The following is a 64,412-nucleotide window of genomic DNA, read 5'->3' as shown; positions in this document are numbered from 1 at the left end:
AAGCCCGCCTGGCGTGGCTGAGCCAGTTACTGGAACTAACTGCAGAGGACGGTAAGGGATGCATCGCTGCTCATGGGGCTGGAGGAAACCCCGGGTAAGTATCACTTTTTTTTTTGTAATGTCATCTCTGGTTTCCTTTAAAGAAGAACACAGCCCAAAGAAATATATAGTGTTTAGTCTGTGTTCACTGAGAGTTCCTTGCTTCTTCAGAGGCCTTTGTTATGAGTACATTTGAAATCGGCGCCGGTAGACTTGGGCGCAGGATACAGCGGTATATGGCTGGTCCTGCTTCTGCACAAGTCCGGGCCGTTTTAATTACTATTCCCCCTCTAGACCGACATGGATAGTGGGGGAATGAAATAATTCGGCTTCCAGCGATTGCTGGAGGCCGAATTATTGTGTTTTTTAAGCAACCTCGGCTCAGTCTTCTGACAGACCCGACGTTACTCACTGAGCGCTGCAATAGGAGTGATTCCTATTGTAGTCTATGGAGGTGCTGGCTGTGCCCAAATCTAACAGCGCTGAAAAGCACTGCTCCGTTTGTTATGAACTTGCCCCACACACGCAGAGTAATGGAGTCTAGACGAGGAACCAGGGTATATAAAGGACTTTTGCACATTTTCAAAATAACACCAAAAGTCTATAACACTGTTAAAACATATAACACTACACTTTGTGGGGACAACCCTGTTTTTTCTTAGAGAGACCCAGAGACAAAGATGATACTAAATTTATACATACCTGGGGCTTCCTCCAGCCCCTTCAGCCTGGATCCCTCCCACGCCGCCGTCCTCCGCTGCCTCTGTCCGGCGGTACCGGGTCCTGTAATTTTGGCCAGTCGACACAAGCGCAGTGTGCTCCCTCTGTACCGTGCAGGCGCATGCGTACAGAGCCGGAGGGAGCCCTTGCGCATGCATACAACTGGTTGTGTCCGGCGGAAGTGACAGGACCCGGTACCGGCGATAGAGGCAGCGGAGGATGGCGGCGTGGGAGCGATCCAGGCTTATGGGGCTGGAAGAAGCCCCAGGTATGTATAAATTGTTTTCATTTTTCAAACATCCTTCGTCTCTGGTTTCCTTTAAGGGCTACTCCAAAGTGCTCAGTTATGTTGCAGAAAAATGATGTATGTAAACTCACTGCCCTAACAATTCTATGGTCCTGTTCACAGTACTGTGCTATAACTGATCGGGTTATTCTAACCCACTACATGCAGACTAGTTCCAGTCTTCATTGCAGTTCACACTCATAACAAGTGCATGTATATAATAAATGCCTCTAAGCTGCCAGTTTATAGCGGACCTGAACTCAGAACTTCCTCTGTGCTCTCAGGACCGGTTCTAGACTTTTTGCTGCCTGAGGCAGACTTGAGAGGATGCGCCCGGTGATCGCACAGCACCAGACAATTTACACTGCTTCAGTCAGCAAGAGAGCATATGCAACAGCTTGAGACACGGCATGCTGCATCTTAGCACAATAACACAATAGCTGGCTGTGAGTCTGCGACAAACAAACTGCTCACCCTCAGCCAGTCAGCCATCTTCCATTCCTCCTTAGTCAGGACAGCAAAAATATAAGCAACATCAAGGAAAACATTTCCTAGGAAAAAAAATTTCCTAGTTACAGTTTACAGAACTCCTGCAATAAATCTGCAGTGTGTCTACTTCCTGCTTTCAAGGAAGCAGAGAAAGGGTTAACCTCCTGTGTATTACACATATTAGCTGTGTCTGCCGAATTTCTGAGCGGACACAGATGGGATCTCAAATTACACTTGTGATTACTTGCAGGTGAGGGGGAATTAGACAGGCTCTTCTAAACACAAACAGGGTGGATTTCTCTGAGCTTTGCTTGTGTCATGTAAAAGAGTTCAGGCCCAATTTATCTAGCCAACTAACTGATCAGCAAATGCTGGCTTTAACTGGTTCAGCTTCTTTTTGCTTCCGTAATCAGTAGAAACCTGCATTGAGAAGAATATTGGGCTCACCACTAGCTACGTGTTCTGTAAAGTGAAGCTCAGTTTTCCCTCTTTTGTACAGTGCTGGCATAGCTTCTGCACTCTCCCTTACACTTAGGGACCGTTTCCACTAGAAGCGGTGCGATGTGGCTACATAGCCGCATCGCACCGTGGGTGTGCTGAAACACATGCACGGCAATGGAAGACTTTTCACTGCGTGCATGTTGTGCGGAGCGATGCAGAGCGATCCGAGAATCTGCAGCATGCTGCAGAATCTCACACGGCCGCATCCGCGTCCCATCTCTGCAATTGACTTCCACATCGGGAGATGCGGAAGTGATGCGTAGCTGCATCGCATCACTTTCGCCAATGGAAAAGGGCCCTTAGTATATTCTTTATTTAAATATTTTTTCCAACAACAGTGGAATCTCATAGTAAATTTGTATATAGTAAACGTCTGGCTATAGTAAACTCAGCACCCAGGTCCTGACCATGCACCTGTATCAATATACAATGTATGACCAATCCTGATATAGTAACCTATTTGTCCAGATCCCTTAACTGTATCACAAAAGCAGGTTAGCTATTACTACAGAGCACCACCTGCTGCTGTGATTGGCAAGCTCTGCAAGTACAAAGAATGTTGACCCCTCACTATCAAGTAGTTTTTGCCCTACTCCTTCCTGTGCTCCACAAGAGAACTGGAGTAAGTTAGATCTACATAAACATCAATGCAGATCGCTGTTACTTCTATATTTGAGCACAGATCCCTTGCTCATGTGACTGGAGGTGTATAGCATTACCAAAAAGAATTCTCAGGAAAACCAACAAATAATTGTGTGAGTAATGGCAGAGTTTTTACACATTTACCAAAATAAATATCCAGGACGGTGGGGACTAGGGCTTTAAAGGACAACTTAAGTGAGAGGGATATGGAGGAGGCCATATTTATTTCCTTTTACACAATACAAGTTGCCTGGCTGCCCTGCTGATCCTCTGCCTCTAATACTTTCAGCCATCCACCATGAAACAATTATGCAGCAGATTATTGTCAGACCTGACTAGATTAGATGCATGCTTGTTTCAGGCCAGATACTAACCTAAGGAGAGATAAGGCTCTGGGTCCTAATGAACTTTCCCACTCAATCTCCCGGTGCCCATTCCAGCGCAGGATCCCCCGTGTAGCAGCATTCGATCAATGCTCCTCAGGACTGGTCGCTCCAGACTGCGCGCGCGTGAGAGCCCTCTCTCGCACACTCGCGCATGCACAATGTGGACCCACCTGCCTTCTGGAGGACTCAGCTCCCGCAGTTCCACGTTGGAGGATTCAAACGAGGAGACTAGCGCTGCACCGAATGGCACTGGGAGAGGAGAAGGAAGGGCCAGAGCCTTCCCTCTCCTTATATCTGGCTTTTTTTTTTTTTTAATATGACGATTTCCAATGACTGGAAGGAAATAAATATGGCAGCCTCTCGTTACAGTTGTCCTTTAAAGAGAACCTGAGTTGGCATATTGAAATCCTAATAGGACCCAGAGGCATGTCATGTGCACAATGACATACCTCTGGGTCATTGTATCGCCGCTGCCAGCCCCGCCCTGCGCTCTGCTGTCCCCTTAAAAGATCTCCAGGCTAGCAACAATCTGCTTGTCGCTAGCCTGCTTTATGTGAAGCTGTCAATCGGCCTCATCACATCGCCGCCAGGATAACACGCTCTGCCCGCCTCTTAGCTTCCTTTAATAGGAAGCCAAGCCCCGACCCAGGAAGTGGCGGGGAAAGCGTTTTTCCGTAGCCTTTAATTAAAAGCATAAGGGACTCTTTGAAAACAGTCATATACATACAATTATGGAGCACTCTAAATAAAACATATCTAGGGATACTTGAAGGATTCTGTTGAAACACTTTCTTTAATGTGTTACATTCTGTACTGCTCTATAACTAATGCACTGGAAGTAGGAAGACTTATACTTGTATAAACACACTTCATGTGAAAACTATCATATATAGCAATACACTTTTTTTTACTTTGCATTTGGTTTAGCTAGACAAAATTATAAGCTACAATCTTAAAAAAAAAAAAAAAAAGAAAGGCAAAAGGAAGAAACAATGTATATTACAATTTAGTATTTATTGGCTTTATAAGAGTCTACACAGAGCTGGAATCCTGCTAGATGCCAATCGATGAGAATATATCATCTATATCGTCTGCCTCAGTAATACTTCTGTTTGCTCCTTCTGTGCTAGCACTGGACACTAATAGCTTGGAAGTCTGAGGTCTAAAGACTGTATCCTTGGCAACTGGTGACACTTCTTGATCACTAGCAAATAATTCTAAGCACAAACGTTTTAAATCCTTCCTCTTAACTTGAGATACCGAACGAGCTGTGTGACATTTGTGAAGTTTTTGCCTTCTTGAATAAGTGACTTTATGCTTCAAAGACAGGTGACATCTCTGCATTCGCAAACTGGTCTTTTTGTGAGCAAACCCTGAAGGCAGATCACCTAGACTGTGACACATGGATTTCTTCCAACTCCTCAGCTTCTTGGTTAAACTTCAAAAATAAAGAAAAACAGGGTTACTAATAAAGCCTAAAAATGGCCATACACCTAGATTTTCTCATTTCACTCCTTGCAGATTCGATTCATCTGCCAGGAATCGATACCCCAAAAGGACAGATCAATTTTGATCGATTTTGTCTCTAAAGCATTGATCGGAGAGGATGGAAAATGTAAAACAATCGGTGGGGAGGGGTTGCAAGAGCATTGGCAGATCGATGGGAAGGAAATCAATCATTTTGGAACATTGGGTGGAAATCTATAAGTGTATGGCCAGCTTAAGTTTCACTAAACAACGAACAAAGAGAATAAATCTCGCCAGTAACAAAACAGGCATGCCTTTTGTTATGCGTTACAGTGCCCATACATCTAGGGATGTAGGCACAGAAGGAGCAGCTGGACTCGTGGCGGTCGGACAGGTGAGAGATGCACCAGAGGGCACAGCGGTCAGCGGTTGTCACGTTTGTTACTTGCAGTTACCACCAAGCTCCCGATTGACCACGTCAGCCTGAGATTTTCCAGTTTGCTCGATTAATACATTCAACTGATTTTGACCCAAAATCGGTCAAATTGTTGATCAGGCATGCTCGTTTCGGCACAGATTTTCATCCAATTTGATAATTATCAATCAAATGGTCGATCGCTTGCAAAATCGCTAGACGTACAGTATATGAACCATCTAAAGATAGTCTTCACAGATACAAATTGCAGCAGCAAGCAGTGCTGGCAACCAAGAAAAGTGTTCACCGATGTTCCTGCAACTCTAAAAACTTCTCAAGTAAAAGAAAGCCTGTGCTCAGAGTAATATATATCATACTGCTGCTGGCCTCCCCTAAAATCCCCGTAAGCCTGTCATGTCGTGGCATCAGCTTCAATGCTTTGTGGTTGGTTTAATACAGTGGTCAGGAAAGCCTTGACTAGAATTTTCAAAAAGGTTTATTAGGTGGAAAGAGACTGCAACCTTTTCTTAGGTCATCAGAACAAAGTGGATTTTTTTTTGTTGAAAGGTCAGAGGTTGTATGATGGGCAGCACATGCACTGAGATTTTTTTTTTTTTTTTTTTAAATAAATACATGCTGTCCTGGATGGTCAAAACCAACTACTGACTGACTAACCTTTAACCTTTCAGCAATACTTCATGAGCTAGGGCTGTAAACACTATTTTTGGGTCTCTAACATGGAAAGATATTGCAAACCAGGTGTTCTAACCACACACTTAAAATACTTTACTTTAGTGATCCAGAAAATGCTGAAGCCATAGAATGCAGCAATTATCCAAGAAGGGTCCGCACACCACACTTCAAGGAACTGCATTTATTTTTCCATTACCAATACACAATTTAATGTATCACCAACGATCTTTTCAGCACCACGCAGGGTCCCCTTTGTCAAGGTGCAGTACAGATTCAGGTCACCACAGTGAGAAACAGAACCATGTAAAAGTTTTGGATCATGTAGACACACCTATGCAATAAATTAATCAATCAGGTACCTTAGCTGTCATGGTGCCTGTTTATCTTCTTCTCCACATTCAACCATTACAGAGGAGCTGCTCAGCACATAGCTGTTCAGTCCATTAAACGAAATCCTGTGCAACACCATACACATTGATCCCTCTATCGCCTCCCCTTCTCTCTAGCCACGAACTATTCCTATTTCTCTGCCTCCTCTGCTCTCACTAAACTGAACTCGGCCACACACAAGTCCTACCCTCACATCTCTCTGCTCTGCCTACTACTCCTCCTGGCTTCTGGGGACATATCGCCAAAGCCAGGGGCCACTCCTAGACCTAACACTCCTCAGACTACCACTCCTTCCACCATTAACAAACCTCAATGCCTCTCCTCCCAGAACACCTACAACCTTATTGACATCCCCCTCCTTCCTAGCTCTCCCCTCCCCAAATCTGGGGCTCTATGGAACTCCTGCTCCGTTTGTAATAAACTGGCTCTTATTCATGACATGTTTATCTCCAACACTTTCACCTTCCTGGGGCTAACTCCATCAGACACTGTGTCTCCAGCTGCTCTATCACATGGTGGTCTAAAATGTAGTCATGCCCCTAGACCTGGCCACAAACATGGAGGCGGGTGGGGATCCTCCTCTCTGAACACTGTTCCTTTAAGCCACTCACACTATTGCTGGCGCTCTCACTCTCATCCTGAGGTTCATGCTGTCCGTCTCTACTCTCCACACCACATTCAGATTTCTGTTATCTACCGCCCGCCCAGTCCAGCCTCTACTTTCATAGATTACTTTTCGGCATGGCTTCTCCAGTTCCTCTCCACTGACATACCCTCTATCATCATTGGAGATTTCAATATACCCATCGACACTAATTGCCCTACTGCCACCAAACTGCTCTCTCTCACCTCCTCGTTTGACCTCTCCCAATGGTCCTCCACTTCCACCCACAAAGATGGCCACACTCTTGACCTTGTCTTTACCCGCCTCTGTTCTATTTCAAGCTTCCATAACTATCCACTTCCCCTCTCAGACCACAACCTTCTTACCTTCCCAATCAATTCTTCTCTACCGTCAACTCATCCAACACTACACCATACGGTCATGCGCAGGAATTACCGCAACCTGGATCTGAATTCCCTGAGGCCTTGCAACCTCTAAGTACTCTGCCATCCTACACTGACCCGGAGGCAGCATCCAGTTACTTATTTAGTGTAGTCTCCTCTGCCATGAATTCAGCTGCTCCACTCACCACCACCCGCCAAACTAACCGCCAGTCCTGGTTCACTGAACCAACCAAACAGCTGAAAAGGCGCTCCAGGGTGGCAGAAAGATGCTGGCGAAAGAGCACTGCTGTGGAGGACTTTCATCACTATAAACAAACTATGCAGGAGCTCAGGGATGCCCTCACCTCTGATAAGCAGTCTTACTTATCCTCACTCATTTCCTTACAGTCCCACAACCCAAAACAATTGTTCAACACCTTTAACTCCCTACTTTGTCCTTCACCTACCACATGTCTGTCAGCTTATGACTTTGCATCATACTTCACAAGCAAGATTGATGCAGTACGTAACAGCTGCAACATGCAACAATTTTTACCAGCTCAACCAACACCTGTAAATTCTTTCTGTCCGCCTGCACTCTCGCTCACTACTAACCTCCTTCCCCCAGCTCCACAAGATCACTCTCCCACTCTAACATCTTTCACCACTCACTGAACAGTGTCTTTGTTCACTAATCTCCAAAGCACATCTCACTACCTGTGCCTTGGACCCCATTCCCTCTCATCTAGTCCCCCAGCTTTCCTCCTCCTTTAATCCCGCCCTAACAACTCTATTCAACCTTTCTCTCTCCACTGGCACTTTTCCTTCCTTATTCAAACAAGCGATCATCACACCACTTATCAAAAAACCCTCTGTTGATCCAACTTCTCTATCCAATTACAGCCCTGTCTCGCTCCTCCCTGTTGCTTCTAAACTTCTGGAACGTCACATCCACTCAGAATTGTCTGCCTTTCTCTCTACCAATTCCTTACTCGACCCCTTTCAATCTGGATTCCGCACACACCATTCCACTAAAACTGTCCTCACGAAAGTTGCTAATGACCTACTGGTAGCTAGATCCAAAGGTCAGTTCTCCATTCTAATACTCCTTGACCTTTCCTCTGCCTTTGACACGGTTGATCATGCTCTGCTTCTCCAGACACTGTCATCTTTAGGAATCAAGGGACAAGCACATTCCTGGAACTCCTCTTCGCTCTCTGGACGCTCTTACACTGTGTCCTTCTCTAACACAAATTCCTCCCCACGCCCACTGTCTGTTGGTGTACCTCAACGCTCAGTTCTTGGGCCACTTTTCTCAATCTACACTCGTGGCCAAGGACAACTAACTCTTTTGGCTTCCAGTATCACCTCTATGCGGATGACACCCAAATCTATCTCTCAGCTACTGACCTGTCATCACTAATATCCAGAATCCCTGACTGTCTATGTGCCGTTTCTGCATTCATGTCCTCCCGCTTTCTCAAACTCAACATGAGTAAAACGGAAATTGCCATTTTTCCACCATCTCCATCTACACCCCCACCAATTGCAACCATAACTGTAGACAACACCCCAATAACCTCGACCACTAAGGCCCGCTGCTTGGGGGTTATACTTGACTCAGATCGCCTTTAAACCTCACATTGCCTCATTAACCACCAGCTATTTCCAGCTAAAAAATATACTCCGTATCCGTCCCTTCCTCAAACAAAGGGCCACCAAAATGCTTGTACATGCCTTAATCACCTCTCGCCTAGACTACTTCAACACCCTGCTCTGTGGTCTACCAAAAAACAGGCTAGCACCTCTCCAATCCCTTCTAAATTCAGCTGCCCGCCTCATTCACCTTTCCACACGCTCTTCCGATGCAGCCCCACTGTGCCGTTCTCTCCACTGGCTACCCATTACCCAGAGGATCCGGTTCAAACTCCAGACTTTAACATACAAAGCCCTTCATGAGTTGTCCCCTCCATACATCTCACTAATCTCTAGATATTGTCCCTCCCGCAACCTTCGCTCCTCCCAAGAAATTCTCCTGGCCTCTAAGCTGATCACCTCCTCATGCTCGCATCATCTCTTATCTGGAACTCTCTTCCACAGCCTGTACGTCATGCTCCAAACCTGGACATCTTCAAACGCACTCTCAAAACACACCTTTTCAGACAAGCTTATAACCTTCTATAGCCCTTATTTACTTATCTGTTCACAATGTGATCAGAGGCAAAGAGTCATCTCCTCATCCATCCTCCACCCCCCTACCTAGTGTGTCCCTTACTACCCTTTAGATTGTAAGCTCGCAAGGGCAGGGTCATCCTCCTAATGTTTACTGTTTTTGTCACAATATTGGTGCTGCTTGGGACTCTGCTGTACATTTTTTTGTTGCATCTATGTTCCCCTTGTCATCTTATTGTGCTTTGTAAAGCGCTGTGGAATGTGTTGGTGCTATATAAATAAAAAAAAAAAAAATTCTGTGCTGAGAGGTCGGTCGTTGGCTGTAGCCACTGTCAGCGTTGCTCTGTGCCAATGGAGTGCTAGGGCACGCAGAGCGGCTGTGTTGGCAGTCAGGAAGCGGTTGCGATTGGCCAGGGCTGATGTCCTCATAGCCATATAGCATCGACGCTCCGTGGGCGGTGTGTGGGTTCGACCAGCACTTGGCCAACGGTGTACAAACCAAAGTTCATGGGCTGGTGAACGAGCATTCTGTATCACCAGTGTGGAGGGACGTGTGGGAAGCGCTCATCTCACTGAGAAACAGTGTAGAGTGCACTCTGTTTCCATGGGAACTGTAAGCGTTCCCATAGAAATGCTGCTTGCTGGCAGGTGGGAGTCAATGGGGATAGGCACCAACTCGGCCCAGACAGAGCCCTTCAAATCACTGCTAGCTTTAGCAAAATCTCTGAATATGGAATAACTTGGAAAATGTATGCAACCAAAAATGAATATGATTGCTATGCAATATGAAAACATATGTCCTATAATTGCAGTGGCAGCTTAGCAAGCAACATAGGCAGAAACTCTCTAGACCCGCCACTGCAAAGCATGCAAAATTATGCAACAAAAATGCTGCGAGATATTGTAGAGGTATAAGTACTGGAAAAATCACAATCTAGACATCAGGTCCCATGAAAGGATAGCTATGGTAAATAAATTGGCATGGCCAGAAATCTGATATTGGCATTTCCAACCATCCCAAATCCTACTGACAACACCAGGTGTCCAAATCAACGGATACCTGGTATATACATCAGTGTTCTCCCCAGGATTTTTTTCCAGCCGGGTGGCATGAAAAAGTAGCCGGGTGGGGTGCGAGGTGGGAATGCTGGACCAGTGCAACTCTACCTACAGCATAAGAAGAGGATGAGGAGGCGAGCTGATGACAGCCGGTTGCTCACCAAATCTAGTTAGGTGATGCACCCGTCTAAAAGAGCCAGGAGAGAACACAGAATATGGGTGTTATAGTTGCATTTCATACTGGGGTGATTATTGCATTTTAATATGGGGGGGGGGGAGTAATATCACGTTTCATACAGGGGTGTTGCATTTCATAAAGGGGGTGATTTTTGTTTTTCATATGTTTGTGATTTGCTGTTGGGGTCAAGCGGTATTGCAGAAAGTAAACAGGAGTCAGTATCATACTAAATTATCTGCAATACCCCTCTACCCCAGCAGCAAATAACATCCATATGAAATAACTTGCATGTGAACGCTGCAAGAATCACCCCCACACACTGTCCTTTCAAGCCACTTGCACATACCCTCAACACTGGATCTAGGTTCCATTTTAACTATTTTTGCAGCAGCAACTTTTAACATACTTTGTCCAGCTAGTACAGCCAGATGTGTAATTTTTACTGCCCTAGGGAAACTTTTCACAACTGATCTCTGATTGAATTGGCCAGTTGCTAAAAATCAAGTAATGTATCACATTTTATGGGCAACCAAGCCGGCAGATGAGACAGACAGCAGCAGCCTCCATCCCCAGCAAGTCATCTAATCCACATTGCAGCCATTGTTTGTTTTCACAGTTCCCCTAGCTTGAAAGCTCCGGGTACTCAGCAGATAAGAAGTGAAGATTAGACCAGAGGAAGGATGACTCATGTGCAGTGCTCTGAACTTTTCCCGGCATCAGTGTGGCATGCTTCAGAGGAGCTCGTGTTGTAGAGAAGCAGCCAGGAAACAGAGGGGGCGGGGCGTCAGAACTCCTTGCCGTGCACTGGATCTGGAGCTGAAGATTCATGCAGCCAGGGCACAGGAGAGACTCTGTGGATACGATCACTCAGGGGAGGGGGGGGTAGAGTGTCTGCAGCTTCAGGTTCTCTCCCAGCCGCCCTCAAGTAACTGTGACAGGACTAGTTTCCCCTGCGTTCGGTTTGTAATTGTACCTGGCGGCTGCCTCTGCTAGCTGAGCTGCCTGCAAGCTAACAGACAGGCAGCCAGCAAAGCAGGGCATAGAAGAGGCTTTCCGTTATGGCGGTGACAGACAGTTAACCAGCCCTGTCTCTTACAACCCGCCCAGCCAATCACTGTACAAGCAGGAGGTCACGCAGCCAGATGAGCGCTCCTGCAATGTATAGCGAGAGCTGAGCACTGATTTACATAGGCAATGGAACCCTCTGCCAGCGTGACATCAGCTTTAGCATGGTAGGCGGGCGGGATCTCAAACCAGCCGGGCGACCCGCCCACTTAAAGAGCCCTGAGGAGAACACTGTACATACTCCTTGAATGATCTACTACAGGAAGTACCGATTAGGAATCCACTCGGAACTACCTGTAGCTGGCCGAAAAAAAAATATTTGCAGGGCAGTTGACTTCAAGAATTTGATGTCATGGAAAGTAAAGTGCCTCTTGAGAATTCAATGAGAATACATTTAATAAGTCACAAACCGCATTAAAGTGAAGGACAGATGCGAGAACTTAAAAAAAAATAAAATAAACACACATACTTACCTGGCGCTTCCTCCACCCCTGGCAGCCGTCCTATGCCCTCGCAGCAGGTCTGCTCCCAGCCAGTGGCCCGGGGGTCCCCTCTATTGCAGAAGCAGACCTCGGCAGGTTGACTGGTGCAGTAGATGCCGATTGGCATCTGTAACGTAGGGCCCCCAGGCCACCGGCTGGAAGCGGAGCTGCGGCAAGGGCACAGGACGGCTGCCAGGGGCTGGAGGAAGCGCCAGTAAGTATTTTTTATTTATTTTTAAAGTTCTCGCATCTGTCCTTTAAGCAATAGGGGGATAAGTTACGGTTTGGCAATTGACAAGGAACATGTAAAGAAAAGCTCAAAAACGTGAAAAAGGAGTGTTCATAATCAGCAGCCGACACAGTGTCACACTCAATTAGAAGTTGGTTGATCCTTTCTGGCAAACTATCCAGTAATCTGAAGAAGGCCACCACTGAGAATAACCCAAATCTAAACAGGAAGGAGCAGCCCAGCATCAAAGTGGCCATACTGCATATTGCCTAGCTATGGGTGGGACAGCAGTTTTAGAGGAGTAAAAGCAGAGATACCTCAATGGTTATTCGCTAAGTTGTACTTGTCATACGTACCTTTGCCCTAAGGCTTCAGCATACTGCAGTCTGCGGCAGTGCAGATATTTATACCTGAAGTACAGCACTTCTTTTCTCAGTTTTCTCTCTTTACACCATTTTACTGCGTAAAGCAGCTGATCAGATAGCTCTCTGAAACTTGCCGATTCCTTAATTCTGGGCAAAATATGCTCAATACACTGCCTTTCATTTGAAGACAAAGCAGTTTGTTTTCTGTTTGGCTTAGCAGACTGTGTGTGTGAATCCAAGACCTGCAGAACAAAAATCAAAAAAAAAAAGAATCAGAAACCCAGAACAGCATCTATCCCAATAATTAAAGTAAACCTAATCACTGAGGCCCCTTTTACACTTGCCTTGTGTTACTCTATTTTACCGCAGGGTAATGCAATGACAATGCAAGGCAATGGTGCCTAGCACATTTAACGCAACGTGAGAGAAGTGCCCGATCAGCCACCGACCCGCCGCAAAGTCAATAGCACATTACAGTTGGACTTCGGGAGCGGAAGTAATTATGTAAGGAACGACAGAAATACAATGGAGAAACCCGGGAATCCCAGCGACGTACTTTCTGTCCAGCAGGGAGTACATCATGTGGTGAGGGGCGACACTATGCATATGACCCGGTCAGCGCACTGCAGGGTCATATGAAGTTTCTTGGGTTGCAATGCAATGGGGGCAGAGCATCGCACTTCAGATGTAATAGCCAGGTGTAAAGCCGACCCCACGCACCCATACAATGGCATTCGCACTTTTTACATTGAAGTCACTGTCCGGTGAATTTAGCAGTTAATAGCAAAGTCCACTTACATGCTACAAACACCAAATTTGCTGGGTATGTACCCAGCAAATTTGGTGTTTCTAGCACATAACGGGGCTTTGCTATTAACAGCTAAAGTCAGCAGCCATTATAACTTTTTCCACATTCAGAAGGAGAACTTTAAAATCGTTTTTCTCAAAAACTATAAAGGACTTAAAAAAAAAAAAATAAAAAAAAAATATATATATATATATAATAATAATAATAATAATGATAATAATAATAATGCCACCTGTACCCACTACCCTCCTCCACAAACTGTGAAAATGTCATGTTCGAAGTTCGCAAACCAATATTTTCTTAATTTTAAAAGCTCATAAGAGGATTTAAATTTGAAATTTCAGGTCAATAACAACAAATCTTTCCATCTCTACTATTTACTAAAACTGCCTTTTGAAAACGATCACAATTTGTTTGTTAGATCAAAACTGTAAGATGAAAAAAATAAATAATGGATGAGAATTTTATCTTGTCTCCAACACCTAAATATGACTTTTACCATCCCACAGTTTTATTTAGTATTAAAAAAAAAAAAAAAAAAAAAAAAAGTATGAGTAAAAGGTGGCTATACACATTTCTTATTCGAATACTTGTTGATTCAATTCATCTGCTAGGAATCTATTCCCCAAATTGTCAGATCAATTGATTTTTGATCAATTTTAAACAAAAATCAATTAATAGAATCGCAGGGACAGGACAGAAAATGTAAAATAATCAGGGGCGGGGCAACAGTATTTGGCAGGTCAATGGCCTATAGATCTGCACTTAACGAAAAGGAGAGGGGGGACCGCTACACTCACGTGTACGCTCAAAGGGAGCAGGGAAGTCAATTGCCAAAGTCCATAGGTAACCAGAAAAATCCCGCTGCACCAATGGGTTGGGTGAAGTAGAAAATCCTTTATTCTTTTAATCCATCATCAGTGTTACAATAAAAAGCTCACGCGTATCGGAGCATAAGATGGCTCCTTAATCATAGCTATGATTAAGGAGTCATCTTATGCTCCGATACGCGTGAGCTTTTTATTGTAACACTGATGATGGATTAAAAGAATAAAGGATTTTCTACTTCACCCAACCCATTGGTGCAGCGGGATTTTTCTGGTTACCTATCTGCACTTAACAGTGCAACTCTTCAGATCGATTTTCAATAGATTCCCTGCTGAAATAGAATTCCTTTCAATAGATTCCCTGCTCTTTTCCATTGACCATCAGGATTGCCCCCGCCTTCAGCATCTTCAAACAAGCCCTCAAAACTCACCTGGTCAAGGAGGCCTAACACCCCCCCCCCCCCCCTCCCTGATGCCTTAACCACTTAAGGACTGCAGTCATAAAACCCCTACTTAGGGCCTGTTTCCACTACACGCAGATCGGACGCAGATTTGATGCAGAAAAACTGACGCCAATGAATGCCTATGGGAAAATCTGCATCAGCAAAATCGCGTTTAGTGGAAACAGGCCCGTAGGCATTAATTGGAGTCAGTTTTTCTGCATCCAATCTGTGTGTAGTGGAAACAGGCCCTAAAGGACCAGACACTTTTTTTTCCATTCAGACCACTGCAGCTTTAACAGTTTATTGCTCGGTCATACAACCTACTATCTAAATGAATTTTACCTCCTTTTCCTGTGACTAATACAGCTTTCTTTTGGTGCTATTTGATTGCTGTGATTTTTAGGTTTTTTTTTTTTGTTTTTTTTTGATGAATATAATAAAGACATTAATTTTGTCCAAAAATTCTGTGCTGACATTTTTCAAATAGAGTAAAATTTCTATATACATTTTTGTCCAAATTTATTGTGCTACATGTCTTTGATTACAAAAAAAATCCAATAAGTGTATATTTATTGGTTTGGGTAAAAGTTATAGCGTTTACAAACTATGGTGCAAAAAGTGAATTTTCACTTTTTGAAGCATCTCTGACTTTTTTTAAACACCCGTCATGTTTCATGAGGTGCTACGATTCCAGGATAGTATAAATACCCCCCAAATGACCCCATTTTGGAAAGAAGACATCCCAAAGAATTCACTGAGAGGCATGGTGAGTTCATAGAAGATTTTATTTTTGTCACAAGTTAGCGGAAATTGATTTTTATTTATTTATTTTTTTTACAAACTTGCGACAAAAAATAAAATCTTCTATGAACTCGCCATACTCCTAACAGAATACCTTGGGGTGTCTTTCTAAAATGGGGTCACTTGTGGGGTTCCTATACTGCCCTGGCATTTTAGGGGCCCTAAACCGTGAGGAGTAGTCTGGAAACCAAATGCCTCAAAATGACCTGTGAAATCCTAAAGGAACTCATAGGACTTTGGGCCTCTTAGCGCACCTAGGCTGCAAAAAAGTGTCATGTGGTATCGCCGTACTCAGAAGTAGTATAATGAGTTTTGGGGTGTATTTTACACATACCCATGCTGGGTGGGAGAAATATCTCTGTAAATGGACAATTGTGTGTAAAAAAAAAAAAAAAAATCATTTACAGAGATTTCTCCCACCCAGCATGGGTATGTGTAAAAATACATTATACTATTTCTCCTGAGTACGGCGATACCACATGTGACACTTTTTTGCAGCCTAACTGCGCTAAGGGGCCCAAAGTCCTATGAGCACCTTTAGGCTTTACAGGGATGCTTACAATTTAGCACGCCCCCAAAATGCCAGGACAGTAAACACATCCCTCAAATGACCCCATTTTGGAACGTAGACATCCCAAAGTATTCAGAGAGGGTCATGGTGAGTCCGTGGCAGATTTCATTTTTTTTTGTCACAATTGTCCATTTACAGAGATATTTCTCCCACCCAGTATGGGTATGTGTAAAAATACACCCTAAAACTCATTATACTACTTCTGAGTACGGCGATACCACATGACACTTTTTTGCAGCCTAGGTGCGCTAAGAGGCCCAAAGTCCCATGAGTTCCTTTAGGATTTCACAGGTCATTTTGAGGCATTTGGTTTCCAGACTACTCCTCATGGTTTAGGGCCCCTAAAATGCCAGGGCAGTATAGGCACCCCACAAGTTACCCCATTTTAGAAAGAAGACACCCCAAAGTATTCCATTAGGAGTATGGCGAGTTCATAGAAGATTTTATTTTTTGTCACAAGTTTGTCACAAAACCGCAAGGAGTAGTCTAGAAACCAAATGCCTGAAAATGACTGTTCAGGAGTAGAGACCAGCAGTGATCAGAAAAAAAAATTCTGTCACTGCGGTGGAGCGGGTGAGGGTTTGGCTGGGTAATCAGAAGCCCACAGGGGGGCAGATTAGGGCCTGATCTGATGGATAGGAGTGCTAGGGGGTGACAGGAGGCGATTGATGGGTGTCTCAGGGGGTGAGTAGAGGGGAGAATAGATGCAAGTAATGCACTGGCGAGGTGATCGGGGGGGGGGGGGGGGCTGAAGGCGATCTGAGGGTGTGGGCGGGTGATTGGGTGCCCGCAAGGGGCAGATGAGTGTCTGATCCGATGGGTATCAGTGACAGGGGGTGATTGATGGTTGATTAAAGGGGAGAACAGATGTAAAATAATGCACTGGGGAGGTGTTCAGGCGGGGTCTGAGGGTGATCTGAGGGTACACAAGGGGGATTGTGTTGTCCGTCTCCCCTATTATCATTGTCTAACCTTATTTATTGCCCAGCGCTGTGCAATAGGTTGGCGCTCTATAAATGCAATAATTAATAATACTGACATAATTAAATTGGGGGGGGGGGGGGAATACTTACTTGAAGACGGTTAGCCTCTGAATGACACAATGATTTTACATCAAACTTTTCAAGTTGGTCTGTAATAAATAAAACCGTAGCATAACAAATTTCACATTATATAGCGTTTTGTAAAAAAAAACAAAAAAAACACAACCGCTGGAATGCAGCGTTTCACCTCTCCTCAATGCTTATGCATACTAGCAGGTAAAAATATATTTTTTTCTCTCACTTCACACTAACACAAACCAGTGTCACAAATGTGATTTAACCACTTCCTGCAAAATAGATATTTAGAAACGTTACATTTGTGCACCTTTAATGCAAACAGGACATTTATATATATTGTATATACGTGTATAAGCCTAAAAATGGTAAAACTGATTGACTTGCATATAAACCGTGAGTAGGAAATGCAGCGAAGGCAGGCGAGCAGAGCCACAGGTGCCTCTATACATTGCACTGATAGACAGAACACTTTACTGTAAATGGTGACAATGCAACACACACTTCCCTCAACTGACCTGCAACAAGAAATGGTCACCCCACACGAGTGCCCCGCATCACACGTATGACATAGGTGACAATGAAAAAGTCCCACCTACACAAACACTGCCCGAGTGCCCCCCAGGCATTGCAGAGCTATATACAGCAAAAGGCCTCTTGCACACTGCAAGCGATTCAGATTCCGCTTTTTAATCAGTTTTCACATCCGATTCAGATTCGCAGTGTGCAGGGAGCAAACTGCAAATCTGAATCGGAATCTGATGTAAAAACCGGTTAAAAAGCAGAATCTGAATCGGAATCGCTTGCAGTGTGCAAGAGGCTTAACTGTATTCTCCTTCACCTGACCCAAGTGCTGCCCCCCCATCATTTTCAGCACAATGCTGTGTGCTTCCTCCTTTCACGCGAGTGCCCCCGGCATTAGCATGGTGATACACAGCGTGCACCTTCTCTCTGGCTTGTGCTGACAGTATTCATCCTACTTGTCCCTTGCAGCCTCTTCTCTATGGGCCCGTTTCCACTATCACGAATCTGCATGCATTTCCTGCATGCAGATTCACATAGCCAATACAAGTGAATGGGCCCGTTTCCACTTGTCAGTTTTCCTGAGTTTTTTTCTGTGCAGGGTTTTTCTACACGGCACAGCCCTCAGAATTCGCCTGCGTGTGGAATGCATGCGAATCGCCGCTAATGTATTTAATAGGGAAATCGCCTGCGGCTTTGGTATGCAAATTTTCAGGGCTGTGGAGTCGGTCCAAAAATCCACCGACTCCTCAGTTTAGGATTCCTCCGACTCCTCTAATTTGCATATTACAATTTTGTTGATTAAAAATATGTAACATGAAATTCGTCTCTTAACTGCCAACGCTTAGGAATTTTACAAGACAACTGAAGTGAGAAGGATATGTAGACTACTATATTTATTCCCTTTAGACTCAAACTAGTCCTTGGTAAGAGTACTTGTAAAAGGTACAAAACAGAACAAAGAATATCTATCAGGCCCTAGGCAATGTAAGTGTGGGTACATGTAAGAATGATGTGCAGGTACTCTGCAGGGGAATGAGGAGATTCTTCCTCTATTACACATTCTTCATGCACAATCTGAACAAGGTTTATGGGTGACAGACAACACCTCTGTGTTCAATGTGCACAGCATTCTCAGTGGATTCCCTGTAGCTCTGTGGGGAGTGCATATGTAGAGTATAGTACTACTGTGTAACAAAGTAAACCTGAGACAGATGAAATTAAAGTTTTATACATACCTGGGGCTTCCTCCAGCCGCCTTCAGGATAATCAGTCCCTCGTTGTCCTCCTCCACCACCTGGATCTTCTGCTATGAGTCCAGGTACTTGAGCCAGTCGGGCGTAGTGCGCATGCACACACTCCGACGCCAGGAGCATACTACACCTGTGCAGCACTATTGCGCAGGTGCAGAATGTTCCTGGCTGTGGGAGCGGCATGCGGCCGGACAGCGCTGACTGGCTGAATTACCAGGACTCATAGCAGAAGATCCGGGTGGTGGATGACAGCGATTGACTGAATAGCCTGAAGGGGGCTGGAGGAAGCCCCAGGTATGTATAAAACTTTACTTTTCATCCGTCTCAGGTACCCTTTAATTTGTAGTCACCAAACCAAATTTTAACAACATATCAAATTATTTGATTTCATCAGCAAAGGGAGTGCATACATTTGCATAAATCAGCATCAGTGCAGAATTATTTCCATCTCATTGACCATCTCTATTAGTGACACAGCTACACATCAGGCTTTATTCTTACAGCATAGATGTTATTTAGTATATATAAGAGATTCCTGTGTACACCATATATACAGTCACAATCAGATATGTATATCTGACCTTAAAAATACGGGGACTGCTTTATTGAAACAGCACAAGTAACTAATTTTGATTGGTTTATTTCATTTTTGTGGACTAAGCACAGCTATTACTGTATATATACATTATTTTTAATGACTATTATCTGAGAAATAGAACATTTTATCATATCTTCTATTTTAATTACAGTTACAAATTCATTAGGAGTCGGAGCATTTTTTCCCCGACTCCGACTCCAGGCACCCAAAACTGCCCGACTCCATGACTCCACAGCCCTGCAAATTTTCATGCGAATTCACATGGAAATCAATGGAAAAGCACACTGGGACTGCCATGGTTAAATTCGCATACAGCGCCATCCATGCGAATTGACGTGCGAATTCGAATGAAAATTCACATGAAAATTTGCATACACCCACATGCGAAATTCGCATCCGCATGCAAATTTTTACCTCGGCGATTCGCACCGCACAAGTGGAAAAGGGCCCTATGACATCCTGCAGTGGCCCACATAATAAGAGGCACCACTAGAGGTTGCCATAGAAACGAGAATGCAAGGGATAAGCAGGCTGAATCCTGTCCACATGAACCAGAGAGAAGGCACCCACCACTGTGCATCACTGTACTAATGACCGGGGCACTCATGTGAATGGAGGAAGCACACAACGCATTGAGCTGAAAATGTTTGTGTAGGGGGAACTTTTTGATTATCATAATTGTGCTAAACAATTGGCGGAGGCACAACATTTTTTTGTGACTCGTGTATAAGCAGACACTCCCACCTTTGGGCCAGTTTTTTGGTCCCAAAAATTCAGCTTATACACAAGTATATATAGTAAACGTCCATTCTTCTTCATGTGCATGCATTTATACCCTTCAGTCCATGGCAAGAAGTAGTTAAGTGAAATACCAGCTTCTGTGTGTACGAGGCTTTAGGGCTGGTTCACACTTGGACGCTTTTCAGATCGCCAGTGATAAGCAAAGCGCTGCTGCTAATGTATCTCTATTCGATCATTCTCACTGCAGCGTTTGCGTTTTGCATAAATCACAAATGTGCTGCATGCAACGCTTTGGGGGTGATTCTCGTACTATTGAACAGGAAGCAGTGTGATCTAGCCCTGAGAGTAGATTTAATAGCCAAGTGGTGGGTACTTAGCTTTGTTTTTAGGTCTCGAAATCAGTAATACTAAATGCTTCCACTACTAATTCTTACCTCTATTCTGCCTCTGTATTTGTTGTCCCAAGTCGACAAATGTTCCTCTGGCTTCTTTTAATGCCTTCGTTCTTGGAGAGATTTTCTCATTGCTTTCAGTATTCTGATAACTAGCTTTGAATATTTTATTCAGTAGCTGTGATGAACCCTTCTTGGAAAACATTTTAGGTAGTTTCTTATTAAACAAATCGCTGAACACAGGGCCAAAGCAATCTTCAATACTGGAAGGAAATTCAAAGTCTCTGAAGTAGGACATTTTCTGAAATGCAGAAACCTCCAATTGTACAGTTAGCTGGACTCTGTATAAAGAGATGAGTCGTTTCAGAATTCCTCGGTACATAACCCTGGAGGATATAAATATTGCATATCAAATAAGGAATACTACATGGCTTTTAATATACTTTTTTAATATACTTAAAATCCACATTTCTCATTTTAGTCAGTGGTTTTGTCCACTAACACCTTTATGTTGAATATACCTCTAAGAATCAATAATCTCAAGCCTTGCTATGCTAGGCTTGCCGCCCCTCAGGAAAAAAAAACCAAAAACCATGGTCTGACATTCCACTGCTATGCTGAGGACACCCAGCTATACAGGTCATTCAAATCCGGCATGACAAGACACCATCCCAAAAATAAACACATGCTTAGCTGAGCTTCAGGAGTGGATGAATAAAAACCGGCTCAAATGAAATGTTAACAAAAACTGAGGTTCTTGTCATCGAAGAGCAGCGCCTAACAGCGATACCACTGAGGGTAGGGAACTCAGACCTTTCTAGCTCCAACACTGTGTGCAGTTTAGATATGCTGATTGATGGGGAATTAAACTTCAGAAATCAAATTTTAGCTGTGATTCAACATCCCTTCTTGTACTTAAGGAATATTGCAAAAAGTAAGCACCTCGTTCTTTCAGAGGATCTTCCAACCCTAGTTCACACGTTCATCACATCACGGCTGCACTATTGTAAAGCCCTCTATGCAGGCCTTCCAAATGATCACCTACACCGCCTGCAATTAGTACAGAATGTTGCCACAAGACTTACCAAGCCAACCCCGCCATTGCCACACAACACCAATCATTTGCACTGGCTACCCATAAAATGGAGAATCCTTTTCACAATTGGAATGCTAACATTCAAATCCCTACACGATCTAGGCCCTAGATACCTGAAGGATTTGTTGTAACTGCATCGCACCTCCCACAACCTCAGAACAAAATGGATCCAATAACTTGACCACCGCCAGAGTTCAACTAAAAAACCTTTGGAGCCAGAGCTTTCTGTCATGCTGCCCCCACCCTGTGGAATGCATTGCCAAACTTAATCAAGACCGTTCCAAACCTGGAAACGTTTAAATCAATATTGAAAAGCCATCCGTTTAGTCTGGCATCTATGACCACATAACTTTACCCCCAGAACCCACCACTATGTACTGAACTGGACAAGCTTATGCGCTTTGGGTTCTCAGGGAGAAAAGTGCTTTACAAATGTTCAGTTGTTGTAGATATAAAAATAATATGCAGGAGTTATAATGACCACTGCCCAGCCTTCTATTTTACACAGTATTTGCTGAGTAAGGGCCTCTTTCTACTATCCACAGTGTTTCCCCCCATGCGAACTGAGCAGGAAAACGCTCCTTATTCCATCAATAGGTTTGCCGTCTGAATCACGCCAGTTGGATTTGGACAGCCTGCTGCAGTTTCTCGCAGCAAACATCCAAATCCGTATACTAGAGCAATGAATAGGACTGCTACAGGTGTCACTGTGCGTCCACAAGATGCACAACAGCATAGTGGAAACCGGACCTAATGCTAGGTACACACGACAAAACTTTCTGACAGATTTACTGTCCAGATCGATTATTTCCTATCGATTTCCATTAACGTCTAATTTGTCCTGCAAATGGCTACGTTCCCAAGAAGCTTTAGTGAAGTGTAAACATTCCTTTCAATGACCTCTCTTTTCAAGCTAAAGGGAACCTAAACAGAGGGATATGGATGTTTCCTTTTAAACAATACGAGTTACTTGTCAGTCCTGCTGATCTATTTGCTGCAGCAGTATCTGGATTTCCCACCTGAAACAAGCATGCAGCTGATCCAGTCTGACTTCAGTCAGAGCACCTGATCTGCATGCTTGTTCAAGGGCTGTGGCTAAAAGTATTAGAGACACAGGATGAGCAGGAGAGTCGGGTAACTGGTATTATTTCAAAAGGAAAAATGCATATCCATCTCAGTTTAGGTTCCCTTTAAAAGGGGGGGAGGGGGGGGGGGGGTTGTGGCATTTATTGTCTTAAAGCAAAAAAATATATTTTTGGGTTTCATACCACTATCTCTTACCATGTACAAGCAGATTACATTTTACATGATCAAAGCTGGATATAAAAGATTGAGACTCATCCAGTTTCGTGCCTCTCCCCTTCAGGAGCAGCATAAGGCAATAAAACGGTTTTACAAAACTTGCTACTACATATGCTATAAACTTCTGAATTAAATTTGTGCGTGGTGACTTATTGGAAAGTACCCGAAATCCACTGAGAAACACTGGACATTTATACAAATAACAGAAAAGGAAAATTTCTATACATACCATAGGCGGCTTAGCAATCCCAACAGTACGACATTTAGGACAATAAATTCTTGCAAGTACAAGTGCTGTAAACATAAGCTGGTTTGAAAGTAAAGGAACAATATGTGAATCCATCTGTGACAATTTTTTTTAATCTCCCTGGAGGTCTGATTATTTTAGTGTTTCTAGACGTAAAAGCGGTACTTTGTGCCACTTCACATTGAAAAATATGAAGTCAGACATCAGTATAGGTAGGCAGGGAGCCTCCTCTTTACCCCAGATAAGCTAGCCAGAGAGTGCCCCCAGCATTGGTAGCTACAGAATGCACCCCCATCCCCATGCAGAGTGCACAGCAGAGGGCTGGGTAACTCACCTCTTCAGGATCCAGTAGACACATATAACCCATTCTCTTCCTCTCCTCATAGGCACACCAGCTCTATGATGCTAGCGCTGTCATGTGACAGACAGTGCGTGCAATTTAGAGACCAAACGGCTAGGAGGAGAGTATGCAGATGGATTGCGTATGTCCGGAACCGGATGGGGAGGGGTGTGGTTTACCCCACCATTCCGCACATGGCATCCGATTCTCAGAAAGTGGGTCAAGATTACCGGTTTTGGCACTTAAAAGGAACCAGAAGTGCGAGACCTATGGAAGCTGACCTTTTTAGTCAGTAGGGTCTAAATTCCACACCTGAAACAAGCATGCAGTTTATCTTGTCAGACATCTGATCTGCATATGCTTGTTCAGGGCCTATGGCCAATAGTATTACAGGCAGAGGATCAACAGGATAGCCAGGCAATGTGCATTACTTATAAGGAAACAAACATGTCAGCCTCCATATCCCTCTCACCTCGGGATCCTTTAAAAGGAAACCAAAAGGTGAAAATAAACTGATCAGATAAACAAAAAGTGTATCTATCCTCCTACTCCTAAACTTGATCTTTTTTGTATGAATCCGTTTTTTTTCTCTTTGAAAGCTAAAAAAGGTTAAAAAAAAAAAAAACATGAACTATTGACCTTTTTTATATTTATCCCTTGCACTCAAAAGCTGTTCGAATCCAGGAAACTGTTTTACGGCTGTAATTCCTCATCAGTTTGGTCACCTTGTACTCTTTCCAGACTAGAGATAAACTGGCACTTGAATACTGAATGGTTAACTCTTTCAGGCATAAAAAGAACACAGGCTGGTTATTTCTATGCTTAGCACTGTGCATACACTTGTCTATCTCAGCATGTCACCTCATGCAAACTTTAATTAGCCCCAAGCCACACTCTGTATTACCACCAGGGAGCTTAAAATGGATCCGAGATGAACTTTTACTCATTGCATAATTGGGTTCCTTGCCTATTGTTTATAGGACATTCCTCAAGCCAAATACTTTGTTTTAATACTGTAATTCCCTATAAACTAAACAAGCCACGCCCACAGGTTTTCAGAGAGCCAAGGCACTTTAAGACAGTAGCAAGGGCTCATGGGAGCTCAGTCTGGCAAGAGGAGAGGGAGGTGTTACTAGCTAGTGATTTCAGAGGCAGAAGGGAGGAAGGAGGAGGAGGGGGGTGGTGATTAGGTTTTTTTTTTTTTGCTCAAGATGCAGATAAGCCTGCCTCTGTGTAATGTTTACAAACAAGGCTGCTGTCATTGTATCACAGGAAGAAATAATCATTTTCTATTAAAGCTGTTTGCAGCTAGATTTGCTGTCTAAACTATCTAAACTTTAGATACGATATGCAGACAAGTTACTTGTTATAGTTAGTTTTTCATCTCGGATCAGCTTTAAGGACTTGTTCACACTACGAGAGCTTTTTAAGCGCTAGCGATTTTGCAAAGCTCTTGCTAATGCAATACTATGGGGGATGTTTAGAAAATCACATCGCTCCAGTGAGAACGCACACAAAGGATAACATTAGCAAAAGCTTTTAAAAACACAAAGCGCTTAGAAAAGCTCTTGTAGTGTGAACAAGCCCTAAAGGACAATTTACACTGAATTTTTATATTTGATGACAAATCCCTCAACTGCAAATATGACCTATATATTCTTGAAAACAGATACAGGGTTTAACTATTGCACATCACTGATTACATATTTATATAGCACTGACATTTTTCCTACAGTGCTTTAGAGAGCAGGCCACATCACATCTATCCCTCAGGGAGATTCACAGTCTAATGTCCTTGCCTGTCCAGGGCCAGATTTTACAGGATGCTAATTTATCTAGCAGCAGGTGTTCAGGGTTTCAAAGAGACTGAAGAGCCCAGAGCAAATGTAACTACACAGATAACATATAAACTGCACTCCGATAACATCCTGACTGGGGTCCAGACCAGGTACTCTACAGGAAAAGTGCTAAACACAACAACTTCAATCTGAATGTTATGGATGGGAAGATTGGTTGCTATTCGTCTTAGTTCATTCTGACATTTTTATACAAAAGGCCCATAACAGTCACTTAATTTCTGTTGCACTATATTGTTAGTTTACAGGGTCCTGCTCCTCCATATAGGTTTTTCAAAGTCACACAACAAAACAATCATAAAGAACAAAGGATACTGGAAGGCTTTGCAGCAACAGTCCATGAGACGCAGTAGTAACTTGCATGCACCCAAAATCTTCATAGATGCTAGTTCTATAATGGGCTGGCTAGGTACAGAGCAGCAGTCGGCAGTATCCACCTCGGTGTCTCTAAATGCATTAAAAAAAAAAAAATGCTACATTTTGCAATCTGCTCTGAATACAAAAAAGGAAAAAAAGTTGCAAAGAATGCTTATACTGTTACACAAATTATTAGATTAACTCAGGATAACAGCTTGACAGTTTCCAACCTTTAAATCAAATTGCCCCTTTCAATTAATAATAATTGGATTAATATAAAACCTATAGTAATCCTACCTAATAAGAGACAAGTGTCTCTGCGTACACCTGTCTCTGTGCCCCTGGGTCCGTGCGTTTGTGCTACTGCGCACGGACAGCCATTGGGACTGGATGACTGGCCAGAGGACCGGGCGGATGGGTGTGCATGTGCATGTGCACTAACATGTGGCGGTGGGACAAAGACCTAGAGCCCATTTTTAAACGGGCTTAGGTCAACTAGTATTTTCTACAAAATGTTACTTGTTAACAACTTGCATACCAGCAGTCTCTGGCAGTGATCACCGGATGAAATTTGAATAGGTTTTATTCGGATTTCATCAAGGTAATTAGAGCACCTGTGCGGGTGGGCGAGGGAGAAGTTTAAACGTACCCAACAGGCGTTTCCTTTAATCCGTCCCACGGCGCCTCCCACGCTACGTTCCAAGCGCATCGCGTGACTACAATTACTACCTACTTCAACCCGGAACCCGCGTGACCTCGGCTTGGAACGCAGTGAGGAAGGTGCCGTGGGACGGATTAAAAAAAGTGCCTGCTGGGTTAGTTTAACCACTTGAGGACCGCCCCCAGCCGATGGGCGGCGGCAAAGTCCGGGCCCAAACGACCGCAATACGCCCATCGGCGGGGGCGGCTGCGGGAGTGGCTATGCGGCGATCGCGTCATTCGTGCCGCGATCAGCCGCCGGGGACTGGCTCCGCCCACCGCTCGTAGTAACCCGCCGGCCGTTCGGAAGCGCCGGCGGGTTACTAGCACCCGGATCGCCGCTGCACATATGTATAATAGGCTTTGTAATGTATACAAAGCCTATTATACTGGCTGCCTCCTGCCCTGGTGGTCCCAGTGTCCGAGGGACCACCAGGGCAGGCTGCAGCCACCCTAGTCTGCACCCAAGCACACTGATTTCCCCCCCCCTGCCCCCTGATCGCCCACAGCACCCCTCAGACCCCCCCCTGCCCACCCCCCAGACCACTGTTTGCACCCAGTCACCCCCCTAATCACCCATCAATCCCTCCCTGTCACTATCTGTCAACGCTGTTTTTTTTTATCCCCCCCCCTGCCCACTGCCCCCTCCTGATCACCCCCCACCCCTCAGATTCTCCCCAGACCCCCCCCCCCCGTGTACTATATGCATCTATCCCCCCTGATCACCTGTCAATCACCTGTCAATCACCCGTCAATCACCCGTCAATCACCCCCTGTCACTGCCACCCATCAATCAGCCCCTAACCTGCCCCTTGCGGGCAATCTGATCACCCCCCCACACCAATAGATCGCCCGCAGATCCGACATCAGATCACCTCCCAAATCCATTGTTTACATCTATTCTCTCCTCTAAACACCCACTAATTACCCATCAATCACCCATCAATCACCCCCTATCACCACCTGTCACTGTTACCCATCAGATTAGACCCTAATCTACCCCTTGCGGGCACCCAATCACCCGCCCACACGCTCAGATTGCCCTCAGACCCCCCTTATCAATTCGCCAGTGCAATATTTACATCTGTTATTCCCTGTAATAACCCACTCATCACCTGTCAATTACCCCCTGTCACTGCCACCCATCAATCACCCCCTGTCACTGCCACCCATCAATCAGCCCCTAACCTGCCCCTTGCGGGCAATCTGATCACCCACCCACACCAATAGATCGCCCGCAGATCCGACATCAGATCACCTCCCAAGTGCAGTGTTTACATCTCTTCTCTCCTCTAAACACCCACTAATTACCCATCAATCACCCCCTATCACCACCTGTCACGGTTACCCATCAGATTAGACCCTAATCTGCCCCTTGTGGGCACCCAATCACCCGCCCACACCTCAGAACGTCCTCAGACCCCAGCCCTGATCACCTCGCTAGTGCATTGCTTGCATCTATTTCCCCCCTCTAATCACACCTTGAGACACCCATCAATCACCTCCTGTCACCCCCTAGCACACCTACCCATCAGATCAGGCCCTAATTTGCCCTGTGTGGGCTCCTGATCACTCGGCCAAACCCTCAGATCCCCCTCAGACCCCCTTCCGATCACCTCCCCAGTGCATTGATTGCATCTATTTTCCCCTCTAACCGCCCCCTGAGACACCCATCAATCACCTCCTGTCACCCCCCTAGCACTCCTATCCATCAGATCAGGCCCAAAACATCCTGTCATCTAAGAGGCCACCCTGCTTATGAAAGGTTCCACAAAATTTGCCCCCTCATAGACCACCTGTCATCAAAATTTGCAGTTGCTTATACCCCTGAACAGTCATTTTGAGAAATTTGGTTTCCAGACTACTCACAGTTTTGGGCCCGTAAAATGCCAGGGCAGTATAGGAACCCCACAAGTGACCCCATTTTAGAAAGAAGACACCCCAAGGTATTCTGTTAGGTGTATGATGAGTTCATAGAAGATTTTATTTTTTGTCAAAAGTTAGCGGAAATTGGATTTTTATTGTTTTTTTCACAAAGTGTCATTTTTCACTAACTTGTGACAAAAAATAAAATTCTATGAACTCACCATACCCCTAACGGAATACCTTGGGGTGTCTTCTTTCTAAAATGGGGTCACTTGTGGGGTTCCTATACTGCCCTGGCATTTTAGGGGCCCTAAACCGTGAGGAGTAGTCTAGAAAACAAATGCCTCAAAATGACCTGTGAATAGGACGTTGGGCCCCTTAGCGCACCTAGGCTGCAAAAAAGTGTCACACATGTGGTATCGCCATACTCAGGAGAAGTAGTACAATGTGTTTTGTGGTGTATTTTTACACATACCCATGCTGGGTGGGAGAAATCTCTCTGTAAATGGACAATTGTGTGTAAAAAAAATCAAAAATGTGTCATTTACAGAGATATTTCTCCCACCCAGCATGGTTATATGTAAAAATACACCACAAAACACATTATACTACTTCTTCTGAGTACGGCGATACCACATGTGTGACACTTTTTTGCAGCCTAACTGTGCTAAGGGGCCCAAAGTCCAATGAGTACCTTTAGGATTTCACAGGTCATTTTGAGACATTTGGGTTCAAAACTACTCCTCACGGTTTAGGGCCCCTAAAATGCCAGGGCAGTATAGGAACCCCACAAGTGACCCCATTTTAGAAAGAAGACACCCAAGGTATTCTGTTAGGTGTATGATGAGTTCATAGAAGATTTTATTTTTTGTCACAAGTTAGCAGAAATTGATATGTATTGTTTTTTTTTTTCACAAAGTGTCATTTTCCGCTAACTTGTGACAAAAAAAAAAAAAATCTTCTATGAACTCACCATACCCCTAACGGAATACCTTGGGGTGTCTTCTTTCTAAAATGGGGTCACTTGTGGGGTTCCTATACTGCCCTGGCATTTTAGGGGCCCTAAACCGTGAGCAGTAGTCTAGAATCCAAATGCCTCAAAATGACCTGTGAATAGGACGTTAGGCCCCTTAGCGCACCTAGGTTGCAAAAAAGTGTCACACATGTGGTATCGCCGTACTCAGAAGAAGTAGTATATTGTGTTTTGGGGTGTATTTTTACACATACCCATGCTGGGTGGGAGAAATCTCTCTGTAAATGGACAATTGTGTGTAAAAAAAAAATCAAACAATTGTCATTTACAGAGATATTTCTCCCACCCAGCATGGGTATGTGTAAAAATACACCCCAAAACACATTATACTACTTCTCCTGAGTACGGCGGTACCACATGTGTGGCACTTTTTTGCACCCTAAGTGCGCTAAGAGGCCCAAAGTCCAATGAGTACCTTTAGGATTTCACAGGTCATTTTGCGACATTTGGTTTCAAGACTACTCCTCACGGTTTAGGGCCCCTAAAATGCCAGGGCAGTATAGGAACCCCACAAATGACCCCATTTTAGAAAGAAGACACCCCAAGGTATTCCGTTAGGAGTATGGTGAGTTCATAGAAGATTTTATTTTTTGTCACAAGTTAGCGGAAAATGACACTTTGTGAAAAAAAAAACAATTAAAATCAATTTCCGCTAACTTGTGACAAAAAAAAAAAAATCTTCTATGAACTCACCATCCTCCTAACGGAATACCTTGGGGTGTCTTCTTTCTAAAATGGGGTAATTTGTGGGGTTCCTATACTGTCCTGGCATTTTAGGGGCCCTAAACCGTGAGGAGTAGTCTTGAAACGAAATTTCTCAAAATGACCTGTGAAATCCTAAAGGTACTCATTGAACTTTGGGCCCCTTAGCGCAGTTAGGGTGCAAAAAAGTGCCACACATGTGGTATCGCCGTACTCAGGAGAAGTAGTATAATGTGTTTTGGGGTGTATTTTTCCACATACCCATGCTGAGTGGGAGAAATATCTCTATAAATAGACAATTGTGTGTAAAAAAAATTAAACAATTGTCATTTACGGAGATATTTCTCCCACCCAGCATGGGTATGTGTAAAAATACACCCCAAAACACATTATACTACTTCTCCCGAGTACGGCAATACCACATGTGTGGCACTTTTTTGCAGCCTAACTGCGCTAAGGGGCCAAAAGTCCAATGAGCATCTTTAGGCTTTACAGGGGTGCTTACAATTAGGCACCCCCCAAAATGCCAGGACAGTGAACACACCCCACAAATGACCCCATTTTGGAAAGTAGACACTTCAAGGTATTCAGAGAGGAGCATAGTGAGTCTGTGGCAGATTTCATTTTTTTTTGTCGCAAGTTAGAAGAAATGGAAACTTTTTTTTTTTCTTTTTTTTGTCAGAAAGTGTCATTTTCCGCTAACTTGTGACAAAAAATAAAATCTTCTATGAATTCACCATGCCTCTCACTGAATACTTTGGGATGTCTTCTTTCCAAAATGGGGTCATTTGGGGGGTATTTGTACTATCCTGGAATTTTAGCCCCTCATGAAACCTGACAGGTGCGCAGAAAAGTCAGAGATGCTTGAAAATGGGAAAATTCACTTTTGGCACCATAGTTTGTAAACGCTATAACTTTTACCCAATCCAATAAATATACACTGAATGTTTTTTTTTTTATCAAAGACATGTAGCAGAATAACTTTCGCGCTTAAATGTATAGGAAATTTTACTTTATTTGAAAAATGTCAGCACAGCAAGTTAAAAAAGTCATTTTTTTGCCAAAATTCATGTCTTTTTTGATGAATATAATAAAAACTAAAACTCGCAGCAGCAATCAAATAGCAGCAAAAGAAAGCTGTATTAGTGACAAGAAAAGGAGGTAAAATTCATTTAGGTGGTAGGTTGTATGACCGAGCAATAAACCGTGAAAGCTGCAGTGGACTGAATGGAGAAAAAGGCTCTGGTCCTTAAGGGGCGAAAAGACTGTGGTCCTGAAGTGGTTAACCCCTCCTAGCCCACGTGCTTTAATTACTTGGATGACATCCGAATAAAACCTATTCGTATTTCATCCATGATCATCACTGGTCTCTGGCACCTTAAGGACCAGAGACTGCTGTTGCCAAAAATGGGTCTACCGACATGGCCGCACGGACCCGCCGCAGCCCCTCGCTCTGCCGGCAGAGCTCTGTGAGCTGGTCAGGAGCAGATTCAATTGGCTCCTGTTCCTATGAACAATGTGAGCCAGAGCTCTACTGTCAGAGACGGCAGAGTGAGGAGCCTACGGCGACGGGAGAGCAATGCAACCTGTGGGTCCGAGTGGCGCGGTAATTGAAAGCTATGCCCTGGCAGGAATAAGCAGCCATAAACAGGGTGTTGATTTCAATTACAGCAGTCCGGAAGCGGTTAATGACATCACCAATTTTTTGTGCCCAGAAATGTGTGCAGCAGCACATTATAAAAAAGGCACTGTACTGCATCTACAACGGAACTGCTATGAGTAAAAGTATCTGCTTGTGGATCGCAAAAAATGCAATCAATTCGAAAAGCAGGCCAAAAACACGACTAGAGGAAATAAGCTCTAAAGCAGTTTATCTTTCTTTACGTCAAGTCGCACCGGAAGTATCCATTACGCCGCCGACCTGCCACAAAGACAACAGCGTGTTACCAGGCAACTTCTGCGGTGTCATGCATTGAAATAGAGGTGCAACACAAAACATTTAAATTTGTTGGTGGTGCCCAACAATGCAAATACAGTGATGTGAAAAACTATTTGCCCCCTTCCTGATTTCTTATTCTTTTGCATGTTTGTCACACTTAAAATGTTTCTGCTCATCAAAAACCGTTAACCATTAGTCAAAGATAACATAATTGAACACAAAATGCAGTTTTAAATGACGGTTTTTATTATTTAGTGAGGAAAAAAAAACTCCAAATCTACATGGCCCTGTGTAAAAAAGTGATTGCCCCCCTTGTTAAAAAAATAACTGTGGTTTAACACACCTGAGTTCAATTTCTGTAGTCACCCCCAGGCCTGATTACTGCCACACCTGTTTCAATCAAGAAATCACTTAAATAGGAGCTATCTGACACAGAGAATTAGACCAAAAGCACCTCAAAAGCTAGACATCATGCCAAGATCCAAAGAAATTCAGGAACAAATGAGAACAAAAGTAATTGAGATCTATCAGTCTGGTAAAGGTTATAAATCCATTTCTAAAGCTTAGGGACTCCAGCGAACCACAGTGAGAGCCATTATCCACAAATGGCAAAAACATGGAACAGTGATGAACCTTCCCAAGAGTGGCCAGCCGGCCGACCAAAATTACCCCAAGAGCGCAGAAAAAACTCATCCGAGAGGCCACAAAAGACCCCAGGACAACATCTAAAGAACTGCAGGCCTCACTTGCCTCAATTAAGGTCAGTGTTCACGACTCCACCATAAGAAAGACTGGGCAAAAACGGCCTGCATGGCAGATATCCAAGGCACAAACCACTTTTGAGCAAAAAGAACATTAACCCTCCTGGCGGTCTATTAAAAACCGCCAGGGGGCAGCGCAGCACTATTTAAATTTTTTTTTTTTTCTTAATCATGTAGCGAGCCTAGGGCTCGCTACATGATAGCCGCTGTACAGCGGCATCCCCCGCCCGCTTCGATCGCCTCCGGCGATCTTTGATCAGGAAAACCCGTTCAAAGAACGGGATTTCCTGAAGGGCTTCCCCCGTGATGGACAACGGGGGAACGTGATGGACAACGTGATCCAACGTCATGGACAACGTGATGTCTAAAGGAGTCCCGATACACCCCTCGGAGCTGCCTGGCACTGATTGGCCAGGCAGCGCCCGGGGCCTGGGGGGGGCACGGCGTGACGAACAGCGGCGATCGAGCTCAGAGCAGTGGCAATCGGAATGCACACGCAGCTAGCAAAGTTCTAGCTGCGTGTTGCAAAGAAAAAAGTTAGCAAATCGGCCCAGCAGGGCCTGAGAAATCCTCCTGCGCGGCATAGCCCGAGCTCAGCTTGGACTTACCGCCAGGAAGGTTAAAGCTCGTCTCAATTTTGCTAAAAAACATCTCAATGATTGCCAAGACTTTTGGGAAAATACCTTGTGGACCGACAAGACAAAAGTTGAACTTTTTGGAAGGTGCCGTTACATCTGGCGTAGAAGTAACACAGCATTTCAGCAAAAGAACATCATACCAACAGTAAAATATGGTGGTGGTAGTGTGATGGCCTGGGGTTGTTTTGCTGCTCTGGACCTGGAAGGCTTGCTGTGATAGATGGAACCATGAATTCTACTGTCTACCAAAAAATCCTGAAGGAGAATGTCCGGCCATCTGTTTGTCAACTCAAGCTGAAGCGATCTTGGGTGCTGCAGCAGGACAATGACCCAAAAGACACCAGCAAATCCACCTCTGAATGACTGAAGAAAAACAAAATGAAGACTTTGGAGTAGCCTAGTCAATGTCCTGACCTGAATCCTATTGAGATGTTGTGGCATGACCTTAAAAAGGCGGTTCATGCTAGAAAACCCTCAAAGCTGAATTACAACAATTCTGCAAAGATGAGTGGGCCAAAAATTCTCCAGAGCGCTGTAAAAGACTCGTTGCAAGTTATCGCAAACGCTTGATTGCAGTTATTGCTGCTAAGGGTGGCCCAAAAAGTTATTAGGTTCAGGGGGCAATTTCTTTTTCACACAGGGCCATGTAGGTTTTGAGGTTTTTTTTCTCACTAAATAATAAAAACCATCATTTAAAACTGCATTTTGTGTTCAATTATGTTATCTTTGACTAATGGTTAACGGTTTTTGATGAGCAGAAACATTTAAGTGTGACAAACATGCAAAAGAATAAGAAATCAGGAATGGGGCAAATAGTTTTTCACATCACTGTACGACGGGAAAGCTGGGAATTCCAGCGACATACTTCCTGTCCAGTAGGGAGCCAGGCATTGCACGAGGGGCGGCGCTATGCAAATGACCCTATCAGCACACTCTACCGCAGGGTCATATGCTATGTGAGGGAGCGGCAGACTGCACTGCAAAATCAGCCTCGTGTACTAGCCCTAAGGAGTGTCTACGATAGTAGTACGTAAAATATTTTTTCTTATATGTATAATATATGTACGGTATACAACCCACAAAAACAAACTGTGTACATACTTTGGACATAAATCAAACACCTCTTGTATGGAATCTTCCAGGCCCATAGAACATGAACGCTTTATACACTGCCGCACCTAGTAACAGGGAAAGAGATTTTCTAATTAATTGGAAAATCCAAGCTGCAACATACAGAACTCAAAGATTGTGTGCATAAAATTTCTTCATTCCCAACACAGAAACCACTAGTTGATGGGAAGTGTAAATCTTAGGTATGAAGGTGTGAAAGCATTTTAATTACCGTAGTGTTAGGGCAACAGGCTTGTATTTTACAAACATAAATGGCCTTTGCTCAACTCATAACAAATAAAGTGCCTTTAATGTTTGCCAGGTATGCATAGCCAAAACACATGTGACTGCAAAAAAAATAAATAAATAAATCATAGTTTAAAAATGTCAGTGGAGTCAAATGTTTAGGTGCCCACAATAGAATCTTGATTGTTTACCAAATCTATGTATGAAAAGAATATACAAAGTGAATATACTTTGAATGGTAGTCTCTCAGACTGTCAGACTCTCCCGCTGGGCGGACGTTCTGCTGACAGTAGCACATGTATACGCGTTGTCAGCGGATCTGCCAACAGCGAATACACACGTGCCACTGTTGGCAGAACGTCCGCCCAGCGATAGGGTTTGACGGAATGGAAATTTTCCACATACAGTGTAAATCTAGGGAAAGTACACAAGTAAAAGCCTATGAGTGATCCTGGGGGCCCCTACAACAGCAAAAGGGTCTAGGTTATACAGAGAATGATAGGACATCACACCAGCTCACTGGAATACTGTTGGGGTTTCAGAGAATACCAGTGCTAATGCATAAAGCAGGGGTTGACAAATGAATATGGAATTCAGCAGTAAATCTATGAAATCTAACAAAGAAAGGCTCACACAGTAAAGTGAATCTGAACTCAGGAACACTGTTGCAAACAAACTTAGGGTAAGCTCCCCTTAATTTAGTACAACAAAAGAACATCTTCAGAATTGGCAAAAAGGCAAGATGGCAATGCCACAACAAAGACAATACATAAAACAGCCCTGGCCAGTTAGGTTAGGCAGTAATGCACATTAGTAAAACAATGTTATTTAGGTATACAGAACACGGCAGACATGTAGTGCAGGTTTGTTTTAAGCACCAGCTGTAAATGGCTGCTGAGGTTTGTCCAGTCCTAAAAAATACTGCAATGACACTATGCTGGTCTTTCAATACATTACTGAAAAAAACAAAACAAAAACAAAAAAACAAGACAAAAAAAAAGGAAGGAGGAAGGCAGTTTAAAACGGAATTGCAAGCAGGGATTGTAAGCCTTGCCCCCATGCAACAGTTTAGAGCAGAGTTCTGTACAGGTATGTTCCTATGGAGGCAGAAGGAGGGCCACAAGAGAGCAGCACAAAACAGAAGAAGCAAGAACAATAGTCCAGTGGCCATACCGGTACCCAGACAAGATTATCCTTCAATGTGGATCTTATGTCCATGCGCCAGAGGGAGCGGGGATAATTGTGGCCTGCTGTATGCACACTAGATTCTCAGCAGAGGAGGCCCAGAGTACCACCTAGCATGTGTACAAGACTTCAGGTACCACAGTCTTTCAACCTCAGTCCAATATCAGGTTCAAATCAGTTGACAGTGATATACAGGATCTTCTAAAAAAAAAAAAATTAGCATATTGTGATAAAGTTCATTATTTTCTGTAATGTACTGATAAACATTAGACTTTCATATATTTTAGATTCAAATACACACAACTGAAGTAGTTCAAGCCTTTTATTGTTTTAACCACTTGAGGACCGTAGGCTTTACCCCCCTTAAGGACCAGACCCTTTTTTTCCATTCAGACCACTGCAGCTTTCACGGTTTATTGCTCGCTCATACAACCTACCACCTAAATAAATTTTGGCTACTTTTCTTGTCACCAATAAAGCTTTCTTTTGGTGCTATTTGATTGCTGCTGCGATTTTTACTTTTTATTATATTCATCAAAAAAGACATGAATTTTGTCAAAAAAATGATTTAACTTTCTGTGCTGACATTTTTCAAATAAAGTAAAATTTCTGTATACATGCAGCACAAAAAATGTGGACAAACATGTTTTTAATTTAAAAAAAAAACCCATTCAGCCTATATTGATTGGTTTGGGTAAAAGTTATAGCATTTACAAACTATGGTGCAAAAAGTGAATTTTCCCATTTTTAAGCATCTATGACTTTTCTGACCACCTGTCATGTTTCATGAGGGGCTAGAATTCCAGGATAGTATAAATACCCCCCAAATGACCCCAATTTGGAAAGAAGACATCCCAAAGTATTCACTGAGAGGCATGGTGAGTTCATAGAAGATTTTATTTTTTGTCACAAGTTAGCGGAAAATGACACTTTGTGACAAAAAGAGAAAAAAAAAAAAAAAGGTTTCCATTTCTGCTAACTTGCGACAAAAAAAAAAAATGAAATCTGCCACGGACTCACTATGCTCCTCTCTGAATACCTTGAAGTGTCTACTTTCCAAAATGGGGTAATTTGTGGGGTGTGTTTACTGTCCTGGCATTTTGGGGGGTGCCCAATTGTAAGCACCCCTGTAAAGCCTAAAGGTGCTCATTGGACTTTGGGCCCCTTAGCGCAGTTAGGCTGCAAAAAAGTGCCACACGTGGTATTGCCGTACTCAGGAGAAGTAGTGTAATGTGTTTTGGGGTGTATTTTTACACATACCCATGCTGGGTGGGAGAAATATCTCTGTAAATGACAATTGTTTGATTTTGTTTTACACACAATTGTCCATTTACAGAGATATTTCTCCCACTCAGCATGGGTATGTGTAAAAATACACCCCAAAACACATAACACTACTTCTCCTGAGTACGGCGATACCAAATGTGTGGCACTTTTTTGCACTCTAACTGCGCTAAGGGGCCCAAAGACAAAAAATAAAATCTTCTATGAACTCGTCATACACCTAACAGAATATCTTGGGGTGTCTTTTCTAAAATGGGGTCACTTGTGGGGTTTCTATACCGCCCTGGCATTTTACGGGCCTAAAACCGTGAGTAGTCTGGAAACCAAATGTCTCAAAATGACTGTTCAGGGGTATACGCATCTGCAAATTTTGATGACAGGTGGTCTATGAGGGGGCGAATTTTGTGGAACCGGTCATAAGCAGGGTGGCCTTTTAGATGACAGGTTGTATTGGGCCTGACCTGATGGATAGGAGTGCTAGGGGGGTGACAGGAGGTGATTGATGGGTGTCTCAGGGGGTGGTTAGAGGGGAAAATAGATGCAATCAATGCACTGGGGAGGTGATCGGAAGGGGGTGTGAGGGGGATCTGAGGGTTTGGCCAAGTGATCAGGAGCCCACACGGGGCAAATTAGGGCCTGATCTGATGGGTAGGTGTGCTAGGGGGTGACTGATGGGTGTCTCAAGGTGTGATTAGAGGGGGGAATAGATGCAAGCAATGCACTGGCGAGGTGATCAGGGCTGGGGTCTGAGGGCGTTCTAAGGGTGTGGGTGGGTGATTGAGTGCCCTAAGGGCAGATAGGGGTCTAATCTGATGGGTAGCAGTGACAGGGGGGGATTGATGGGTAATTAGTGGGTGTTTAGGGTAAAGAACAGATGTAAACAATGCACTTGGGAGGTGATCTGACGTCGGATCTGCGGGCGATCTATTGGTGTGGGTGAGTGATCAGACTGCCCGCAAGGGGCAGGTTAGGGGCTGATAGATGGGTGGCAGTGACAGGGGGTGATTGATGGGTGATTGACAGGTGATCAGTGGGTTATTACAGGGAAGAACAGATGTAAATAATGCACTGGCGAATTGATAAGGGGGGGGGGTCTGAGGGCAATCTGAGCGTGTAGGCGGGTGATTGGGTGCCGCAAGGAGCAGATTAGGGTCTGATCTGATGGGTAACAGTGACAGGTGGTGATAGGGGGTGATTGATGGGTAATTAGTGGGTGTTAAGGGTAGAGAACAGATGTAAACACTGCACTTGGGAGGTGATCTGTCGTCGGATCTGCGGGCGATCTATTGGTGTGGGTGGGTGATCAGATTGCCCGCAAGGGGCAGGTTAGAGGCTGATTGATGGGTGGCAGTGACAGGAGGTGATTGACGGGTGATCAGTGGGTTATTACAGGGGGGGATAGAGGCATACAGTACACGGGGGGGGGTGATCAGGAGGGAGCACGGGGCAGTTTAAGGAATTAAAAAAAAAAATAGTGTCGACAGATAGTGACAGGGAGTGATTGTTGGGTGATTAGGGGTGTGATTGGGTGCAAACAGGGGTCTGGGCAATCAGTGTGCTTGGGTGCAGACTAGGGTGGCTGCAGCCTGCCCTGGTGGTCCCTCGGACACTGGAACCACCAGGGCAGGAGGCAGCCTGTATAATAGGCTTTGTATACATTTCAAAGCCTATTATACGTAATGATCGGCGGATTTCTGTATTCCTCCGCTCGCCGGCGCTGCTAAAAGGCCGGCGAGCTGGAGGCTAAATCCCCGGCGGAGGATCGCGTCACGGATGACGCGATCGCTCCGCCCATGCCCGTACAAGGACCACCGCCTCTGTGCATGCGGCGGTCCTTGCGGGATCCACTTTCCGGCCGCCCCTGTGCAGTGGGCGGTTGGCAAGTGGCTAATATTGATGATTTTGGCATACAGCTCATGAAAACCCAAATTTCCTATCTCAAAAAATTAGCATATTTGATCCGACCAATAAAAGAAAAGTGTTTTTAAAACAAAAAAAGTCAAGCTTCAAATAATTATGTTCAGTTATGCACTTAATACTTGGTCAGGAATTCTTTTGCAGAAATGACTGCTTCAATGCGGCGTGGCATGGAGGCAATCAGCCTGTGGCACTGCTCAGGTGTTATGGTCGGATGAAATATGCTAATTTTTTGAGATAGGAAATTTGGGTTTTCATGAGCTGTGTACCAAAATCATCAATATTAAAACAATAAAAGGCTTGAACTACTTCAGTTGTGTGTATTTGAATCTAAAATATATGAAAGTCTAATGTTTATCAGTACATTACAGAAAATAATGAACTTTATCACAATATGCTAATTTTTTGAGAAGATCCTGTACAGGCTAGAAATTGGCCACGTATGCACATTTTTGTTCAACACGGACTACAAATTTGCACTAGCAGATTTGGAAATGTCAGGAACCTCTTATCAGATAACCAACCGATGATTCATTAATCAGTAGGGATGAACAATGAGATGGGTTTTTTTTTCTTCCCCCTCCGTTTTAACTTTTTAAATGTTTGCAGTATACGTGGAAAGGAATGCCGGTGGGGGGGCGCCAAACTGGAGGGGAAGTAGCCAGGATGGGGGTGACATCGGTCGGGGGGGAACCCCCCTCCCTCACCTGGGTCCCCACTGTCCCTTCTCCCCTCCAGCTATTTGTGCAAAAACGTGTAAAATGTAATGTCCGCAGCGAGCGGGGAAGCTTAACTCCTCTCCTTGCGTACCACCGCTCGCCGCTAGACTTCTTGCAATGTCGCCCTCTATATTTCGGAGGGCGGCACTGCAGGAAGTGACGTGGTCAGTGGAGTAAGTAAGTAGAGGAGATAAGCCACCCCGTTCGCTGCGGACATTACATTTAACAACTTTTTGCACAAATAGCTGGAGGGAGAGCAGGGACGGGAGACCCAGGTGAGGGAGGGGGCCGATCCCCCCTTCCGCATGATGGTCCCTCCCCACACACGGGGTGTGACACAGAAATGGATCAGTTTCAGTGTCCAAAATTGCCTGTGTAGAGGGGGATCTGTTTTCGCATTCATTTTCACTACCCCTCCGTGTATCCGGGGTCCGTGAAAATGTTGCAAATCCGGAAGGTCCGTTCAGGTTTTGAAAACGGGTCTCCCTGAACGCCGCCAGATGCGTTTTTTTATGAGTGCAGGTGACTGCTATATTTAACACTGGTATCCGTGGCTCCATTTTTGATCTAGGCCAAAAAAAACGGAGCCATGTGAACCACCCCTTACCTTTTTTTTCATAAACAGGATTGCTGAAACAAGAATTCTGCCATTTCAAAATGTTCAATATGCAGACAATTTACACATTGTAAAGCATTCTCAGTCATATTACAATACAAAATAACATACCTGTTTTAAAGCAAGGTATGGCTTATGGTAAGCCAGTGAGTTATGATATACATATAATACAGAATCCAGCGTAGAAACTTCAACTTTTAATTCTTTGCCCTTTAGTAAGGCCTGGACCTCTTGGCAGCTTTTAACAAGATTTCTAAGCTGTGTACCTGAATGATGTCAAAGGCAAAGGAACAATCTTTTGTTAAAGTTTACATGCATCACAGACAGCATACAATACATAACATGTGGTTTGCTAATTATAAATACAAGGAAAAAAAGATTCATAAAGCAGAAGCCCACCCAACTAGTCTAGTTTAGGGGACGCTGGAAACCTCATAGGGAACAGGCCTCCAATCACAGCGCCCTCTAAACATGAAGAGTTGTGATTGGCCAAATAGTGTGGGAGTAGTTTACTACAACCTATCTGAAATCTAGTATTTCTAAAAGGTGCTGTCCATCCAATCATGTTAGCGGAATTCCCTATGCGGTTTCCTGCAGGGTCCCCTAAACTAGACTAGCACCAACAATTTAGTGCTGAACACAAGGCAGATGAAAATCATTATATACAATAACTATCATGTTCTGCTCTCACACTATAAAGGGGTAAGAAGTAGTCCAAGCATTTTCTACTGCAGCGCATGATGCAGGCTAGGTGTGCATACACACACTATAACCGTCCCTGTAGGGATTGGATGCCAAGTGTGACAATTGTGGCCACAAGCTCAAGCACACATTCCTCAGGTACAGTCTGGTAAGGCGTACTCTTGTTATGGGGAGAAGAGGAACATGGCATGGAGTGGTTTTGGCAGGAAGGGGTAAGGAGGGGAACAATGCACTTGGTCATTGCCATCACTCAAGATCCAGCAGAAGATCCCTTCATTACAGAACACCACATTGCCCTGCTGTAGCATAACAAAAATGTAACATGTGCATGTAGCCTTGCACACATGCTAGATGGTTCACAGCCAAGATGGCAAATCAATGATGAAAATGCCAAATATCCAGCATGTGTAAAATAGCCCCCGATCCCCCTCAATACATGGACTACATCTCTAAGCATGCATTACAGCAGTCTCTGGCACGCAATTTCACCAGGAACTTCAAACTGCGGCACAGCTGCAGTCTCTCCTGGGGAAGATGGTGGTTCCCATTTAGATACGGGGCCAGAGGAACAGCATGCCATAGGTAAGTAATGACGCTCACCCCAATGGCACTATTCTAGTACGACTTTCCCTTATGGTGAGGTTAATTTTACATAATATTTAGTTCCAGATGCTCAGTTGACTTTAACACTAAAGGTGGCCATACATCTCTCGACAATCTGATTTGATAATTATCGAATCAGATGAAAATCAGTGCCGCCAAGAACATGCCCGATCAACGATGCGAACAATTTCAGGCCGATATGTGCCCCGCCGTTGCAATCCATCACACACACGCCCACGTATATGCTGGCAACCACACGGGGTGCTTGTATGCGGACTGTGGAGCGGAGCCAGTGGCAGAAACAAACAGATAAAGTATACTGCGGGGGGGGGGGGGGGAACAGTGCAGGAGTCGATGTCGCAAGACCGATTCCCAAGAGATTTCATGCTGAAATCAGTCAGGAATCAGCCTGCGGTGTATGGGCAGCCGACAGATCTTTCTCTAACCAGATTCGATCAGAGAGACATCTGTCTCTTGTTCGCTCTGCCTATACATAGTCTGATGTATGGGCGCCTTAATCTCCCTCTAGCGATAATGCCGCACAAGACAAGTACCAGCAGGAAAACTCTGCTCGCTATACAATGCTTAAAGGATACCTTACTCCTCAAAAGAATTTCAAAATGGGGGAGGGGGGTGATGGAGCGGTGCAGGCAAGTGTAGTGGGCTCTCCTCATGCACACTACTACCCCCAGTTCTCATCCAGTGCCCTACGTTACTCGGTACCGACCCTCCAAAGCTACTTCCTGGTCAAAAGGGGTGACAAAGAGTGCACAGGTGCTGCCCGGCAACGTGCATCCTTGATCGCAGGCGCGCGATCAAGGGCTTACATCGCTGTGCAGCACCTGTGCACAGTCTTCGTCGACTCTCCCGACCAGGAAGTAGCTTTTAAGGGTCAGTACACAAAGTAAAGGAGGGCACCAGAGGAGAACTGGGGGGAGTGGTGTGCATGAGGAGAGCCCACAACACATGCCTACTCTCCACCATTTTTAAATTTTGTTTTGGTCATCTCACCTTATTAGCATGTTTTACTCCTGACCAGAGATAAAATTCTGCTCAACAGTGATCTCTCTGCTGCTTCAAAAGAGAATGCACGTATATAAATACATCTGAACATTTACAGCCTAAAAGCAGCAGCAAAAGCATGTTATGTTATTGGCTGCAGCCAGGAAAGCAGCCAGACAGCAGTGAGTGCACGGTCACAGCATTACCTGTGTGCTCTCCTAGCGGCACGGTAACTTGGCACTGGATGGCTGGACGCGGGAGGTGGAGTCGGTTCCAAGGCTCGGTGGACACATTACAACAACCCATCCTTCTCTTCCACCCCAGAACCGAACTGCTGAAAAGTTTACCGAGTCCCGGAAGCACATACCACGTCACGCATAAACTTCCTGCGCAGTAATGGCGCCACCCACGTATACGTGTGTAGCGCTGGTGCAGTGTCCGATTGCAGCGTAAATTTAGGGAAGCACAATCGGACAAAGTACCTGTGCGTATAGTGGACTGTTGCAGGGGTCGTTTCACCAATTTGCTATCCACCGCAGCGCCAATACGGGTCACCCGGGGAAGTAGGGCTTCTCTTGTACAGTTCCGAGTCAGTGCATGAAAATAGATCTACAGTACTATACAGGAATACCTGTGATTACTACTGCTTGCCTTGTAGTGTTGTCCGGATCATGAACGATTCGGATCTTTGATCCGAATCTATTTTATGAGTCGATCATCCGAATCATCAAAATGAACGATTCGGATCGCAAAAGGGGCGGGGCCAGGAGCGACACGCCCCCTCTCAGCGGGCAGCGGGGTCCTGGAAGCAGGGATCGCTCTGTTGGATGGGAGCCAGCCTTGCAGGGAGACAGGTAGATGAGAGAGAGGGGACATGGATGCCACTGCCAGATATGTGTAGAGCACACATACTGGCTGCAATGTGCTGCCCATTATAGGCTGGCTGTTCCGTAGTGCTGCACAGTGATCACATTGGAAGCTTTTGGCTCAGCTCAGCACAGCTCAGTAACTTTGCAGACAGTGTGATTGCAGCGTAATATAATCCTCCTGCACTGGGCACTAAACAGCTGCACTTATCTTCTGGGAATGCTTTCTTTCACTGTGCGACCTTTTCTTTCAAAGTGTACAGATGAGCATGTAGGTGAAATACATGTAAAGCATATGACTTCAGCATGTGGGTATTACGCGCAAACATTTCTGCTCTCTGCTCGTCCCTCCTCCCTTCTCTGTCCACTCCCTGCCCTCTGTCCATCTTCTCCCCTTCTCTGTGTGTCCACTCCCTCCCCTTCTCCTGTCCACAGACCTGTCCTGCTGTTCATTTCACCCCCGAATGCTTCCTGTAGTAAAATGATCCGAGATTCGGATCAAAGATCCGGATCTCTTCAATGATCCGATTCGAATCATCCGGATCATTGAAAAGATCCGAACTTCCCATCTCTATTGCCTTGAACTCTTCTTTGTAGTGTTGTCCGGATCATGAACGATTCGAATCTATTTTGTGAGTCGAACATCCGAATCATCAAAATGAGTGATTCGGATCGCAAAAGGGAGCGTGGCCAGGAGCGACACGCCCCCTCTCAGCGGGCAGCGGGGTCCTGGAAGCAGAGCAGAGATGGATCGCCCTGTTGGAGGGGACTCAGGGGAGCCAGCCTTGCAGGGACAGGTAGAGGGGACATGGGTGCCACTGCCAGATATGTGTAGAGCACACATACTGGCTGAAACGTGCTGCTCATTATAGGCTGGCTGTTCCGTAGTTGTGCACAGTGATAACATTGGAAACTTTTGGCTCAGCTCAGCACAGCTCAGTAACTTTGCAGGCACTGTGATTGCAGGGCAATATGATCCTCCTGGCTCCTGCACTCGCTCTGAACAGCTGCACTCAGTGGCGTAGCTAAGGAGCTCTGGGCCCCGATGCAAGTTTTACAATGGGGCCCCCCAAGCACTCTATACATAGCAATTAATACGGTGCACCAAAACCTGCCAATGGCAACTACAGTGTCAGAGGTGCAAGAAGGGGATGGGGAACAGTTTGTTAATGATTACCACTACTCAAAGTATCTATAGAAGTGATTATTATGAGCACAGGACCAATAGAGAGCTAATACTGTAGTTGAGGGAGGGCCCTTCGGGGCCCCTCTGGCCCAAGGGCCCCGATGCGGTCGCTACCTCTACACCCCCTATTGCTACGCCCCTGGCTGCACTTATCTTTGGGGAATGCTTTCTTTCACTGTGTGAGGTTTCCATTCAAAGTATACAGATGAACATGTATGTAGGTGAAATATATGTAAAGCTGAGCATATGATTGCAGCATGTGGGTATTGTGTGCAAACAAATATTTCTGCTCTCTGCTCGTCCCTCCTCCCTTCTCTGTCCACTCCCTGCCCTCTGTCCATCTTCTCCCCTTCTCTGCGTGTCCACCCCCCTCTCCTTCTCCTGTCCTGCTAGTCATTTCACCCCCGAATGCTTCCATTGTAAAATGATCCGAGATTCGGATCTTTTCAATGATCCGATTCGAATCATCCGGATCATTGAAAAGATCCGAACTTCCAATCTCTACTTCTTTGAACATCGCCATGCGCTGAAAGGGAACCAGTAACGTATAATATGGTAGATACTTCTTGATTTACCCGCCAGATAGATCATTTCCAACATGTTGGAAATGATCTATCTGCCAAGCAGTTAGCATTGTTCTACTCAGCAGGAGGAACCAGAAGACAATGTACCAGAGATAATGACCAGCCTCTACCAGTAATTTACAGAAAATAATCGAATTACAGAAAATCTAACAGAAAAATCGGTACTATTCCGTTAGCCGGGCGCAACCACCAGGTGGCGTTAATTACTATTCCCCTTCCAGGCCGCCATGGATAGTAGGGAAAGATGTAACTCTGGTGGAGTTTTATCGCCACCTAGTGGTTGCGCCCGGCTAACGGAAAAGAACCGAAAAATCTAACAAAAAATTGTATGGTGTGTACTAGGCATAAGAGTCTAGAGGCTTCCCGATTCATCTTGGACCCCAGTGGCGTCTCTAGCCATTTTGTCACTTCAGGCAAGAAAACCTGTGGTGCCCCTTTGAAGCCCCGCGGCTGGAAACCTGGAGTGCTCAGAGGAAGCCAATGCAGACACGGAGACGATACAAACTTCGTGCATATGGTGCCCTGGCTGGGATACAGTGAAGAAAAGCTTCAGGATCCTATTGAGGCTTCCTTCAAGGCTCTGATGACCCCATCACTGCGCATGCCCCCCTGGAAGATTAGTGACAAAGCACTGTCGCTAATCATATCGGGGCTGCATACCTCCTCTTCCTTCAGCGCAGCTGCACAGTAGCCGCATCAGCCCGCCCGCACGTGCAATAAGCCGAAGCTGTGGGTTTCATGCTACTACGCAGTTGCAGCAGTGCTCGCATGGCTACTGCATGGCCGCGCTTGTAACAGAGAAGCGCAATCCCGATGTCTGTGTGTGTGGGGGGGGGATTGGGTTGCGCAGACAGCGACAGGGGGACATCAGACCACCGAGGAAGGCCAGAAGCCTCAATAGTAGGATCCTGTGGCTTTCCTCTGTTCAGGTTAATATCTTATTTTGAAACAATACCTTCCCACAACACATCCGTCACTCGCCAACCTTTGTTACCTTTAAACACTCTAAAAAACTAATTTGTTCCAACAAGCATATGCGTTACCTTAGGCCACTTCCCTTTGTCCTAAGACCAAATTAAACTCTTAAGGTGGCCATACACTGGCCCGATTCCTGGGATCGAATCTGCTGCCAATCGTTCGCGCTAAACGCACCCGCCGATCCGATTTCTTCCCAAAATCGGATCGGTCCGTCGATCGCACCGTGCGGGAAATTACCCTCGATCGCCCGCGGGCAGGGAGCGCGTCGCTAGCGGCGGCCGATCCGATCAGGTTTACATTACCTGACGCTGGCTCGCGGGCGTCTTCGCCGCATCTTCTCCGCGCTGCACCCGCTTCATCCCGGCGCTTCCTGTCACTGCAGTGACCAGGAAGTTCAAATAGAGGGCGCTCTATTTGAACTTCCTGGTCACGGAGTGACACAGGAAGCGCCGGGATGGAGCGGGTGCAGCGTGGAGAAGATGCGGAGAAGACGCCCGGGAGCCAGCGTCAGGTAATGTATGATTGGGGGGGGGGGGGGGGACAGGCGGCAGCGGCGGCTCCACAGATTGTGATCGGTTTCAGGCTGAAATCGATTCACAATCTGTTTGCAGTAAAGGCAGCCATACGATCCCTCTCTGATCAGATTCGATCAGATAGGGATCTGTCAGCTGGTCGATCTAATGGCAAATCGACCAGTGTATGGCTACCTTTACTAGGTAACCTAAAACACATTGCCTCTATACAGGTCCTTCTCAAAAAATTAGCATATTGTGATAACGTTCATTATTTTCTGTAATGTACTGATAAACATTAGACTTTCATATATTTTAGATTCATTACACACAACTGAAGTAGTTCAAGCCTTTTATTTTTTTAATATTGATGATTTTGGCATACAGCTCATGAAAACCCAAAATTCCTATCTCAAAAAATTAGCATATCATGAAAAGGTTCTCTAAACGAGCTATTAACCTAATCATCTGCCTCAATTAACACTAAACATCCGCAAAAGATTCCTGAGGCTTTTAAAAACTCCCAGCCTGGTTTATTACTCAAAACCGCAATCATGGGTAAAGGTGCGTACACACATGCGACTATAGTCGTTTGAAACGATCGTTCCCCGATCGTTTCAAATGACGATCGTTTAAAAAAAAGCAGCCAACGACTATTAAGTCTAACGACGGACGAGCTAGATCATTAAAAACCAACGATCTAGCTTGGCGGATTTTTTCCAACGACGATCGTTTGCAAAAGTAGTACATCGTTGGAAACGGTCGTTTGTACTAGACTTGACATGTGCATTTCACTATTTCTCCATGGAACTTTTCATTTTTATGCGCAGGCGCAATAGTTGCTTTTACGTGATGTAACGTTCATTCTAACGACCTGATCGTTACACACCTTTTAAAACTAACTTTACTTAGGTCGTTCTTTCATCAATTAAAAGTTCATTCGTCGTTGACAACGAACGATCGTTGTCGCATGTGTGTACGTAGCATAAGACTGCCGACCTGACTGCTGTCCAGAAGGCCATCATTGACACCCTAAAGCAAGAGGGTAAGACACAGAAAGAAATTTCTGAACGAATAGGCTGTTCCCAGAGTGCTGTATCAAGGCACCTCAGTGGGAAGTCTGTGGGAAGGAAAAAGTGTGGCAGAAAACGCTGCACAACAAGAGGTGACCGGACCCTGAGGAAGATTGTGGAGAAGGACCGATTCCAGACCTTGGGGGACCTGCAGAAGCAGTGGACTGAGTCTGGAGTAAAAACATCTAGAGCCACCGTGTACAGGCATGTGCAGGAAATGGGCTACAGGTGCCGCATTCCCCAGGTCAAGCCACCTTTGAACCAGAAACAGCGGCAGAAGCGCCTGACCTGGGCTACAGAGAAGCAGCACTGGACTGTTGCTCAGTGGTCCAAAGTACTTTTTTTTCGGATGAAAGCAACTTTTGCATGTCATTCATAAATCAAGGTGCCAGAGTCTGGAGGAAGACTGGGGAGAGGGAAATGCCAAAATGCCTGAAGTCCAGTGTCAAGTACCCACAGTCAGTGATGGTCTGGGGTGCCATGTCTGCTGCTGGTGTTGGTCCACTGTGTTTTATCAAGGGCAGGGTCAATGCAGCTAGCTATCAGGAGATTTTGGAGCACTTCATGCTTCCATCTGCTGAAAAACTTTATGGAGATGAAGATTTCATTTTTCATCATGACCTGGTACCTGCTCACAGTGCCATAACCACTGGTAAATGGTTTACTGACCATGGTATGACTGTGCTCAGTTGGCCTGCCAACTCTCCTGACCTGAACCCCATAGAGAATCTGTGGGATATTGTGAAGAGAAAGTTGAGAGACGCAAGACCCAACACTCTGGATGAGCTTAAAGAGACTCCGTAACAAAAATTGCATCCTGTTTTTTATCATCCTACAAGTTCCAAAAGCTATTCTAATGTGTTCTGGCTTACTGCAGCACTTTGTACTATCACAGTCTCTGTAATAAATCAATGTATCTTTCCCCTGTCAGACTTGTCGGCCTGTGTCTGGAAGGCTGCCAAGTTCTTCAGTGTTGTGGTTCTGCTATGCACTCCCCCCTCCAGGCTCCTCTATGCACACTGCCTGTGTGTTATTTAGATTAGAGCAGATTCTCTCTTCTCTCTTACAAGCTGGATAAATCGTCCTCTGAGCTGGCTGGGCTTTCACATACTGAAGAATTACATACAGGCAGAGCTGTCTGCACTCTGCAGGAAGAAACAGCCTGACACTTCAGTGGAAGATAGCTGCAGGGGGAAAGAAACACACAAATGATCTCTTGAGATTCAAAAGGAATGCTGTATACAGCCTGCTTGTGTATGGATGTGTTTTCTATGTGTGGACATACTGTACATCAACTTACTTCCTGTTTTGGTGGCCATTTTGTTTGTTTATAAACAAACTTTTTAAAACTGTTTTTAACCACTTTTAATGCGGCGGGGAGCGGCGAAATTGTGACAGAGGGTAATAGGAGATGTCCCCTAACGCACTGGTATGTTTACTTTTGTGCGATTTTAACAATACAGATTCTCTTTAAGGCCACTATCGAAGCACCCTGGGCCTCCATAACACCTGAGCAGTGCCACAGGCTGATTGCCTCGATGCCACGCTGCATTGAAGCAGTCATTTCTGCAAAAGGATTCCCGACCAAGTATTGAGTGCATAACTGAACATAATTATTTGAAGGTTGTCTTTTTTTGTTTTATAAACACTTTTCTTTTATTGGTTGGATGAAATATGCTAATTTTTTGAGATAGGAATTTTGGGTTTTCATGAGCGGTATGCCAAAATCATCAATATTAAAACAATAAAAGGCTTGAACTACTTCAGTTGTGTGTAATGAATCTAAAATATATGAAAGTCTAATGTTTATCAGTACATTACAGAAAATAATGAACTTTATCACAATATGCTAATTTTTTTTAGAAGGACCTGTATATTTGTAGTATACTACCCCTCCTCTTGTTCTTCCCCCCCCCCCCCCCCCCCCTTTCCCTTTAGATTGTAAGCTCGCAAGGGCAGGGCTCTCTCCCCCTTTTGTGTCTTGGAAATCATTATACATTTTATTTATCATTTTACTTTTATCACTGTCATTACCAATTCTGTATTTTGTATCATTTTTTTGTACTTTGTCACTAATTGTATATTGGTGTACACCACTGTCTGTATTATTATGTACCCCATGTTTGTTTCTTACTTTGTACAGCGCCACGGAATATGTTGCCGCTTTATAAATCAATAATAATACCTTAGGCCAGAAACCCACTAGGAGTGATTTCTAATTGCTAGTGATTAAAATCAAATCGCTCAAGTGGGATCACACCCACAGCATTACATTAGCAAGTTTTCAAATCGCAAAGCGCTCAGAAAATTGCACCTGGTGGGTTTCTGGCCTTAGTCCTTCAGGGCTCGTTCAAACTTAAGTGGGAATCACGCAATTCCCGCTCAGCGCAAAACGCTAGCGGTTTTTAAAGACCGCTAGCCCATGTAAGCCTATGGCAGTGTTCTCACTGCCGCATTTGCGGTTAGCGTTAACCACAAACGCGTAACATGCAGCATTTTGCCGGCAATTCACGATCGCGATTAGCATGCATAGCACCTCTAATCGCGATCACTCCCAAAACACTGCAGTGTCCAGTGATTTTTCCACGTTAATTGCGAAAAAAATCACTCCCGCAAAATGCTAGCGGTAATCGCTAGTGTTTTACGATTCTAGGTATGAATGGGGCCTAAAGGGAACCTAATGCCAGAAACCCACTAGGAGCGATTTCTAATCGCTAGTGATTCGAAAAAGCTCTTGCTAATGCAATGCTATGGGGGATTTTTATAAAATCACATTGCTCAAGTGGGATCACACCCATAGCCTTACATTAACAAGAGTTTTCAAATCATAAAGCGCTCAGAAAAATTTTCTGCGCAATTGGCGATTTGAAAACTCTTCCTAATGTAATGCTATGGGCATGATCCCACTTGAGCGATGTGATTTTATAAAAATCCCCCATAGCATTGCATTAGCTTTTTTAAATTACTAACGATTACAAATCACTCCTAGTGGGTTTCTGGCCTAAACAGAAACAAGAAAAGTTTCACTTTCCTGGGGCTTCTACCAGTCCCCTGCAGCTGTCCTGTGCCAGCGCCGTCACTGATCGAGTCTCCGGTCCACACTTCAGATAAAAGTCTTTGGAAAAGTGAAAGGTCACAGACCAATTTTACCCCATTCCATGTAGTATGAGAGCCATACTCTACATAGTCTATTCTATTGACCTGAACTCCTCATCAGATAAAAATCTTTTTTATCTCTGTCCCACCATTGCCAAGTTCATGTAAATTTGGCTCCACCCATGACCACACGCACATTCTGGTCGATGGCTATGCCCATTCTTCAGCTTTCCCCCCATTTTTTGATTTAGCACGCGTAGCACCGCATGGCTTGCCCTCTCCCCTTTTTTGCCAACCTTGAAAATTTTCTGTGGACGCCCATGTCGGCCACCCTTAGTTTTATGCCCCAAACAATAGACTCTAATTTTAAAAAACGGTGTTCCAGGCAGATTTCCAGCCAGTGATGAGAAATAAATAGATTGCAAAGTACTTTATTGAGCTTCCTTTCAGAGATCTATTTTTCTAGAACTCCAGCATTGGCCTTAAATGAATGAATCAATAAGCCACATATAAGAATTGTCAAATCACATATTTGTGTAAAATAATTTGTATTATAAATTTGTATTATTAAACCAAAACTCATTAGTGGTGACCTAATGTTTCGGTAATAGATCCATTATGGCTTTCATGAGTATTGTAGGAGTTTCCTATATTAAAAGACTGCAGATTTTACTCTTTATAGAGAATTAAAAAGTGAAGTAGGTATGGAGATTGAAGGCATACTTTGCCTTTAAAGGGAGTCTGAAGCGAAAATTAAAATACAAAGCAGATACTCATTTAACCTCCCTGGCATTTTGAATCCCGCGGTCGTGGGACGTTTTTCTTAACCCAATTTTCTTTTTTATCATGTAGCTAGCCTAGCGTTAGCTACACGATTCCCTCCCTCCCTGCAGCGTCCGCCCGTCCCCTCCGGCGATCATGCCCATCAGGAAATCCTGTTCAGAACGGGATTTCCTGCAGGGCTTCCTCCGTTGCCATGGCGATGAACGGAATGACATCGACGTGACGTCACAGGGAGTCCCGATTCACCCCACAGCTAGCCTGGCAGCGATTGGCCAGGCTGCGCATGGGGTCTGCGCGGGGGCCCCTCTTTCGCGTTGGATTATTCAAAGCGGTGCCCTCTGGTGTTACTCGTCCGTAACGCCAAGGATGTTAAAGGGAACCTTAACTGAGAGGGATATGGATGTTTACCAGTTGCCTGGCAGTCCTACTGATCTCTTTAAATGCAGCAGTGGCTGAATCACAGACCTGAAACAGGCATGCAGCTAATCCAGTCTGACTTCAGTCAGAGCACCTGATCTGCATGCTTGTTTAGGGGCTGTGGCTGAAAGTATTAGCGACACAGGATCAGCAGGAGAGTCAGGCAACTGGTATTATTTTAAAAAGAAAAATCCATATCCATCTCAGTTTAGGTTCCCTTTAAAGGACTTCTGTCGCGGAAATCTTAAAAATTTAAAATACATGTAAACATACAAATAAGTACTTTTCTTCCAGAGTAAAATGAGCCATAAATTACATTTGCTGTAAGTAGTAGAAATCTGACATTACTGACAGATTTTGGACTAGCCCATCTTCTCATAGGGGGTTTTCTTTATTATTAAAAGCACTTAGTGAATGGCAGTTGCTCCGCCCAACTGCCAAAGAAGAATACTGTGAGCAGGGAGGCTGGCCAGCATCATTGTATAAATCTTTTTCAGGGAATGTCTTTAAAAAGAATAAAGGCCATGCTGAGAATCCCCCATGAAGAGATGGACTAGCCCCAAACCTGTTGGTAATGTCAGCTTTGTACTACTTTAAGTGACAGCAACATACTAGAAAAGTAATGTATGGCTCATTTTACTCTGGAAGAAATGTACTTATTTGTGTGTGTTTCAAATTTTAAGATTTTGGTGACAGTTCCTCTTTAAGGAGAGGGAAGACTCTGGGTCCTATAGAGCCTTCCCGGTCTCCTGACAGGATCTGTGTTCCCCCGCATGCTCCCCCATTAGCAGTCCATGACCAGTTGTTCGTGGACTGCTTCTCTTCCGGGTTGGGGAGACTTCGGCAGTCTTGGGATACACTCGGGCTTCCGAAGACGGGCCGCTCCGTACTGCGCACGTGTGAGCGCCCTCTCTCACGCACATGTAGTATAGAGCAGCCACCAAGTGCTTCCAAAGCCTGCCTAAGTCTCCTGCGGCGGGAAATTCAAACCCGGGAGCCTGCAGGGGAGCGCTGACACAGTCAGGAGACCAGGAAGACTCTATAAGACCAAGAGTCTTCTCTCTCCTTAGGTAAGTATCTTTTTTTTTAATGCTGGAAATACACCATAAGTTTTTTCAGCAGATAGATGGTTCGATAATTTCCAACATGTCCGATCTTATTTTCGATTGTTTTTCTGATCGATTTCTCATAGAAGTGAATGAAAATTGATAAGAAAATAGATTGGATTGGAAAATCGATTGGAAATAAGATCGGACAGTAAATCGACTGATAAATCTCATTGTGTATTCCCAGCATTTGGTTACGCTTCAGAGTCACTTTAAAAATATTGTACATCCTAGCTGACATGGTTCTCTTTAAAGGACAACTGAGGTGAGAGGGATAAGACTGATAAGAAGCCAATCCAACTTTGGATTGACTTCTTATCAGCTGTTTGAACAATAGCAAATTATTGTTTGTAGTTGTTTCACAACAAAAGTTGATCAACAATTGTGTTTCATAAAAGAGTGTGTGTGTGTGCGTGCGCGTGTGTGTGTACACACCATACAATTTTCTTATAGATTTTCTGTTACAGATATATAATTGGAGATAAACGAACAGAGTAGAAAACACACTTGCGCTCAGCAAAATAGTAATAGCCCTTTTAATATGCCCCAGGTGCTGCTCTCCTAAATGGATGGAGCCAGTTGCTGATAAAAACAAGAGGGTGGGGGGGAGACAGAGAGCGCTCCAATGGTGCATTAACCTAGATGTGTAATAGTCACGCACATTAAGGCTGCCTACACACCAAGACGTTACAGGCGCACGTTAGTGCGCCTGTAACGCTCCCCCAACGCACAGCAATGTAACACAAGTGGGCTGTTCACACAGCCCACGTTGCGTTACATGTAACGCTGCACGTTCTGTGCAAAGTGCAGCATGCTACGCCGTTGGAGCGGCTATAGCCGCGTTAGACTGTTTGCACATGCGCAGTGGGGGGCGGAGAGGAGGCGGGGAGAGCCAGCTACAGTAGCCGCGCACATGGCTACTTAATATTCACTGCACTGGCGGGCGCTGATTGGCCGGCGGGACCACGTGATGCGGAGTGTCTCGCTCCGCATCACGTGGTCCCGCTGGCCAATCAGCGCCACTCTGGGAGACATTATAGGACTCGAGCCGCCTAACGCGGCTCACTCTACCGTCGGCTCTTGCAGCACCATACGTTGTGTTAGGTGCACGTTATGCGACCTTAACATGGCACCTAATGCAACGTCTTGGTGTGCAAGAAGCCTAAAAGTTACACTTACAATTGTGATGGTTGTGCTTCCTTGAAGGCGTGGACTAACGCCGAAACCGGTAGTGACGTTAGACAGTAGCAGCGGCGCACAGCTCTCTCCCCAGACGGACGTCCTCTTGTTACACCATCTACACCTCCTGCCCTGGCCAGGCAGGATTAGGCTGAGGTAACCCACTGGAGGATTGGGAGCAAAGCGCAGCACAACCATCACAATTGTAAGTGTAACTTTTAATGTGCGTGACTATTACACATCTAGGTTAATGCACCATTGGAGCGCTCTCTGTCTCCCCTCACCCTCTTGTTTATATAATTGGAGATGTTGGAGATTATATATCTAACCATCTATCTGCCTAGCAATTAGGTATTGTTCTACTCAGCAGGAGATAACCAGAAGACAATGCACCAGAGATAATGACCTGATGATAATGACCAGATCTCCTACGTCAGAGGCAGAGCCCTTAACCATTACACTTTCCAGCCACCATGTACTAGTACACACATTACTAAGTAACTAAGTATACTCAGTGTTGCAGCCATTGGGTGGTAAAGATGTCATTGGGCCTGATGCAATTCACTTTTTCTCTTAAAGCAGTAGGATTAGCCATACTATGCTAGGGGAAAACAAACACATATATAAGTAGATAAATACCGTATTTTCCGCCGTATAAGACGCTCCGGAATATAAGACGCACCCAAGTTTGGAGGGCAAAAACCAGGGAAAAAAAAAATACTAAACCTAGGTGCGTCCATATTCCAGGAGCGTCTTGTACATGTCCTTCTGTGTGTCCTAATGTGTGCTCCTGTGCTTTCCTTCTGTGTGTCCTCCTGTGCCCCCATGTGTCCTCCTGTGTCCCCCCATGTGTCCTCCTGTGCCCCCATGTGTCCTGTGTGTCCTCATGTGCCCCCCATGTGTCCTGTGTGTCCTTCTGTGCCCCCTCATGTGCGCTTCTGTGCCCTCCATATGTCCTCCTGTGCCCCCCATGTGTCCTCCTGTGCCCCCATGTGCCCTTCATGTGTCCTCCTGCGCCCCCCATGTGTCCTCCTGTGCCCCCCATGTGTCCTCCTGTGCCCCCCATGTGTCCTGTGTGTCCTTATGTGCCCCCTCATGTGTGCTTCTGTGCCCCCCATATGTCCTCCTGTGGCCCCCAATGTGTCCTCATTTGCCCCTCATGTCGCCTCTGTGCCCCCCATATGTCCTCCTGTGGCCCCCAATGTGTCCTCATTTGCCCCTCATGTCACCTCTGTGCCCCCCATATGTCCTCCTGTGGCCCCCAATGTGTCCTCATTTGCCCCTCATGTCACCTCTGTGCCCCCCATATGTCCTCCTGTGGCCCCCAATGTGTCCTCATTTGCCCCTCATGTCACCTCTGTGCCCCCCCATATGTCCTCATTTGCCCCTCATGTCACCTCTTTGCCCCCAATGTGTCCTCACTTGCCCCTCATGTCGCCTCTGTCCCCCCATGTGTCCTCCTGTGCCCCCCTGCCTTCTCAGTGTGCCTTCCTCCCTCCCACCCGAGTTTTCTGATCCTCCGTCCCCGAGTGTCAATAGCCGCAACTTACCTTTAACATGCTCCAGCGCCGATCCCAGATAATTGCGCTGCCCCCCGCTAGCATGCGCTCCCTCCCCCTTGCGGATCTGGACCCCCCGGGTGTGTGAATCAGTAGCGGCAGCTTACCTCCACAATGCGCCCGTGATGAATGGAGACATCCCTCTCCCCGGCACGTCGCGCTCTAGTGACTGGCTTGAACTGATGACGCACATCAGTGTCTATTGACACTCGGGGACGGGGGAATCAGAAAACGCGGGCGGGCGGGAGGGAGGAAGGCAGGCACGCAAGCAGGCACTGAAAGGCAGGGAATCCCCGACGTGGCGGCGGGTCAGCGGTTCGTAGCGGCGGGCGTTCGTAAGTCGAGGATTCCCTGCCTTTGCCGTATAAGACGCAGGGACTTTTTCTCCCTATTTTCGGGGGAGAAAAAGTGCGTCTTATACGGCGAAAAATACGGTACTTGATCTATTTAAATAACACATGTATTGTACTGTCCATGTTTTGATTTCAGTGAATTTTATATAGTAAACCAGTGACCTTAGCCCGTTTAAAAACTTCCTCACACCTCCCGCGCGCACCCACCTGGCCACTGCACGAGCACACCCGACGCACACGTGTGCGCTCCCGACGCACATCCGGCCGCCCACTCACACGCCCGCCTGGCTTCCTGGCCCCGTCCTCCTTCCTGTGTGAGGCTGGGTCCGTGCTGCGCACATGCGCAGTAGCAAAAAGCACGGACCCAGCTACACAGAGACAACTGTCCCTGCTGTACGCAGGGACAGCTGGCTATTATTATATAGGATGAAGAGAATTCTGTTCCTGGTGTGGGCCAAGTCTTTTGCCCACAGTTTAGGCTAAATCCTGATGTCATTTCTGCCCTTTACTTTTTTCTTTTCTCCTTCAATCGCTGAGTCGCCTCAGCCTTGCTTGTAACCACAAGTGAGCAGGGGTTCGTGTTTCAGATAGGCAGCTAGGCAGGGAAATAAATGGAAGAGGAGGAATATATTATAGATAAAAAGAACCCCCAGCATGCAACTGTTTGGCACTGACTATTAAAGGGCCAGTGCTCCTTAAGTATGTGATAACTCCAAATCATCACAGTAGAAAAAGTTTAATGCAGGATTAGCATCTATATCACTTAAAGAGAACCCGAGGTGTGTTTAAAGAATGTTATCTGCATACAGAGGCTGGATCTGCCTATACAGCCCAGCCTCTGTTGCTATCCCAAACCCCACTAAGGTCCCCCTGCACTCTGCAATCCCTCATAAATCACAGCCGTGCTTTGAGGCTATGTTTACATCTGTAGTGTCAGTCTCAGCTGCTCCCCCGCCTCCTGCATAGCTCCGGTCCCTGCCCCCGTCCCTTCCCTCCAATTAGCAGGGAGGGAAGGGATGCAGGCGGGGACTGGAGTTCTGCAGGAGGCCTGGGAGAGCAGAAGACTGACACTATAGAGATAAACACAGCCAGCTCTGACAAACTGTTTGTCAGCAGCGTGGCTGTGATTTATGAGGGATTGCAGAGTGCAGGGGGACCTTAGGGGGGTTTGGGATAGCAACAGAGGCTGGGCTGTATAGGCAGATCCAGCCTCTGTATGCAGATAATATTCTTCAAACCCACCTCGAGTTCTCTTTAATACACTCAGATCAGTTGCTGTTGAAATTTGATTTTTATGGAGACAATCCTGCTTTAAGTTTTCTCCTAGGTGAATTTTTACATCTTATTAATAAAATGCCTTTTAAGCCACCAGCAAGCAAGAAAATAATCATAATAATTTTGACAGTCATTTTTTACCTATTTAGTAGTACTCTTTTAATTGCCAAGTGCTGAAAAGTTATTTAAACAGAAGATGAAAAATGATCGCCTATGAGAATACTTAGGAGAAATAGTGAATTGCATCAGACCCATTGTCTCCCAGGCAATGGCTTCCTCTAAAATCTTCTCAGATCAAAAATTAGTGCTTTTCCAAGCAAAGGTAGGGAAGGTTATAAAACATGCATCACATAGAAAGAGAGAGCAATGTGTGCAGGACACGTCAGCTTCGCATACTGTTAATGCAATTTGCTTGACTGCAACACGCAGAAAATGTTCCTACCGCGGGTGAGGTGGATGGTAGCGAGTGCAGGGTGCAAAGGGGCAGCCTGACGGCCATTTCGCACTGTGGTGCTTAACCACTTTATCCACCACCACAGTATATCTACGTCCTCTGTGACTTCATCTAAGCCACGAGTCAGTAGATATACGTCTTGTAGCAGAAGCAGTGCTGTGCAGGATTGGGATTACTCCTGTGCACATTTCTGGCACCATCTGATGCAGCACTAATTGGTGAACGGGAATATACGTTTCCTGAGCCAATGAGATGGATTTTTACCATTAAAAATACTTTTATTTTCTCAGTTCATAGTGAAAAATACACTCTGTAGCATTATTTCAGAATCAAATATCTTCACCATTTGTAACAGGAGCATAATCTAAGTTTTGTGACAAGCAGTAAGAATAGCCAAACAAAATTTGTATTTTTTTTTTTTATCTACAGTAGCACTTTTTATTTTTAAACTGAAATTGGTAAAACGGAGAAATGTGTTTTTTCTATTTTTGTCCTTGTTTTACCATTAAAATTCATAGAAAACAAAATTGTTCGAGGGAAAAAATGGCATACAATGAAAGCCTAGTTTGTCTTGAAAAAAACAATATATATTTCATTTCTGTGTCATAAGTAGGGATACATTTATTTCTGATTAACCTATTTTGGTTAATGCGCGCTCCCGGCCCGCGGTTCGTTAGCCAGGCAATCAGTGAATCGGGCTATGGTGCCCGATCACTGATTCCTCTCCCCCGCTGAAAAAGCGACAGCTTCTCTCGGAAGCTTCGCCTTTTCTGGCTGTTACCTCCCCCATGCGTCGCTCTAAGCGTGTGTTACGCTTAGAGTGACGTCATGTAAACAAACTCATGGCCGCCATTAGGCCTGAACGATATATCGTTTTTGGATCGAAATCGCGATCCCGGAAATGCCGATTCCGGGATCGCCATGGCAACGATATTCACCCCACTCTGCAGCCCGTGCAGCGGTCCCCTCTGCCGCTCTGTGCAGCGGCAGTTTGCGGTGGCTCATTGCATACATTTCTCCGAGTGGAGGCAGGACACTATCTCCCACAACTTCCGCCCACTGTGCACCCAATCAGCGGAGCGGGCAGCAGGCTCCGCTCCGCCCGCAGGCTCTCCCACTCCTTCTCCTAACATTAGCTGGGCGGGTGGCAGACTCCGCCCACGTGGCTGTCAATCACACCAAGTGCTACGAGTGGCAGACTCCGCCCACCCCGGCTCGCAGGCTCTCACACTCCATCCCGGCGGCTCAATATTCCCTGCACCTCCACATCAATCATAAGCTGGGCAGGTGGCAGGCTGAGTCTGCTGCTGACAACCACTTATTTGTACTGGGTGATTTGTGTCACTTTTTTTTTTTTTAAGTGGTATGATGAGCAGCTCTCACTTGGCAACTCCCTCCTCCCAGTGCTTCAACATCATTTGCCGGGCGGGCGGCAGACTCCACCCGCATGTGTGTCAATCAAACTATGAAACATGGCCAGCAGACTCCGCCCACACTCCTGTCAGTCAAGTTTTGTATGCCTCTGCCAGGCTGCAATGTGTGTCAGCTTGATAATGATGATGACTGCTGTGGTGTGGCCCACTGTGTGGTGATCAATTCTGCGAAGCTGAAGTGGGGGGCCTATGGGCACTTTCGAATTTGAAAAATCGTGAATCGAATCGAAATCGAGATTTCTGACAGAAATCGTGCAATTCAATCTTTTCCTAAAATCGTTCAGGCCTAGCCGCCATCTTGTGGCCAAAAAGTAATACTACAACCAAAAGTAAAAAAAAATTAAAATCAACACACATTTACATTTTAAACCTATTGTTTACATCCCACCCTCCCAAAACTACCCAAATAAAATGTTTAATATAAAAAAAAAACATTACAATAAAAAAAACAAAAAAACATGCAAATATTTACCTAAGGGTCTAAACTTTTTAAATATCAATGTAAAGATGATATATTTCTATATTTTTTTTTTTATTTTAAACTTGTAAATAGTGGTAGATGCAAAACGGAAAAAAATGCACCTTTATTTCCCCAAAAAATATTGACGCCATACATTGTGATAGGGACATAATTTTAACGGTGACATATGGGCAAATACAATACGTGACTTTTAATTATGGAGGCATGTATTATTTTAAAACTATAATGGCTGAAAACTGAGAAATAATGATTTTTTGCAGTTTTTTTCTTATTCTTCCTGTTAAAATGCATTTACAGTAAAGTGGCTCTTAGCAAATTGTACCCCCCAAAGAAAGCCTAATTGGTGGCGGAAAAAACAAGATATAGATCAGTTCATTGTGATAAGTAGTGATAAAGTTATAGGCTAATGAATGGGAGGTGAACATTTCTCAAGTGAAAACGACGGAACGCGAATGGGTTAAATAAGGACATAGCTAAACTGTCAAAATTGCTCTGGTCCATAAGAGGGAAACAAGGTTTGTATGCGCAATGGTTAAAATCTTGGATGAAGTACCGCTGTGTGAAATGGCTAACTAGGGTGACAGAAGCCGCTCCATATCACCCCCCAGCCCCCCCCCGAATATGTGATTCATCACAGACTGCTGTAATTCCACATAGCCATAGTGCCGACTATCTTTTTTTGTCCGTTTGGGTTATAAAGCATGCTGACCGCTGCGGCTCGCTTTTCCCACCCCTCAGCTAATAATTCTGGTCCGACACGTGTACAAGCTGACCCCTATACTTTTATTAAGTGAGTCAGACCTACATTTCTAGACATAGTCAAATATATATAGTAGTTCTGCAAACTGTGTTGTGTGTGCTTTAAAATTAGACTGTACTTGTATCCCCCTTTACGTGGAAGGGCCTGTTATGGTCTCATACTAGAGACATAAGTTCAGTGCGAGATAATCCTATTATAACCTACCATATGCTGAAATTATGGAGATCAATTCGATTTTTGACTTCTCTCCAATCCACTCCCACCATACTAACTGAAATCAAATCTAACCCAGACTTCCCTGAAGGTCTCCAGGCACCGTCATTCTCGTGGTGGTCAACAGAAACTAACCCTACAATCAAGGCCTACTTAGTCAGGGGAATTATCCCCACATGGAACCAATTGATAGACATTATGAAGCCCCGGGCTTCAGCCTGGCTCAATGTACGGCAGCTATACCACTTTCTCTCAAAGTTAGCTAAGCTGGGTTCATTTATCCAACCCACGTGTTTTGAAAGTATATGTATACATGACCTCATGCAGAAAGGTGTGTTATCATACCTTTACTCTGTACTCAATGCCCAGCACCCAACTATACGCATCAGTATCAAAAACAATGGGAGTCTGACTTCCACACTCAATTTGATGACGATGAATGGACTCAGTGCTTGGAGACCCTATCTAGGGGAAGTTTGCAAACCACGAATATGGAAGTATCCCTACGTTTGCTACACCGTACGTATTAAGTTCCCCATAGATTACACCAAATTGACCCCACAAAAAGCTCCCTCTGCTTTAGAGGCTGTAAGGTTACAGGCACAATTACCACATATGGTTTTCATGCCCAAGGGCCTCCCATCTCTGGGGAAGGATCCGCCTTTTAATTAACAAATTAATTCCTAAACCTATCGCACTTGATCCGAAAATCTTCCTCTTAGGCTATAAACCAAAAACAATGTTGCATGCCCAGCATAAACTTGTCCAATTCATAATCTCTGCCGCAAAGACGCATATTGCTGCTAACTGGAACTCTCCCCACCTTGCTTATTTACAAGTACTTGAGAGAACAAACTTTATAATGTCTTGCAAGCGTATTAATGTTATAATCAATGATAGGTTACCCCAGTTCCAGAAGGTGTGGGACCCTTGGGCATCCAACAGATTATCTAAAGGGGCTCAAACACAACTAGGCCTCAACCCTTCTGCCTGATCTGGTTCACTCCATATAGACACAAATCTGTCTAGCCCATTTCCGTTATTCCTCCTCTGTAAGCATACTTAATACCTGGTATTCATAAAAACTCCAATAGTACACCTCAAAATGCTAGATATAATCAGTTGTAACTTCTCGGTGGATCCGGCCGTGATGCGCTTTGTATTCTTGCTTTGTGTTTTCTTTTTATATTGTTCTGTATATTTGTTCTGTTATCCTATTGAGAGCGTAATTGTAATCTACACTTTATGTAACTTTAAATATCTGTGGCCCATGTTGGGCAGATACAGATTCTTTGTACAACGTTACCATGTTCTTTTGTCTATGCAACTTTGGCACTTAAGTGCTCAATAAAAGTTTGTTGAAACTAAAATTAGACTGTATAGAAGTATTTCTGTATATTTCTTTCATACACATATAAAGATATGTAAAGGGGCGGCGCCAGGGGGGTGCTTTGGGGTGCTGAAGCCCCCCCTAAAATACTCCAAGCCTATTAGCACCCCCTGGTGTGAACTGACTTGCGGCGTCTAATAGACGCCGTGGTCAGTTCACCGGCAGCGACAGAGCAGGGCTACGGGAAAATGGCGTCCAAAGCCCTGCTCTGGAGACTTCGAGTCTGCAGTGCAGGGCTTCGGGCGCCATTTTCCCGTAGCCCTGCTCAGCGCGGGAGTTTCAGTTGCTGGCTGCAGAGGATCGTGGGAGCCGCGCGCCGGACGGAGGCCAGGCGGGACAGGAGTTCCTCAGGTGAGTAAATGTTTTTTTTCTATTACAGACAGGCAGCCAGCCAGGTGTATGTTCTGGGCAACTCTGCTTGAAGTGTTTTCTGGCCAGGTCTGCCTGCCACATTATTGCACGTATTTCTAGTCAAATCTGCTGACATGATTGATTGCATGTATTTTCTGCTCAAATCTGCTGACAATGAAATGATTGCAGGTATTTCTAGTCAAATCTGCTGACATGATTGCACGTATTTTCTAGTCAAATCCGCCACGATTGCACATATTTTCTGGTCAAATCTGCCGACATGATTGACCATGTTTTCTGGTCAAATCTGCCACATGATTGAAAGTGTTTTTTGGTCAAATCTGCCGACAGGATTGAATGTATTTTCTGGGCAAATCTGCAGGTTGTAGCCAAACCGATTTGCTGCTGCATAGCACCCCCTAAAAAAAATCCTGGAGCCACGACTGGATATGTACAGAGTGAGCAGTTACAGGAAAGGAGTCCAGGATCCACTCATGAGGGGTCCCAGCCACCAGGTGTTCTCTGAGTCCCATCAACCATTTGTTCAGATAGCAAGCAATACACACTGAAGAAATGGCTAGTTTGACCGCAAAAAAAGGCTGTTTCCCAGGTGCATTTTAACAGTCTCAGGGTTTTACTTTATATCCATCAGGTCCTTAAGTGCCCCCATGTCGTCAAAGGATACATTTGTGTCCCTTGAGTATTGCAACACTTTGGACACTTTGTCCAGAAGGCGGAATCGCCCTCTTTGAATGTGAATCTCCTTTTGAAGGATCTAAGCATATAAAAGCCTTTTTCTGGGTCCTCCCAATTAGTATAATCTTTTTCAGGGAAAGATGCACCAGAAAAGTATATATCATCCTGAGCTGAACTAACAGGGATGGCTTCAACAATTTGTTCTGTATCAGAGTAGTTCTGAGGCATCTTCAGCACTGAACAAATACTTTGCAGGTTTCAGTTCTTTAGAAACTGATTCTGACCCTGACTCCTTGTCTATGCTCTTCCTCCTCCATGGAATCATCAGCCAATGAAGACACTCCAAACTGCTGAACTACAGGGGTTTGATCAGTGGTTGATATTTCAGGCCCTACAACTGGTTTCTGAGCAGATACAAGGACTGGTAGAGAATCGGGGAGGAAGCCTTACTTACTAACGGTGGTGGTGGAGAGGGTTGTACAGTGGAGGTCATAACAGATCTAAAAGCTTAAAAAGTGGAGGCAAACTCCCTTCTCTTCAATTCCATAAACTTCATCATGACAGCTGAGCGGTCGGGAGTTTTTGGAAGACAGCTATGGCACAAAGATCTTTTCCAAAAAGCAGTCAATTTAGCTTGACATTTGGAATTGGAATCCAAAGACCTAACAAAAGTTGTTTAGGTGATACCTTTAATGACTAACTGTACAAGATTCCTTTGCAAGCTTTCGAAACTTTAAGTTTCTTCTTCAGGCATGTTTCAGAACTGGATCAGAACCATACAAAATACTGTCACATACACAGGCTTTATATATGATTTTGTAGAGTCTCCTTCTTTTGAAATTCCCAATAAGTTTGATGTGTCACATGA

The 64,412-nt window shown here is 44.9% G+C and overlaps 1 protein-coding gene across 1 annotated transcript; it reads right to left on the bottom strand.

Annotated features, from left to right (window-relative positions):
• Window positions 1-4,058: 4,058 nt before the first annotated feature.
• Window positions 4,059-43,223, bottom strand: NEPRO (nucleolus and neural progenitor protein). Its single transcript, XM_068268013.1, has 9 exons — window positions 43,006-43,223; window positions 40,604-40,758; window positions 34,517-34,593; window positions 25,736-25,867; window positions 23,207-23,284; window positions 20,622-20,965; window positions 17,089-17,147; window positions 12,557-12,807; window positions 4,059-4,501 (listed from the first exon to the last, which is right to left on the bottom strand). Exons 1-9 carry the CDS (start codon window positions 43,103-43,105, stop codon window positions 4,117-4,119), a joined length of 1,581 nt encoding a protein of 526 aa, XP_068124114.1. The 5' UTR covers window positions 43,106-43,223; the 3' UTR covers window positions 4,059-4,116.
• Window positions 43,224-64,412: the final 21,189 nt, after the last annotated feature.

This window comes from Hyperolius riggenbachi, chromosome 2 (assembly GCF_040937935.1).
Source record: "Hyperolius riggenbachi isolate aHypRig1 chromosome 2, aHypRig1.pri, whole genome shotgun sequence".
In the NCBI taxonomy this organism is placed as follows: Eukaryota; Metazoa; Chordata; class Amphibia; order Anura; family Hyperoliidae; genus Hyperolius; species Hyperolius riggenbachi.
The sequence above is the reverse complement of the archived record's forward strand: the minus strand, read 5'-3'. Positions and strand labels throughout refer to the sequence as shown.

What these genes read in the sequence shown, in the direction of transcription:
- NEPRO (XM_068268013.1), bottom strand. Translation starts at nt 43,105, where the DNA reads ATGGGTTGTTGTAATGTGTCCACCGAGCCTTGGAACCGACTCCACCTC. An exon ending in AATACAGAGGCAGAATAGAG is followed by an intron (nt 17,148 to 20,621) that starts GTAAGAATTAGT and finishes TATTTATTACAG; the next exon opens with ACCAACTTGAAAAGTTTGAT. An exon ending in GCTGAAGCCTTAGGGCAAAG is followed by an intron (nt 4,502 to 12,556) that starts GTACGTATGACA and finishes TTATTTTTGAAG; the next exon opens with TTTAACCAAGAAGCTGAGGA.